This window comes from Oncorhynchus tshawytscha, linkage group LG10, assembly GCF_018296145.1.
Source record: "Oncorhynchus tshawytscha isolate Ot180627B linkage group LG10, Otsh_v2.0, whole genome shotgun sequence".
Taxonomy (NCBI): domain Eukaryota; kingdom Metazoa; phylum Chordata; class Actinopteri; order Salmoniformes; family Salmonidae; genus Oncorhynchus; species Oncorhynchus tshawytscha.
Genome location: NC_056438.1, coordinates 54,060,271 through 54,124,602, shown reverse-complemented (window position 1 = coordinate 54,124,602; position 64,332 = coordinate 54,060,271). Strand labels below are relative to the sequence as shown.

Genomic DNA, 64,332 nt, shown 5'->3' with positions numbered 1-64,332 from the left:
CCGCCAGTCCTACAATCTAAGCTAGATGCCCTCAATCTCACACAAATCATCAAGGAACCCACCAGGTACAACCTAACTCTGTAAACAAGGGCACCCTCATAGCGTCATCCTGACCAACTGGCCCTCCAAATACACCTCCGCTGTCTTCAACCAGGATCTCAGCGATCACTGCCTCATTGCCTGTATCCGCTACGGAGCCGCAGTCAAACGACCACCCCTCATCACTGTCAAACGCTCCTAAAACACTTCTGTGAGCAGGCCTTTCTAATCGACCTGGCCCGGGTATCCTGGAAGGACATTGACCTCATCCCGTCAGTTGAGGATGCCTGGTCATTCTTTAAAAGTAACTTCCTTACCATTTTAGATAAGCATGCTCCGTTCAAAAAATGCAGAACTAAGAACAGATACAGTCCTTGGTTCACCCCAGACCTGACTGCCCTCGACCAGCACAAAAACATCCTGTGGCGGACTGCAATAGCATCGAATAGTCCCCGGGATATGCAACTGTTCAGGGAAGTCCGGAACCAATACACGCAGTCAGTCAGGAAAGCTAAGGCCAGCTTCTTCAGGCAGAAGTTTGCATCCTGTAGCTCCAACTCCAAAAAGTTCTGGGACACTGTGAAGTCCATGGAGAACAAGAGCACCTCCTCCCAGCTGCCCACTGCACTGAGGCTAGGTAACACGGTCACCACCGATAAATCCATGATTATCGAAAACTTCAATAAGCATTTCTCAACGGCTGGCCATGCCTTCCGCCTGGCTACTCCAACCTCGGCCAACAGCTCTGCCCCCGGCAGCTCCTCGCCCAAGCCTCTCCAGGTTCTCCTTTACCCAAATCCAGATAGCAGATGTTCTGAAAGAGCTGCAAAACCTGGACCCGTACAAATCAGCTGGGCTTGACAATCTGGACCCCCTATTTCTGAAACTTTCCGCCGCCATTGTCGCAACCCCTATTACCAGCCTGTTCAACCTCTCTTTCATATCGTCTGAGATCCCCAAGGATTGGAAAGCTGCCGCAGTCATCCCCCTCTTCACCCTGGACCCAAACTGTTACAGACCTATATCCATCCTGCCCTGCCTATCTAAGGTCTTCGAAAGCCAAGTAAACAAACAGGTCACTGACCATCTCGAATTCCACCGTACCTTCTCCGCTGTGCAATCTGGTTTCCGAGCCGGTCACGGGTGCACCTCAGCAACACTCAAGGTACTAAACGATATCATAACCGCCATCGATAAAAGACAGTACTGTGCAGCCGTCTTCATTGACCTTGCCAAGGCTTTCGACTCTGTCAATCACCATATTCTTATCGGCAGACTCAGTAGCCTCGGTTTTTCGGATTGACTGCCTTGCCTGGTTCACCAATTACTTTGCAGACAGAGTTCAGTGTGTCAAATCGGAGGGCATGCTCTCCGGTCCTCTGGCAGTCTCTATGGGGGTGCCACAGGGTTCAATTCTCGGGCCGACTCTTTTCTCTGTATATATCAATGACGTTGCTCTTGCTGCGGGCGATTCCCTGATCCACCTCTACGCAGACGACACCATTCTATATACTTTCGGCCCGTCATTGGACACTGTGCTATCTAACCTCAAACAAGCTTCAATGCCATACAACACTCCTTCCGTGGCCTCCAACTGCTCTTAAACGCTAGTAAAACCAAATGCATGCTTTTCAACCGATCGCTGCCTGCACCCGCATGCCCGACTAGCATCACCACCCTGGATGGTTCCGACCTTGAATATGTGGACATCTATAAGTACCTAGGTGTCTGGCTAGACTGCAAACTCTCCTTCCAGACTCATATCAAACATCTCCAATCGAAAATCAAATCAAGAGTCGGCTTTCTATTCCGCAACAAAGCCTCCTTCACTCACGCCGCCAAGCTTACCCTAGTAAAACTGACTATCCTCCCGATCCTCGACTTCGGCGATGTCATCTACAAAATGGCTTCCAACACTCTACTCAGCAAACTGGATGCAGTCTATCACAGTGCCATCCGTTTTGTCACTAAAGCACCTTATACCACCCACCACTGCGACCTGTATGCTCTGGTCGGCTGGCCCTCGTTACATATTCGTCGCCACACCCACTGGCTCCAGGTCATCTACAAGTCCATGCTAGGTAAAGCTCCGCCTTATCTCAGCTCACTGGTCACGATGGCAACACCCATCCGTAGCACGCGCTCCAGCAGGTGTATCTCACTGATAATCCCTAAAGCCAACACCTCATTTGGCCGCCTTTCGTTCCAGTACTCTGCTGCCTGTGACTGGAACGAATTGCAAAAATCGCTGAAGTTGGAGACTTTTATCTCACTCACCAACTTCAAACATCAGCTATCTGAGCAGCTAACCGATCGCTGCTGCTGTACATAGTCTATTGGTAAATAGCCCACCCATTTTCACCTACCTCATCCCCATACTGTTTTTATTTATTTACTTGCTCTTTTGCACACCAATATCTCTAGCTGTACATGACCATCTGATCATTTATCACTCCAGTGTTAATCTGCAAAATTGTAATTATTCGCCTACCTCCTCATGCCTTTTGCACACATTGTATATAGACTCCCCCCTTTGTTTTCTACTGTGTTATTGACTTGTTAATTGTTTATTCCATGTGTAACTCTGTGTTGTCTGCTCACACTGCTATGCTTTATCTTGGCCAGGTCGCAGTTGCAAATGAGAACTTGTTCTCAACTGGCCTACCTGGTTAAATAAAGGTGAAATAAAAAAAATAAATAAAAACGTAAAACAATTATGAATGTGGAAGTATTATGATTATTGTGCTGTTCATTCACAATAAGATTAAATTAAAAGATTTAAATCTGTATAATAACTTGCCTAAGAAAGATAAAAAGGGAACAAATGAGAAGAAAATCATCTTGCTAGACCTATGAGAAACCAATAGACATCACTGAGAGACCTGACTAACTACTTCCTGAACAATAACATCCCACAAGCTACATGTGGATCTTTGATTATACAGCGCCTCCTCTTGACACCAACTAGAAATGTTTTCTGTTATGGCTTTCTTTCTACCGTTTCTATGGGTTTCCTGTCACTGTCGGCTGCAGGGCACAGTAATACAGAGCAGAGTCTGTCACCTCAGCAGAGGAGATCATCCAGGTCCACATGGGTCTTATCTTCATTGAGTTTAACAGACATTCGAGTGTGGGTCAATTCATTATGTGTCTTTAACCATCCTTCAAAAGGTATTTACCAAAGAACATTGAAAAAAGTAGAATTGCATAAAACATCTCCATGGTGTCTGAATGACTGGCTTCATGTGCTGTCAGGTAAGAGTGTATCACTATTATCTCCTCAAACATCTTGTAGATTACATACTGTAATGTTAAAGCACTCATTGACTTTGTAGCTCCACCTCTCTACAGTAAAGAGAGTCGGGTATTTCAGTTCAACTGTCTTTCTGGGTTGGAATTCTGCTAAATGTCATCTTCATGATTTCTCTGGAGTTCTGAGTAGAGATATTTCAGTTCATGACTGCCCTCTATTGGTATTGTCTCCAAATGTATGCTGTTCACAAAAAGAAGAAATAAAAGACAATTACTGCCCTGAATCCTCTAAACAGAGGTTCCTAATCTGTGTGGCGAGGGGTCAGCCAGTGCAGCTTTAAACTTATTCTTGAAAGTTGTAATAGTAGAATGCACAAGGCGCAATTTTGAAATTGGGTAGTGCATCATCAGTTCCTCTTGTCATGTTATTAATTTCATACCTTAGAGAGCTATTTATAACTTGTCAGCAATGTACAGATCAAGTTTTTTTAATTATGTTTTTTAGCCCATAGATATTGTTATTTTTTTGTCACTCAAACATCACATGAATAAACATTGTGTGACGTTCCACTATGCTGGAATGGGGTCACCGAGTGGCAATGTTTGGGATCCCCTGCTAATAGGAAGCAAAACAACACCACAAATGTTCTTCATTCTGTATTTATTCAGACTAGTATCTTTGATCATGTTATATCAGAATAGGAAAATGCAGACAATATAAAGTATTATCTCCTCAATAATATTTACATGAAATGTGTTTTAGTGCTTCATTTTCAATTAATGTGGATATTCAGGAAAAAAAATGATGTATTAATGTACTCTAAATAATAACTGATTGATCAGAACACAATGCACTGTTCACCCTCAAGTGTCTTGACAGGTTTTTGTACAGTGAGTCTAGGTTTCCTGTCACTGTGGGCTGCAAGGCGCAGTGGTACAGAGCAGAGTCTTCCAATTCAACAGAGGAGATCATCAAGTCAACACGGGTCTTCTCTTCATTCAGTCTACCAGTGTGTCGTGGAGTCGTAATGGATGTATTCTGAATATACATGCCACTTTGTTGGATCAAAAGTAGACATTCTGGTCTGGATCCGGGGTATTGACGGTACCATTGTAGATTGATAATGTTGCCCTTGTAGTTGCAGGAGAGAGTGATGTCTGTTCCTTGGAGAGCATTGACTTCAGGCTTTATTGGAGTTATTGTTTCCTGCTCCATACTATCATCTGCAACAACATAAGTATTGTCATTGTGTTAATGTTTATTCCAAATGAGAAACAATTCATGGGTTAGGTGCCCATAAAGTATGACAGAGAAAGAATTGAAACATAATGCAATCATTCATTGATAAAAGCAATGTCACTGTATTCAAAATGTTATTTGGTTTAACCTGAATATTCAGCACTCACCTACAAATGCTGAGAGGAGCAACAGTAATATGAGTGACATCCTGACACAGATGAGATAAACCAACTGAGAGATAAGACAGTGAGAGAGCTGAGTAGATCCTCTACAGAGACATCCTCATGGTTGCAGGTATACCCAGCCTATACCAGTGTTTGACTTTGAGGCCCCTCCTCTGATAACTGGATATGTAACTCTTCTTCTGTGGTTTGTGATTAAGGGTTTTTAGTTCCTATTGGCCTCCTCCTCAGATTATTTTAGACTTAATTTCTATCTGAAAATGTCTAGTTTTTGCTTTTGTCTTTGTTTGTTTTTCCACACGGTCTGTATGAACCTGAGCTGGAAGGCGAGGATTGACAAGTTTCTGGACATGTCCTGATTTCGTGCTGAGAATCAGAAACACTGGTTTAGACCTGGGATACTAACGATACCACTGTAGATTGTTTACAGAGCCATTGTAGCTGCAGGATAGTGTGATGGTATCACCCTCCACACCACCCACCATAGGCCGTGTGGGTTTGTCATCTTCAAAACTGCTACTTGTCAAGAAAGGAAAAACATGCTGCTCTTTTTGACATTTTGGTCTGTTGATGATGCCTTTCCCCTTCTCATTAGTAAAATCTGAAGTATAAATGTATTTTTGACAACTTTGAAATACATTCTGGGTTTTCAATTAAAAATGTCAAAATGAACACAGCACTCACCAACAGGGAATAGGAGGATGAGAAATTATTAAAGCAGCAACACAGCTACTAGACACAGTATCAAAAATATTCTGACACAACATAGGCAGAGTTGAATATCTCTCTCTGAAATAATTGTTCAGTCTTGCTGATTTGAGAAAAGGTTGTAGCTCCACCTACCTCCAAAGCCAGGGGCTGTTGAACATCCAAATGTGTTGTTTATGTGTGTGCCATGCAATTCTTGTTTAATATTTGTATTGATGCATTCATTTATTTTTAACAACGCTATTCCATTCATATTACACTGCATTATGAAGAAAAAAGTTTGAAGTGAATACAGTGAAATTGTGCTGTTTTTTGAATTTAATTTAATTTACCATATACCTAACACAAAGTGTTCTATTGAATGTCAAACATAAAATACAACAATACCAAGTCTCAAATGAAATAAACTTATAAAAAGAAGCGTATAACATTACATAAAACACAAGTTAAAAAAAACATTAAACAGTACAAATCAATTGTTGTTTTTTGGTTATTATTTAACTTTGTTATTTTGGTACATACATTTCTTATACTTTCTGTTACTTATTATTTGTTGAAAGGAGGTTTGGGACTATTTTTGACTTAATGTCTTATGTTATCTTTTATTCTTCTTTTTATAAAGCTGCATTTTGAGTGTTCAGAGATAAAAGACTGTAGTTCTTCTGACTGGCATGGAAGTGACTAGAGTCTTCAGAGCTGTAAGGATAATTAGGAGTATGAAAATAGGGTATTTGATACAGTGGTACTTCATTCATATTATAGTACAGCTTTTATAGTTGATCTAGACATGAAGTTAGGGTTAGAGTTAGGGCTAGAATAGAGGTGTTTAGTGTTTAGGAAGTATTCATTAACCTGCCTGTTGATAACTTTCTCCCAGTAATCAGATGTTCTAGGTCTTTTTTAGTGTCTCTGAGTTTCCTGTCACTGTGGGCTGCAGGGTACAGTAGTACAGAGCAGAGTCTGTCAGTTCAGTAGAAGAGATATCCAGGTCCACATGGTTGTCCTCTTCTTCATGTATGAGGGTCCATTTTGTACTATCAGTGTTGGTTATGATCCCAGAGTAGTCCAGTATGAGGAACTGTGGAGAGGATCCAGGGTGCTGGAGGTACCATAACAGACTGTTGGTTAATGAGCTGTTGTATGTACAGGAGAGTTGAACACTACAACCATCCATATCATCCACAACATCTCTGTCTGGAGTAATTATGTCTTCAACACTTGTACCTGTAAAAAATAACAACATGTATTACTGAGTCAATGTAGACAGTGTACAGTATATCCACACTTTTTGTTTAAAAGTGTATTACCTCTTGATATTGATAATACCATATTGTAATGAAAACTTAACAGTGTACATTCTGTTAGTACACATTCAGTAAATGGAGAGTGAATCCTTACATACAAGTGCACATAATAAAGACTGAATAGAGCAGCATCATAGTCACTGGGTGTTAGACAGAGACTTCTCTAATGATCTTCTCTTGGAACATTCACTCTCTGGGTGAATCAGTTCTACTCATGACATGTTATGTATAACACTATGTTCCTCCTCTTGACATAATATAATGGGTGCATGTTGACTCCACTTGATGGCATTATTGTCAAATAAAACCTTCAACTACAGAGCAGAAAAGTTTTCTCAGGCGATGTTAGGTTTTTGTACAGTGTTTCTGGGTTTCCTGTCACTGTGGGCCTCAGAGCACAGAAGTACATAGCAGAGTCTGTCACTTCAGCAGAGGAGATCTTCAGATCCGTACGTTTGGCATTTTTGTCATGATTTAGAGTGAACCCTGGTGTAATATCTGCGTACTCCATAACCAGTAACTGTGGTGCTGATTTGGGATATTGTCGATACCATAGAAGAGTATTAACAGAGGTGTAGTTACAAGAGAGAGTAACTCTGTCCCTTTCTGAAGCCACTTCTACATCAGTGTAGGGTATTAATTCCTCTCCCGAATTGACACCTGTAAAAACATGATATTATATATATGACTTTAAACCCACATGGAATAATTAATTAATTCCAAATGCAGCGTAAAGATAAAAAGTTTTCAAAGTAAAAAAACATGTATCCTCATGTCATGCGTTACCTTCATGGTCTTTGATTTGAAGAATAAATACCTCTCAACATAATCATACTCAGTTTGAATGAAAATGTAATTACTTACCTATCAAGTCAAAGAAGAGTAATAGTGAACAGAACAACATTGTAGATGTCAGGATGTGTAGAAGAAACACCAACTGCTGATGAAAAGCGTAGCATCAACTGGCTATGATCTTCATGGTAGTATCATGTTTTATCCTGAGGATTCATAATCGAATCCTGAGTTTAATACTCTAGCTCCTCCTACTGACAATGTAGAATCAAAGACGTTTCATATACATTTGATTTATTCACTAGAGAATCCACTTGATGGCACTGTGGTCTAACAGAAGAGAGCAGATGCTTGTAAATCCATGAAATTCAGTGCACTAATGAGTCAGTAAGTTCTGCAGCACTGTGGAGGTCACAGCACAGCAGTACAGTGCAGAGTGTTGTATGGTGTTTCTCTTGTTTCATGTCAATGTGGGCTCTACAGAACAGTCGTACAGAGCAAAGCCTCTCACTTCAGGAGAGGACTTCTCCAGATCTTTGTTCACTTTAACAGTGAGGTGAGAGTATGGGGGTTTAGCTCTCACTACAGTCCTAGAAGCATGGAGGATGAAGAGGAGGAATTGGGGAGCTGTTTAAGGGAATTTTTTATCAATGATGACTAATTATGTATACATTTCAATCAGGACTGACTAATCAGAATACTATTATGTTACTGTATATGTACTAATCAGAATACTATTATGTTACTGTATATGTACTAATCAGAATACTATTATGTTACTGTATATGTACTAATCAGAATACTATTCTGTATATGTATGAGTTTTCTTTCTTGATCCCAGTACTGAATATAACGTGTGTGAATGTCGTCAAGAGTTAGAACAATGACTGTCTGTTCCTTGGTAGGAATGAATGAACGATATCTTCAGACTGGCTAGAATGCTTATCTACACGAGAAGGCCTTGGCTCGTAAATTATATTAAATTGGTAGGGACTGATGTGGGAAGGCTTGAGATACAGCCTTTGTACTGGAACGGAGATGGCACTGGTTGGTGCTGAAACTAATGGCGTCATTTTCAGTTTATAACCTGTGGTAAACTGTATCGTATTCAGTACTCTCGTGAATAAAGGCTGCTATTTGACTTTAAGACCGGGCTCTGTCCATTTTTATAAAATAAGGGTCTTACAAATTCTTATGAATTGACAGAGTGTTTAATTTTAATTGGGTATTAGAACAGAGGAATTAAATTCCTGCAACAGGAGCTGATCCTGGATACTGTTTATACCACAGTACAGTGTATGCTGAGGAGGAGTTTCAGGAAAGAAAAACTACCCTCTTCTTCATAAACTTTATTTTAGCTTGTCTCGATGGTCTGCTGAAAACTGCCACCGACAAATATGAATAGGTGACAGATCAATAACAAGATTGATGTTTTTGAAATGAGTAAATTTCTTTTGTATTTACTCTAAAATCCAGACAGCTGTAACCTCTGGATCTTCAAGGGGAATGATTTTGCTGTGACATTCAGAAGGGCATGAAATCTCTCTTTGAACTCAGTAGTAGTGTCTGCATGTGAACATCCCTTCTCAGCATAAACATGGAGTTGACATGTTCTAGTTGTTTGTACCAGAAGAGATATGGTGATTGAGAAGTTGTATCAAATAGACAAGTGAGTGTTGTTTGTTGTCCTATGACCATTACATCGTCTGTTGGCTGTGTTACATTCTCTTCTGCTCTGCACCCTGAAAAGAAAGATGAATATATCTTCACAACATATATGAATAATGTATATAAATTAAATGAACAAATGCACAGAAAGAGACAGATGAACAGAGTGATGTTATACCAATGCAGCATGCAGCCAGAACATGAAGGATCAGCCAATTTCTCATGACTTGTCAGTCAGTTTGAAGTGGAAAAGGTAAGGAGCAGAACAATGCTGATCTATCTATCACAGAGCTTTGACACCCTCTGTCCTACTGTTGATGCTTCATGTTGTTCTGTATTACATGCAGTAGTAGACCATGGGGAGGTGTCTGTCTGTATGGCATCCTTTGATTCAGGTGTGTGTGTGCATTGTTAGGTTACCCCCTTCAGGTTGACTTTCATACTACACCACCAAGCTGTGTGAATTGTGAATAATAAATAATAATATTTTATGCACTTTGTCATATTCCCAAGTAATTACCCAACCAATATATTAAAAAATGCCTACGGTAAGTGAAATTGAGGACTACTGATTGAAGAGTGAAGAATACATATTTCTCACAGTGCATTGAACATGAAGACAGAGAAAAACTAGACCACTTGATGATTGCACACATCACAGGTGTGACCAGAGTCTTCTGATCTCAACTTCTGCCATCATGACATCAAATGTGGTTGCTGTTTAATTATGATTTCCACTTCATCAAAGCATTTTGGTCTGCAGGTTTTTGTATGGTGTATTATACTCTTTGTATCACTGTGTCAACAGCACAGTAGTAGAGAGCTGTGTCTGCCAGGGTTAGGCTTGTTATGACCAGTTCAGTTGATGACTGGGATGTTGTGGATGTATATCTCTTATCAGGGATATGTTCACTCCCGCTCTGTGATCTGGCACCTTTATACAGTAGAAACTGAGGAGCCTGGTTAGGATAATGCCGGTACCAGTAAAGGTAAACATAATTACTGCTTGTTTCATATGTACATCTCAGAGATACTGATGATCCCTCAGTGGGGGTGTACTCCTCCTTGTCAGGAGTCACACTATCTCCACATTCCATTCCTGCAGAGGAAATAAAATAATAAAAGTGATTGAAACACATGCTTATTTTTAAGACTTTTTAGAAATCAACTAAGTTATTCACATTTAAATGACTTTACTCCAACAAAATATGTTTTACTAACAATACCGTAATGTATTAATCTGATTATAAGGATGCAAGGAGTTCAAATGTTTAGGTATTGTTTACCTGTAGTCATAATCAGAATGATCAATACACTGATTGAGTTCTCCATCTTCAGACTGATGTTTGCATTCATTCACTCTCCTCTGAAATATCCTTCTGTGTGTCACTGTGTGAGGTGTACAGCCCTGCTAACATCACACCCACCACAGATGTAAGGCTTCTACACTGCTGCCAAGGATATACTTGTTTTTGTATGGGGGCTGTTCATCCTGTTGTCACAGTGAGCTTCAGAGCACATTAGTACACAGCAGAGTCAGACAACTGCGACCTCTGGATAGTCAAAGGGACAGAGCTAGAAGTGAAATTCAGCCTGGAATCAAACCTCTTCTTGAGCTAATCAATATTGCTCCCTTCTGCATACCTATCTCTTCTCAGGACATACTGAATGGATCATTCAGCTACTTGATTTGGAATTTTAGAACACCTTTAGGTATAAAACGTATATAATAAGAGAATAAGAAAATATATAATTTGCCCTATAATACCAAAAGAAAGAAACGGATATAATAACACATTCATAAATGGCAAAAAATGAAGTGTCTGTCCTTTAACCTCACTAGGGGGTGTGGGACACTAGCGTCTTACCTGGCCAACATCCAGTTAAATTGCAGAGCGCCAAATTCAAAAACAGAAATATTAATTATAAAAATTCATGAAACATACAAGTGTTATACATGGGTTTAGCTATGAAATATAAACAAACAGAAGTTGGCACATCGACAGAGAGTCTCATCTTTCCATAGAGTGGTCATATACATTTTTAAGGCCAAACCGTTTTGATAGACATATTTGTGAGAAGATCAATTTTCAGGACGTCTCATGGTTTGACAAACACCGCTGCAGCTCGGCCACCTTCCACCGCAGATGCAGAAGACCGCCATTGGCTGATGTGGTGGATTGAGACACAGCCCATGAAAAACCTTTTATCTCCAGCTGAAAGGAATAGAAGCTAACTTTGAGACTCCACTGACACCTATTGACTCTCACTAGTAACTTGCTCTTGAAAATACAGGCAATGTCAAGGTTTCACCTTCTTGGGCAGAATGTTGAACACTGAATGGAACTATTGTATCATTATTATACTTAGAAAAAACTTGTCACTGGACTTCATAACTGTGGAGGGCAGGCTATAGGAGGATAACAGACACAGAAGATCTGTCACATAACTTAACATACAGTAGGTATGTTACTTAAGTATGTCAAACAGGATGTCTGTTTCCTCCCATGGTTCTTGACAGGTTTTTGTACAGTGTCATTGTTTCCTGTCACTGTGGTTTTCATGGCACAGTAGTACAGAGCAGAGTCTGTCACATCACCAGAAGAGATCCACATGTTTGTCCACTTTGTCAATGGAAACTGTCAGACGAGACCACTTTGGTGTGATGTACAAGAGGAAATCTGGTTGGGTTGGGATATTGGCGGTACCACTGTAGATTGTAGACAATGACATCATATTTGCAGGAGAGATGGACATTCCTTCCCTCCTGAACAAGCTGTTCTGGAGTCTCAGGGTTTATTGAATCCCCAAAAGTGTTTTCCGCAAAAATATTTGGTCAAATAACTTCTGTAACTGTACAACTGTGCAGTTATAACTGACATTTAAAAATTATGAATGTGGAATTACCATGTTTTTCTGTCACTTCAGCTGAGGAGACCTCCAGACCCACACGGTTGTCCTCTTTTTCATTTGTGAGGGTCCATTTTGTACTATCAGTGTTGGTTATGATCCCAGAGTAGTCCACTATGAGGAACTGTGGAGAAGATCAAGAGTGCTGGAGGTGCCATAACAGATGGTTGGTTAATGAGCTGTTATATCTACAGGAGAGTCGAACACTACTACCCTCCATAACATCCACTACATCTCTGTCTGGAGTAATTATGTCTTCAACACTTGTACCTGCAAAAAAAAAAGGTCTACACTACAGCCAAAATGGGAGCCATCTCGATAAACTACAATTTCTGGCTCATTTTTCTAAAAACCATCTAGTTGACATCTAGTGGAAGCCCTAGGAACTGCAATCTGGGAGGATTTTGCCTTATAATAAAAGTGACAGCCATTGAAAACAGTGGTAGGCTGAACATTTTAACTACTAGCAGAGGGGTAGTTACAGGACAGCTTTATGATGTCACCCTCCAAACCAAACACCTCATCTGATGTTGGAGTAATATCATTCCCATGACTTCCACCTGAAAACAGGAATTATTATCAGGAAATTATTATACAATTCAAATCTTTATTGAGTGAAGTGTATTAAAAATTGATAAAAGATCATTCACAGAAATATTACTCAAGTCGCCAGTAATTACATTGGATATGAAGAATAGTATCAAATTCACCCACGAGTGCAAATATTAAAATGTATCCTGGTAACATGCTGGCTAGTGTTATTTGACACAGTGAAAACTTGAAAACAAGTTATAATGAATACTCAGGGAGAAAAAGGTGTAGATTCACGCGCAGAGTGGGGCAGATATTTATTTCACCTTCGCAAAAGGCAGGAATCGTGGTCACAGGCAGGCAAATGGTCATACACAGGTAGGCTAACAGGCAGGTGAATCAAAACTAGGACTGAAAGTATTAACAGGTTTTCACAAACGAGCTAGGAAAAGGCTTAGTAGAGTCAAATTGAACAATACCTCACAAAGGCACAACACAGAATGAACAGAACTAAATAAGGAGCTGATGAGACCAGGTCAGAAAATAACACAGGTGAAAACAATGAACAAAAATGAACACCTTATCTGATGTTGGAGTAATGTCATTCCCATGACTGTCACCTGGAAAACATTTATGAAAACAGGAATTATCAGCAGGACATTATCATAAAATTAGACTATTTTTTTGTGTATTAAAAATGCACAAAAGATCCTCCAGGCTCAAGTAACTACATTGGATATGTGATTGGATATGAAGAATAGTATGAAAATCATGCACAAGTGTAAATATTGACATTTATTCTAGTAACATGCTGGAAAATGTTATTTAACATAATCACACTCAGTTTCGATGAAAAAGTTATTACTTACCTGTCAAGTCAAAGAGTCAAAATGTCAAAAAGTTAACAGAACAACACTGTAGATGCTGCCATCTACAGTGTTGTTCTGTTAACTTTTTGACATTTTGACTCTTTGACTTGATGTGTAGAATAAGCACCAGCTGCTGATGAAAAGCACAGCATCAACTGGCTATGATCATGTTTTATCTTGAGGATTCATAATCTAATCCTAAATTGTATACTCTAGCTCCTCCTGCTGACAATGTAGAGTAGAAACAAAGACGTTTTATATGTACATTTGATTTATTCACTAGAGACTCCACTTGATAACACTGTGGTGTAACAGGAGACAGCAGATGCTTGTAAATCCATACATTTCCGCTCACTGCTAAGTCAATAAATAATTTGTCACTGTGGATGTCACAACACAGTAGTACAGAGCAGAGTATTTCATTTCGGCAGAGGAGATCTCCAGATCAACACAAGTATTTTCTTTGTTCAGTTTAACAGTGAGGTGAGAGTATGGAGGTTTAGCTCTCAATACAGTCCTAGAGGCATGAAGGATGAAGAGGAGGAATTGGGGAATTGATCCTGGATACTGTATTTACTCTAAAATCCAATAATACAGATAAACTATACAATAGCCTAAAAAATGTAGTTAATTGAATTACAAGAATACAGTTATTTACGAATATGTCGGCACACAAATTAAAATAATTGTGTTGCTGGAGATTTTTTTTTAACCTACTGTAGTTAGCCACACCCCTGCCCTAAAATATGAATAAGAGGAGTTTATCATGAGCTGTCAGGTTTTTGTACAGTGTTTCTCAATTTCCTGTCACTGTGGGCTGCAAGGCGCAATAGTACAGAGAAGAGTCTGTTACATCAGCAGAGGAGATCTCCAGATCCAGGCGGGTTCTCTCCTTATTCAGTTTAATAGACAGATGTGGGTATGGAGGAGTAGCGTTTACTACAGAGGGGTTTGAGGAGACTGTAGTGAGGAGAAGGAATTTGGGAGCTGATCTGGGATACTGACGATACCATTGGAGGTTGTATGGTGAACCAGAGTAGTTGCAAGACAGTGTAACAAAACCTCCTTTGTCACCATGCATTATCTTTGCTGTAGGTTGAATTTCATCCTGGTAACTGACACCTGAAAAAGAGATTGAATCTCAGTACTTGACTCTGTTCATTTTTAATTAAGGTATATGAACAAATCAATCTCCACCATCATTATTTTCTAACGTTTCGAACTGCAGCTCACTATCAGTGTTACTATTTAATTTTGAACCTTGTTTAATTAAACAGTGGCTATAATGAACATTGAGAAAACTCACCAACAAGTGCAGAAATGAATAAAAGTGGATAGAGGAACATGATGGTTGAAGTTCAGCAGCTCTCTCAGTAACACTGAGGTACCACTCCCATGTGACAGACTAAATTATATCCCCATGTGGTCTGCTTAGTTTAGCTCCTCCTCTTAAATAGATAGCAGTTTTTGAACAGTGTTGGCAGATTTCCTGTCACTTTGGGCTCCAGGGCACAGTAGTACAGATCAGAGTCGGACAGATGCAACCTCTGGATCGTCAAAGGGACTGATTGTGTCTTTGCGTTTAGACTTGCAATGAATCTCTCCTTGAACCCTACAGCATTGCCTCCAGATCCAATAGAATAACTTCTCAGCATATATTTAGGGAAATCATTTGCTTCTTGTTTGTACCAATAGAGATATTGAATATTATTAGCTCCAGTGGTGGTATATTGACAACTCCGTGTCACCAATCCTCCTTCTGTAGCAATCACACTTCCTGGTTGCTGTTGGACATGGTCTGCTGTGCACTCTGGAAGATAAAAAAGTATAAAGTGAGTGATAATAAAAATATATATTAATTAGATAGAACCAATGAGAGAAAAGGTTCCATCATACCGAAGCAGAATACATCAAGCTTATGTAGGCCCGAACAGTTTGTGGGCACTGCTTATCACAGTTATGGTGCAATTAAAGTATTGTTTAGTGTTGTGTTGTGTAGTAGCTTTGCTGGCATGCATCTACAAAGCAATTGGGGAGTTTTCCCTACCTAGATTTACATACTAAAATAGCTACTGTATGTACAGTTTGAACAGGATTATTTGTATCTCCTCTCTATGACATAAAACCCATTCAATGATGGCTCTTAATGAGGTGTGGTGGTGGTGAGGAAGGTTTGGTTTAATAAATCACTATAAAGATGGAATAAATGGTATTTATATGAGAGAATGTTTAGAATGTTTAGTCATTTGAAAATATTCTGATTTTCATTACATATTCATTTCATTTCTGAATGTAAAGTCTGGTCACTGGCAGTTGAACGTGCAAATTACTTTCCTATTAAAAGAAGGGAATATAATGTATGGAAGTTATTAAGAGCTATTCAGACTCAGGTTCTAGGGTTCTCAGATTCAGGTTGTCTGTGTTTGTATCGTGAGGATCAGTTTTTGTATTGTGTTTCTGAGGTTTCCTGTCACTGTGGGCCTCAGAGCACAGTAGTACAGAGCAGAGTCTGTCACTTCAGCAGAAGAGATCTCCAGATCCACACGGGTCTTCTCTTTGTTCAGTTTACCAGATAAGCGAGAATCAAGAGAATCAGCTCTCTGTTCAATCCCACTGTAGTGTGGGATGAGCAGAAGGTATTGGGGAGCTGATCCTGGAGACTGTTTATACCATAGTAGAGTGTTTGCTGAGGAGTAGTTGCAGGAAAGAAGAACATTACTACCCACTTCTGCATACACTTCATGTTGGTTTGGCTCTATAGTCTGCTCATAGGTGTCTCCTGTAAATGGGAAGAGACGAACATTGAGTCATTAAAAAAATAAACACCTATTGTTGTAATTTTCTAAACAGAAAACACGACACTACTTCGAAAGCCATAACTTACCTATTACTGAGAACATAATAAATGACCAGATGAACAACATGGCTGGGGTTGGAAGTCAAACTGACTAATAGCACAACATAACCCGGACTTCATCTGCAAGGTTTTCAGTTGATAATTTCTGCTTAGTTTACATACAAGCTCCGCCCCAATGTACAGTTGCAATAAAGCTTCTCAATCTCTCCTCTCCTCTCATTTGTCCTCTCTTTTGTGATACTGCATTTCTCTTTCATGTTGTACGAATCACATATGAAAGGTTTGTATACAGTGTTTCTCAGATTCCTGTCACTCTGGGCTGTAGGGCGTCTGTCACTGCAGCAGAGGAGATCTCCAGGTCCACATGGGTCCTCTCTTTATTCAGATTAACAGACAGTCGATGGTCTTCAGGTTTAGCTCTAAATACAGAGGGCTTTGAGGAGACTGTAGTTTAGTGTAGTAGCTGAAACTGGAAGTTAAAATGATAACACACAGCACAGCAATATTTGTGTAGGAATTAGGGTGCTGTTAAAATGATTACACACAGCACAGCAATATTTGTGCAGGAATTAGGGTGCTGATCTGGGATATTGACGATACCATTGAAGATAGTCTACTGAGCCAGAGTAGTTGAGAGACAGAGTAACACTGCTTCGCTCCATGCCATGTTCTGACTCTGAAGTTGGTTTTATGTCATTCTCATAACTGCCACCTGTAATGAAGTTATGTTTAGATAAACATTATCTCTTCATGGGAAATTATTACATATTCTGTGTGAAAAAGTGAAAAGTCAGAATCAGTCATTTACATTTCTTCTAGGAAGTGCTATTTTCAAATGACACTTGACAGTTAAAAGTATGTAATGTAAGACTAATACTCAGCAACAAGTGCAGAGAGGAGAAACACTTGGTAGAGAAACATGGTGATGGTTGTAACAGTGTGTTATCAGGAGGCAGATCTGAAGACGTCCCACTGTTCCAGTCAGTTAGAGGAGAATCATCTCTCCACCTCTCATCTTAGCATGAATGCAGCAGCCATACATACGAAGCATCGGGGAGTACTGGCGTTCCAGTTGGAAAGTTGGCATCGGCTCTGGGTCGCACCGATGGAGCCGGGGATGCCTAGCCAGCTCGTCGGGCTTCCACACCCTGGCTGGCTTGAGAGGTTTCGTTGCCTCGGTTGGCTCGGAGGTTGCCCATCCCACATCACTCTCCACTGGATCTTCGAGTTTCCCTTCCCCTTCCTCAGACGGATCGTCGGGCTTGCCCAGCGCCCATGTCTCGGCAGGTTCGCCTGTCTCGGCAGGTTCGCAGGATGCCGGGTGGCGTCCCAAGAGGGAGGGGTACTGTCACTTTTGCTCCCACTCTTCCCTTCCCCTGGCGCTTGAGGGCACCAGATTACCCTGCATCACGCACTCCTGCCATCCATCACGCACACCTGCCTTCCCTTGTCATTCGCATCAACGTTATTGGACTCACCTGGATTAATTTATCACATGTTCATTTCTTCCCCTATATTTGTCTGTTCCCAGCTCTGTTCCCTGCTGCTGCATTGATTGTTTTTTTGTCTTTGTATCTGTTTCTGACACTGTTCCTGTCTCGTCTATGTCAGTTGTTTATTAAATGTTCACTCCCCGTACCTGCTTCGTCACTCCAGCGTCATTCCGTATGACAGTTATTTCGAACACAGCAAAGCCAAAACACTGCTATGACTTTGAAATGATAAGTAGGCATATACAATGTTGCTCCTCCTCTTTACATAGGTTCTTAAACACACCCACCAGGTTTCCTGGCTCAATGGTCTGACCATTACTGTCACCTGCAAGAGATGCAAAATATGTTATTCTTCTATTACTACTCTGTTATAGATCTATTTTCAACACATCAACATTTAGTTTAGATTCAACATAACACCAATAATAGTAGATTACTTACATCCAACTACTAAAAGCAAAATAAATGTGGGGATTGACATTGTAGCTGAAACTGGAAGTTAAAATGATAACACACAGCACACTAATATTTGTGTATACAAAAAAAAAGTATCTTCTCAAACCTTTGAAGCCCCACCCCAAAATACAGAGAGTTGTCAGATGAGCAGAAGTGACAGACTTCTTGTTGCTGCTTGATTCCACTGTCACATCCTCAAAATGCAGAGCTGCACTGAAATATGATTACCTTAGTCTCCCTCTACTGGTTATTAGATAAAACTGTGTTATTTATCTCCATTTATTTTCTTGATTTTAGGGCACCAGAGTTGGCAGAAGGACCTGACTTGTCTACTGTGATGTCATTGGGGAAAACATTGCTAGAAGGGCATATCTGTAAGATAATTAATCTATTCAACATGAGGCAATTCATTCATTCACAGGTCTTTTTGTTTTCATCTATATATCTAGAATCTACAGTATACATCTGCAACATATTCAGAATACCGAATGAGTTTCTGTCACTTTTTCATTTGTTACAACATTTTATTATTGTTTATTGAAATACATTCATACTGTACATTTCCAGCCTACATGTATATTCTTTGTCTACTGAAGGAAACCCAATAATGAAAATGTTTATCTTAGGGGATGTCAGTGTTTTCAGTTTAGAATTTTGTACAGTGTGTCTGGGTTTCCTGTTGCTGTGGGACTCAGGGCACAGTAGTACAGAGCAGAGTCTGTCACTTCAGCAGAGGAGATCTCCAGATCCATGTTGGTTTGGCTCGATATTCTGCTCATAGGTGTCACCTGCATTTTTGAAGGAATTAAGATTGAGTCATTTGTTTATTGAAATAAACATGTATTGTTGTAATTTTCTAAACAGAAAACATGACACTACTTTGAAAGCCATAACTTACCTATTACTGAGAACATAATAAATGACCAGATGAACAACATGGCTGGGGTTGGAAGTCAAACTGACTAATAGTACAACAGAAGCGGAATACTCCAAACTAACTTCATCTGCAAGGTTTTCAGTTGATCATTTCTGTTTAGTTCACCTACAAACTCCACGCCAAAGTACAGTTGCTATAAAGATTCTCAATCTCTCCTCTCCTCACCTCTCCTGGCCTCTCCTTCCCTCTCCTCTCCTCTCATTTGTCCTCTTTTCAGTGATACTGCATCTCTCATTCCCTCCACTGGGTGGTGTTGGAGGTAGATTCTCTCCATTTAATTGTGTGAGATACATTTGAAAGGTTTTTGTACCGTGTTTCTGGGTTTCCTGTCGCTGTGGCCGTCAGTGCACAGTAGTACAGAGCAGAGTCTGTCACTTCAGCAGAGGGGATCCAGACGGTTTCGCTCTTAATTCAGATTTACAGACAGTCGAATGTCTTGTGGATCACCTCTCACTTTATATGGATTATATACTATATAAAGGAATTGGACACCTGATCCAGGGTACTGTCTGTACCACAGCAGACTATCTGATCTTACTGTATAGTTACAGGAGATCTTAACTCTGCTACCCTCTAAATAATACTCCTCAGGACTGGTTGGAGTAATATCATCCTCTAAAGTATCACATGTGAAGGAGAAGAAAATAAGCATGAGACTTAACATGAAAACCGCTTAACATGTAAAAGCAGCCCAATAAGTACCAATGAAACAATGCCAGACAGTGTGGAAATGACGTTACATAAAACCTTACTTACCAACCAGGACTGAAAACAGTAAGATTGTGAGACAGAAAATGCAGCTACAGCACCGGGGTTAACTCAACTGTCTGATATGCAGTGTATTGTGATATGTGATATGCAGTGTAAAGGTGATATGGGATATGCAGTGTACAGGGGTTCCTCCTTTAAAAGTTGTGAGCTTGCACCGCGGGACTTAGAGGTACCCAGCGTAGAGCACTCATTATGCATTTGGGTCCCAAGGTCTTTATTTGACCAATCATATCATGTGGTTCCAATGATGAATTTGACGCGGGCCCCCCGTCCCTAGTGACTTTCTTCAGCAAAGATGGCTGACAAAAAATGACTGTGAAGCAAATGTATGTAGTTATAATGTCATAACGAATCAAGCAAAACGTTAGAATTGAGAGGAATATGTTAGTTAATGTAGAGACAAACGATTGTGCATATTGTTTGTCATAAAGTTCATTGACAGAAATCGCTATTTAGCAAGTTTTTTTATGCCATATCCAATACCAGGTGAATCAAAATCATTCATTATAGCAAGCAGGGAGCAGGTTTTTGAACCCTCAACATTCTAGCCTGAAGTCCAGCACGCTATGGACTGTACCCACATGTATTAATTGGGGTTGGGGCCAACTTTGGCTAAAAGCACTTTATACATTGGAATCTTTAACATTTGGAAAGGGGAAAAAGTACAATTACTAGTTTTTCACAAGCGTAGCAGGATGGGCTATTTTCTGAACAATAGACTTTTCAACCTTTTCTAAATAATTGTCTAATAGCTGAGCTAGGTGTGAATACACCCTCCCCTCCCCAACTTGAGCTAGGTGTGAACCCCCCCTCCTCCTCCCAACCTTGCAACAAATCATTTTCAGGACTATCTGGAATAAGCAGCAGAAATGCACAACAGGTTTCTAATTAGAGGCTATTCTCCACAATGTGTGGATGAAGCTCTTAACCTTTTATGAATAGGGGGCAGCATTTTCACTTTGGATGAATTGCGTGCCCATAGTGAACTGCCTCCTACTCTGTCCTAGATGCTAATATATGCATATTATTATTACTATTGGATAGAAAACACTGTTTGAATTATGCCTGAGGAAAACAGAACTCATAGGGCAGGCAAACTTCCAAACAGGAAGTGGAAATTCTGCGGCTGGTTGATTTTCATCTCATCGCCTATTCACATCCAAATAAGATATGGATCTGTTCGCACTTCCTACGCCTTCCACTAGATGTCAACAGTCAGTAGAACATGGAATGAAGCCTCTAGTGTGATTTGGGACCGGATGGGAGGGGAATGAGTCACTGGTCTGGCAGAATGCCAGTTCCTGGTTATGCGCAGTAGTCATTATATCGCCTGCGTCCCATTACTCTGTAAACAAAAAAGAATGCTCAGGTTGGAACGTTATTGGAAATATATGAAAATAACATCCTGAAGATTGATTCTCTACTTAGTTTGACCAGTTTATTCGACCTGGAATATAACTTTTTGAAGTTTTGGTCCGAGTTCGCCTGGACCAACCCCATAGAAAACATCACTGCTTTCGAGGAGATCTGCATGGAGGAATGGGCCAAAATACCAGCAACAGTGTGTGAAAACCTTGTGAAGACTTACAGAAAACGTTTGACCTCTGTCATTGCCAACAAAGGGTATATAACAAAGTATTGAGATAAACTTTTGTTATTGACCAAATACTTATTTTCCACCATAATTTGCAAATAAATTCCTTAAAAATCCTACAATGTGATTTTCTGGATTTTTTTCTTCTAATTTTGTCTGTCATAGTTGAAGTGTACCTATGATGAAAATGACAGGCCTCTCTCATCTTTTTAAGTGGGAGAACTTGCACAATTGGTGGCTGACTAAATCTTTTTTTGCCCCACTGTAAATATGCATATTATCGAACAAAACATAAATGTATTGTGTAACATGATGTCATATGAGTGTCATCTGATGAGGATTTACAAACGTGTTTAAACTTATTATGGCTGAAATCGCGTTAATGGGATCGATTTGACAACAGCCAGTGAAAGTGCAGGGCGCCAAATTCAAACAGAAATCTCATAATTAAAATTCCTCAAACATACAAGTATTATACACCATTTTAAAGATAAACTTGCTGTTAATCCCACCACAGTGTCCGAATTCAAAAAAGTTTACGACGAAAGCATACCATGCAATTATGTTAGGTCAGTGGCTAGTCACAGAAAAACACAGCCATTTTTCCCAGCCAAAGATAGAGTCACAAAAGCAGAATTAGAGATACAATTAATCACTAACCTTTGATGATCGTCATCAGATTGCACTCATAGGACTTCATGTTACACAATACATGTATGTTTTGTTCAAAAAAGATCATATTTACATCCCAAAATCTCAGTTTACATTGGCGCGTTATGTTCAGTAATGTTTTGCTTCCAAAACAAACAGTGATTTTGCAGGGAGCCACAGAGAGCCAGAAATACTCATCCTAAATGTTGATGAAAATACAAGTGTTATGCATGGAATTAAAAATATACTTCTCCTTAACCTCTTATGCCTGCAATCCCGGTAACGGGAGCGATATGACAACAGCAAGTGAACCAGATAAAAACAGAAATAGAGATAAAATGAATCACTAACCTTTGATGATCTTCATCAGATGACACTGGAATGACTTCATGTTACACAATACATGTATGTTTTGTTTGATAAGGTTTGTATTTATCAAAATATGAGTTTACATTGGCGAGTTACATTCACAAGTTCCAAAAACATCCAGTGATTTTACATAGCCACATCATTCAACAGAAATACTCATTATAAATGTAGATGATAATACAAGTTATACACATGGAATTATAGATATACCTCTCCTTAATGCAACTGCTGTGTCTGATTTCATTATTTGCAATTATCTGATTTCATTATTTGCAATAATCTGAGACGGCGCTCAGAAAAATTTGTCAGAATTAGCTGCCATATTGACGTCAACATAAACAAGAAATTACACAATAAATATTCCCTTACCTTTGATGATCTACATCAGAAAGCACTCCAGGAATCCCAAGTCCACAATAAATGTTTGTTTTGTTCGATAATGTCCGTTATTTATGTGCAAATACTTTCTTTTGTTAGCGCATTGGTATACATATCCAAATGCTCATTCTGGTCAGCGTTACATCGGACAAAAACTCTTCTTCTTGTCTTCATGAGCAATGGAACGCAAGTGGTTACCATGGGGAATAAGCGTCAAGGGGATTTCATTGGGGACTCTGGAGAATACATACAAAGCTCAGATTTCTCACTTCTTGTTTTGATTTCTCATCAGGATTTTGATTGCCATATGAGTTCTGTTATACTCACAGACATCATTCAAACAGTTTTAGAACCGTTAGTGTTTTCTGTCCAATACTAATAATAATATGCATATATTAGCAACTGAGACTGAGGAGCAGGCCGTTTACTTTGGGCAACTTATTCCTCCAAGCTACTCAATACTGCCTCCCAGCCATAAGAAGTTAATGCAACCGCTGTGCGTCACATTCGTTATAATGATCGGACCAATGCGCAGCGTTGTATGCATACATTCTTTTTATTAACAGAATGAACACCGAATAAACCAAAAAAAAAAAAAAAATGAAACATGAAGCTATACAAACTAGTGCTGAACAGGCAACTACACATAGACAAGATCCCACACCAGAAAGTGGGAAACAGGGCTGCCTAAATATGATCCCCAATCAGAGACAACGATAAACAACTGTCTCTGATTGGGAACCATATCAGGCCAATATAGAAATACATAAACCCCTAGACCTACAAAATGCTAGACATACAAAAACTAGAGTACCCATCCTAGTCACACCCTGACCTAACCAAATTTACTCTGGGCACAGCGAAAGCAATCCAAGCGTTTGTGTACATTTTTCGATAGCATAACATCATGTACACTGAGCATCAGGAAGCTTGGTCATGAAAATTAGAAAAGCAATCAAATTAATCGTTTACTTTTGATGATCTTTGGATGTTTTCACTCACGAGACTCGCACTTACACAACAAATGTTCCTTTTGTAACATAAAGGTTATTTTTATACCCAAAATACCTCCGAAATCCACAGGAAAGAGCGTTCACGACAACGCAGACAAAAGTTCCAAATAATATCCATAATTTCCACAGAAACATGTCAAACGTTTTTTATAATCAACCCTCAGGTTATTTTTAAAATATCTATTCGATAATATATCAACCGGGTATGTAGGTTTTTCAAAAGGACCGGGAGGAACAATGGCCGCTTTACTCTGTAGCGCAAACCTCACTCTGAGAGCCCCCACCTATCCACTTAGGAAATGTGATCTTTCACTCTCATTTTTAAAAATAAAAGCCTGAAACTATGTCTAAAGACTGTTGACACCTTAGGGAAGCCATAGAAAAAGGAATCTGGTTGATATCCCTTGGAATGGAGGATAGGCATGCATAGGAACAGAGAGGTTTCAAAATAGTTCTGTTATACTCACAGACAATATTTTTACAGTTTTGGAAACTTTAGAGTGTTTTCTATCCTAATCTAACAATTATATGCATATTCTAGTTTCTGGGGCTGAGAAATAGGCAGTTTCAAATGGGTATGTTTTTTAGCCAAAAACAAAAATACTGCCCCCTACACTCAAAAGGTTAACTACACATGGTTGATGATATTACTAGTTTATTTAGCCTGCGTTGCATATAATCTGACTGAGCATACAAGCATACAAGTATGTGACTGAGCGGTGGTAGGCAGCAGCAGGCTTGTAAGTGTCACGTTCTGACCATAGTTATTTTGTGTTTTCCTTGTTTTAGTGTTGGTCAGGACGTGAGCTGGGTGGGCATTCTATGTTGTGTGTCTAGTTTGTCCGTTTCTATGTATGGCCTGATATGGTTCTCAATCAGAGGCAGGTGTTAGTCATTGTCTCTGATTGGGAACCATATTTAGGTAGCTTGTTTTGTGTTGGGGTTTGTGGGTGGTTGTTTCCGTATTTTATTGTTCAGTTTGTCTTTAAAATAAACATCATGAACACTTACCACGCCACATCTTGGTCCGATTCAGACGAAGAGGAGGAAAACCATTACAGTAAGCATTCATTCAAACAGCACTTCCGTGCGTTTTGCCAGCAGCTCTTCGTTGTGCGTCAAGGATTGCACGGTTTATGACTTCAAGTCGCTCAACTCCCGAGATGAGTTAGCGGGGTGCGTGCTAATAGCGTTTCAAACGTCACTCGCTCTGAGACTTGGAGTGGATAGTTCCCCTTGCTCTGCATGCTGCTTCGAGGGTGGCTGTTACTGTTGTGTTCCTGGTTCGAGCTCAGGGAGGAGTGAGGAGAGGGATGAAAGCTATACTGTTACACTGGCAATACTAAAGTGCCTATAAGAACATCCAATAGTCAAAGGTTAACTAGTGATTATGATTGATTGATTGTTTTTTATAAGATAAATTTAATGCTAGCTAGCAACTTACCTTGGCTTACTGCATTCGCGTAATTATCCTTGCGGAGTGCAACGAGAGGTGGTGGTTAGAGCGTTGGACTAGTTAACTGTAAGGTTGCAAGATTGGATCCCCGAGCTGACAAGGTGAAAATCTGTCGTTCTGCCCCTGAACGAAGCAGTTAACCCACCGTTCCTAGGCCATCATTGAAAATAAGAATGTGTTCTTAACTGACTTGCCTAGTTAACTTCTTGCGTCGAGCCATACCGGATCCGGGATCGTGAATACAGCCTCAAGCTCATTACCATAACGCAACGTTAACTATTCATGAAAATCGCAAATGAAATGAAATTAATATGCTAGCTCTCAAGCTTAGCCTTTTGTTAACAACACTGTCATCTCAGATTTTCAAAATATGCTTCTCAACCATAGCAAAACAAGCATTTGTGTAACAGTATTGATAGCTAGCGTAGCATTTAGCGTTAGCATCAGCAGGCAACATTTTCACAAAAACCAGAGAATCATTCAAATAAAATAATTTACCTTTGAAGAACTTCAGATGTTTTCAGTGAGGAGACTCTCAGTTAGATAGCAAATGCTCAGTTTTTCCTGAAAGATTATTTGTTTAGGAGAAATCGCTCCGTTTGGTGCGTCACGTTTGGCTACCAAAAAAAAATCAGTCATCAAAACGCCAAACTTTTTCCAAATTAACTCCATAATATCGACTGAAACATGGTAAACGTTGTTTAGAATCAATCCTCAAGGTGTTTTTCACATATCTCTTCATGATATATCGTTCGTTGAAAGCCTCCTCTCTCCTCTCAATCACTGGATGACTGCGTGCAGCTTGTAGATTATGCACCAATTTAGACAAAGGACACCGGGCGGACCCCTGGTAAATGTAGTCTCTTATGGCCAATCTTCCAATGATATGCCTACAAATATGTCACAATGCTGCAGACACCTTGGAGAAACGATAGAAAGGGCAGGCTCATTCCCGGCGCATTCACAGCCATATAAGGAGACAATGGAAAACAGAGCCTCAAAAATTCTGCCCATTTCCTGGTTGAAGTTTCATCTTGGTTTCGCCTGTAGCATGAGTTCTGTGGCACTCACTGATAATATCTTTGCAGTTTTGGAAACGTTAGAGTGTTTTCTTTCCAAAGCTGCCAATTATATGCATAGTCGAGCATCTTTTCGTGACAAAATATTGCGCTTAAAACGGGCATGTTTTTTATCCATAAATTAAAAGAGCGCCCCCTATATCCAAGAAGTTAAAGAAAGATTAAATAAAGGTGTAAAAAAATTAATAATTTAAATCGGTGTCCAAAAATACAGATTTCCGATTGTTATGAAAAACTTCAAATCTGCCCTAATTAATCGGTTGACCTCTAGTATGCATTGTAGACAGCACAGTAGCCTAATAAACAAATAAAAACATTTTTTAAATAAAATAATGATAAAAAATACTCTTTCAAAATGCAGATGTTGTTTTAGTTAAGGATCGTAATGAATTACTATGGGAATAATTATCACTGATTTACAGAAATATTAGAACAAAGTTGTCTGATGAAGGCAACCAATTTAGAATCCTTCAATCCTGTAGCCTACTCCCGACCATCATGTTGTACATCGCCATATTTTCCATTCCATCCTAATGGAAACCCTTAGGGTTTCGTTTTTTGTTTTTCTCTGAATAGAAACCCCATAATATTAATCAAATTAATTAAGACAAGTTTCTTAAAATCAATCTCATATACTATGTGATTACAAAAAAGGATTTAAAATTCTCTGGTAATGCCAATACGGACGGAATACGATCAAATGCTTCTCAAACATGCCCTCTGGTGGCCAAACTAGCAATAACTTGCAGTAACATAAAAAATTGAATTAAATGACATGCCACAGAATGCTGCGCCAGCAGGCAAGGTGTGCCGCCATATGACATAACTTTTAAAGGAGGAACCACTGTACTGTGATATGTGATATTGAGTGATATGTGATATGCGATACCAAAATGATCCCGCTAACAGGATGGGTGCGTCAAGAAGTTAACCAACAATGCAACAATGCAGTTTTAAGAAAATACCCCCCAAAAAGTAAGAGATAAGTGTTAGATAAGAAAAACAAGTATTTAAAGAGCAGCAGTAAATAACAATAGCTGGGTCTTCATTTGAATTTCTAGTCTAAAAGGTTGGGGGGGTCATACAGTGGATCGACTTTGGAATATAGGTATAAAACAAATACAAGTTGACTTGAAAAAATATAGAATTTGGACTTTACTACCAAACACAACGAATAATACATTCATTAATGGCAAAAAAATGAAGTGTCTGTCCTGTATCTATGGGAAATAAGAAAGCTCAGGAAATATATACAGTTGGGAGAACAAGTATTTGATACACTGCCGATTTTGCAGGTTTTCCTACTTACAAAGCATGTATTGGTCTGTAATTTTTTATCATAGGTACACTTCAACTGTGAGAGATGGAATTTAAAACAAAAATCCAGAAAATCACATTGTATGATTTTTAAGTAATTTCTATGCATTTTATTGCATGACATAGTGGGAGGAACAAGTATTTGATACACTGCCGATTTTGCAGGTTTTCCCACTTACAAAGCATGTGGAGGTCTGTAATTTCTATCATAGGTACACTTCAACTGCAAGAGACGGAATCTAAAACAAAAATCCAGAAATCACATTGTATGATTTTTAAGTAATTAATTAGCATTTTTTTGCATGACATAAGTATTTGATACATCAGAAAAGCAGAACTTAATATTTGGTACAGAAACCTTTGTTTGCAATTACAGAGATCATACGTTTCCTGTAGTTCTTGACCAGGTTTGCACACACTGCAGCAAGGATTTTGGCCCACTCCTCCATACAGACCTTCTCCAGATCCTTCAGGTTTTGGGGCTGTCGCTGGGCAATGTGGACTTTCAGCTCCCTCCAAAGATGTTCTATTGGGTTCAGATCTGGAGACTGGCTAGGCCACTCCAGGACCTTGAGATGCTTCTTACAGAGCCACTCCTTAGTTGCCCTGGCTGTGTGTTTCGGGTCGTTGTCATGCTGGAAGACCCAGCCACGACCAATCTTCAATGCTCGTACTGAGGGAATGGGGTTGTTGGCCAAGATCTCGTGATACATGGCCCCATCCATCATCCCCTCAATACGGTGCAGTCGTCCTGTCCCCTTTGCAGAAAAGCATCCCCAAAGAATGATGTTTCCACCTCCATGCTTCATGGTTGGGTTCGTGTTCTTGGGGTTGTACTCATCCTTCTTCTTCCTCCAAACACGGCGAGTGGAGTTTAGACCAAAAAGCTCTATTTTTGTCTCATCAGACCACATGACCTTCTCCCATTCCTCCTCTGGATACTCCAGATGGTCATTGGCAAACTTCAGACGGGCCTGGACATGCGCTGGCTTGAGCAGGGGGACCTTGTGTGCGCTGCAGGATTTTAATCCATGACGGCGTAGTGTGTTACTCATGGTTTTCTTTGAGACTGTGGTCACAGCTCTCTTCAGGTCATTGACCAGGTCCTGCATTGTAGTTCTGGGCTGATCCCTCACCTTCCTCATGATCATTGATGCCCCACGAGGTGAGATCTTGCATGGAGCCCCAGACCGAGGGTGATTGACCGTCATCTTGAACTTCTTCCATTTTCTAATAATTGCTCCAACAGTTGTTGCCTTCTCACCAAGCTGCTTGCCTATTGTCCTGTAGCCCATCCCAGCCTTGTGCAGGTCTACAATTGTATCTCTGATGTCCTTACACATTTCCCTAGTCTTGGCCATTGTGGAGAGGTTGGAGTCTGTTTGATTGAGTGTGTGGACAGGTGTCTTTTATACAGGTATCGAGTTCAAACAGGTGCAGTTAATACAGGTAATGAGTGGAGAACAGGAGGGCTTCTTAAAGAAAAACTAACAGGTCTGTGAGAGCCGGAATTCTTACTGGTTGGTAGTTGATCAAATACTTATGTCATGCAATAAAATGCTAATTAATTACTTAAAAATCATTCAATGTGATTTTCTGGATTTTTGTTTTTAGATTCTGTCTCTCACAGTTGAAGTGTACCTATGATTAAAAAAATACAGACCTCTACATGCTTTGTAAGTAAGAAAACCTGCAAAATCGGCAGTGTATCAAACCCTTGTCACTGGACTTCATAACTGTGGAGGGCAGTCTACAGGAGGAGCACAGACAAAGAAGATCTGTCATATAACTGATCAGGAGGCAGAGAGAACATCTCATTGGAAGAGCTACCTAGCTCACTTGGGCCAGATGAATCTGTCCTTCAGAAGGTGTAATGGGAGGCACATGTAGGATAAGAAGGTACCTCACCTGAAGATCAGCCAGGAGCTGCAGAAACGGCTGTTTGTTGGTACTTTATTATTATTTTTTAACTTGCTACTTACACTTGCTTACCATATTTAAATGTTGAGGAAGTTCGGAGAATGACAAGGTCTATAATCATTCTATTGTCTATTTTTGCATAAATAACTCATTGTCAATTGTATTGTATGCTGTGCACATTTCAATTTAAAGGACACTAATCCATCACATGAACAATGAAATATTACAACGTGACGATATGTGAAATTGAATTATTTTTCGTATCTCGTGACCCAGACCAAAACAGTGTAAGATCCTTTTATGTTTGTCTTGTCCGTTATCAGTCAGTTGGCTTCAGGTATGCTCCTCTAAAGAGTGCAGCACATGGATTTACAACCAGAGGTCCAAACCACTGAGCATGTTGAGAGCAATGATGTCACATGATGATGTCACATAAACGATGCATATTGTATGTATATCAGTGGAGGCTGATGAGGGGAGGACGGCTCATAGTTGGTATGTTACTTATGTACAGTATATCACAAAAGTGTGTACACCCCTCACATTTTTGTAAATATTTGAGTATATCTTTTCATGTGACAACACTGAAGAAATGACACTTTGCTACAATGTAAAGTAGTGAATGTACAACTTGTATAACAGCGTAAATCTTCTGTCCTCTCAAAATAACTCAACACACAGCCATTAATGTCTAAACCGCTGGCAACAAGTGAGTACACCACTAAGTGAGTACACACCTACTAGATCACCTGGTGATTTCACACAGCACAGGTGTGACCACAGTTCTCTGATCTTAACTTCTGCCATCATGACATCAAATTTGGTTCCACTTCAACAAAGCATTTTGGTCTGCAGGTTTTTGTATGGTGTCTTATACACTTTGTATCACTGTGTATATTCCCTGAGAGCACAGTAGTAGAGAGCTGTGTCTGCCAGGGTTAGGTTTATTATCACCAGTTCAGTTGATGTCCGGGATGTTGTGGATGTATATCTCTTATCAGGGATGTGTTCATCAGAGCTCCATGATCTGGCACCTTTATGCAGTAGAAACTGAGGAGCCTGGTTACAATAATGTCGGTACCAGTAAAGGGAAATATATTCACTGCTTGTTTCATATGTACAGCTCAGAGATACTGATGATCTCTCAGTGGGGGTGTACTCCTCCTTGTCAGGAGTCACACTATCTCCATATACCATTCCTGCAGAATAAATAAAATAATTAAAGTGATTGAAACACATGCTTATTTTTAAGACTTTTTAGAAATCAACTAAGTTATTCACATTGAAATTACTTTACTCCAACAAAATATGTTTTACTAACAATACCATAATGTAATAATCTGATTATAAGCATGCAAGGAGTTAAAATGTTTAGGTATTGTTTACCTATAGTCGTAATCAGAATGATCAATACACTGATTGAGTTCTCCATCTTCAGACTGATGTTTGCATGCATTCACTCTCCTCTGAAATATCCTTCTGTGTGTCACTGTGTGAGGTGTACAGCCCTGCTAACATCACACCCACCACAGATGTAAGGCTTCTACACTGGTGCCAAGGATACACTCGTTTCTGTAGGGGGGCTGTACATCCTGTTGTCACAGTGGGCCTCAGAGCAGAGTTGTACACAGCAGAGTCAGACAACTGCGACCTCTGGATTGTCAAGGGGACAGAGCTAGAAGTGAAATTCAGCCTGGAATCAAAACTCTTCTTAAACTCATCAATATTGCTCCCTTCTGCATAACTATCTCTTCTCAGGACATACTGAATGGATCATTCAGCTATTTGATTTGGAAGTTTGGAACACCTTTAGGTATAAAGTATATAACAAGATGATTTGATAAAATATAGAATTTGCCCTACACTACCAAAATCCCATAGAAACAGATTTAATAACACATTGATAAATGGCAAAAAATGAAGTGTCTGTCCTTTAACCTCACTAGGGGGTATGGGACGCTAGCCTGGCCAACATCCAGTGAAATTCCAGAGCGCCAAATTCAAAAAAAGAAATATTAACTGTAAAAAATCATGACACATACAAGTGTTAGACAATGGTTTTGCTATGAAATATAAGAAAGCTCAGAAAATATATATATATACGTTTTTTTCCCCCCACTTATTTAACCTCTTAAATTCTCCATTGTGTTCGTTAGAATCTACCCTTTCCACAGTGGGGTCACATTAGCGGTACGCCACAAACAGAAGTAGGCACATCGACAGAGACTCATCTTTCCGTAGAGTGGTCATATACATTTTTTTTGCCAAGCCGTTCTGACGCTACAGACATATTTGTGAGAAGATCGATTTTCAGGACGTCTCATGGTCTGACAAACACCGCTGCAGCTCGGCCACCTTCCACCATACTTAAGTTAAGTATGTCATACAGGATGTCTGTTTCCTCCCATGGTTCTTGACAGGTTTTTGTACAGTGTCACTGTTTCCTGTCACTGTGGTTTTCATGGCATAGTAGTACAGAGCAGAGTCTGTCACATCAGCAGAAGAGATCCACACGTTTGTCCACTTTGTCAATGGAAACTGTCAGACGAGACCACTTTGATGTGATGTACAAGAGTAATTCTGGTTGGGATCTGGGATATTGGCGGTACCACTGTAGATTGTAGACAATGCCATCATATTTGCAGGAGAGATGGACTTCCCTTCCCTCCTGAACAAGCTCTTCTGGAGTCTCAGGGTTTTTTGAATCCCCAAAACTGTTTTCCTCAAAAATATTTGGTCAAATAACTTCGGTAACTGTACAACTGTGCAGTTGTAACTGGCATTAAAAAATTATGAATGTGGAATTACCATGTTTTTGTGCTGTTCGTTCACTGAAAGATTAAATTTAAAGATTTCAATTCATATAATAACTCACCTAAAAAAGCTGAAAAGAGAACAAATGAGCAAAACATCTTGTAGACCTTTGAGAAACCGATAGACAGCGCTGAGAGACCTGAATAACTAGCTACTTCCTGAACAATAACATCCCATAAGCTACATGTGGATCTTTGATTATACTGCCCTTCCTCTTGACACCAACATGAAATGTTTTCTGTTATGGATTTATTTCTACAGTATATGTTGTCAGGTTTTTGCACTGTGTTTATGGGTTTTCTGTCATTGGGCTTCAGTACACATTAGTACAGAGCAGAGTCTGTCACTTCAGCAGACATGATCTCCAGATCCACATGGGTCTTATCTTCATTCAGTTTAACAGACAGGCGAGGGTGGATCGATTCATTATGTGTCTTTAAGAAGTTAACATAATAACACTCACTTTAAACTAAAATATCATTACTTACCTATCAGTCAAAGAAGAGTAATAGTGAACAGAACAACATTGTAGATGACAGGATGTGTAGAATAAGCACCAGCGCAGATGAAAAGCACAGCATCAACTGGCTATGATCTACGTCAGGCCTGGGCAATAGACGGCCCGGGGGCCGTTTGTGGCCGGCAACCTGATTCAATACGGCCCAAGGAATCATGCTGAGATCACATGAATAATTTATTTTCATGAACCTACTGTAGGATGCCCCCCCATGCTCTAAAAGATGCATACGCGGAGATCATCATGAGCTGTTAGGTTTTTGTAAAGTGGGTCTGGGTTTCCTGTCACTGTGGGCCTCAGAGCACAGTACTACAAAGCAGAGTCTGTCACTTCAGCAGAGGAGATCTCCAGATACACAGAGGTTCTCTCCTTGTTCAGTATAACAGACAGTAGAATGTCTTGTGGATCAACTCTCAATTCATATGGATTATTAATAGTTGTTATGAGGTAAAGGAATTGGAGACCTGATCCAGAATAATGTCTATAGCACAGCAGAATATCTGCTATTACTTTATAGTTACAGGAGATCTTAACTCTACTACCCTCTAAATAATACTCCTCAGGACTGGTTGGAGTAATATCATCCTCTAAAGTATCACCTACAAGGGCTGAAATCAGTAGAATATAACAGAGTAGCATCATGGTCTATGTTACAGATCAAAATTCAAAAGGCACTCGCACATCTGAGCAATCTAATTTGCAGGTGCATGGCAACAATTGAACAAGATGAAGGAAAAAGGAAACAGCACACTGCTCTTGATAGTATCACCTATCTTTAATAAGCTTACGTATCGGCCACACGGCCTTCGTCAGAGGTTTGGGGATTTTTTGAAAGTTGCACCATTATGTGGACCTGGCCCCACCCACATCCGTTCTACACATCGAAGGGGGTTGGAGGCAAAGGAAAAATAAATAAGTGCTACCAAATATAACAATATGCATTTCATAATTATTACAAAAGTGTATAAATAAGGCATATTAAACACGTCTGTAAAATCTCAATGAGGACATAGCAAGTTTTCATTAGTCATAGGGTACATCTTACGAAAAAGGTCAGAATAATCTACAAGAGACACATATTTCATGTTCAAATTCACAACATAACATACATAGGCATTTCATCATTAAGTCCTTTAGGAAATAATGTCTGGAGGGTGAAAATCCCAAAACATTATCTTATACTCAGATTATCATTAATATCTCCTTCCCTGTCTGATATTTTATCTATGTTACAGATCAGACATTAATGTATATTTTAGAAAACAGCAAAGCCAAAACACTGCTATGACTCTGAAATAATAAGTAGGCATTTACAATGTTGCTCCTCCTCTTCACATATTGTTGGTTTTTAAACACACCCACCAGGTTTCCTGTCAAAAAGAAAAACCTTGAGATGCATCATTACCTGTAGGTCATGTCATGTACGTATAGAATGTGTCAGGTTAGGTTTTTGTACAGCGCTTGTAGGTTTCCTTTCACTGTGGGCATCAGTGCACAGTAGTACATAGCAGAGTCTTCCTCTTCAGCAGAGGAGATCTCTAGATCCACACGGTTCTTCTCATGATTTAGTTTGACTGACAGTCGAGGATCCAGACCTGGAGCCCGTGATGGAGACCCAACACCATGCAGGATAAGCAGGATATACTGAGGAGCTGATCCAGGGTTCTGGAGATACCATTGAAGAGAGACTGCAGATGAGTAGGTGCATGAAAGTGTAATATTACTACCTGCTGGAGCATACACCTCCTCTCTGATTGGCTCAATGGTCTGACCATTACTGTCACCTGCAAGAGATGCAAAACATGTTATTCTTCTATTATTACTCTGTTATAGATCTATTTTCAACACATCAACACTTAGTTTAGATTCAACATAACACCAATAGAAATTGAAAGATTATCGATTACTTACATGCAACTACTAAAAGCAAAATAAATGTGGGGATTGACATTGTGGCTGAAACTGGAAGTTTGATAACACACAGCACATCAAGATCTGTGTATACTAAAAAAGCATCCTCCTCTGTCTAGTTTTGAATATACCATCTCTTCTCAAACCTTTGAAGCCCCACCCCAAAATACAGAGAGTTGTCAGATGAGCAGAAGTAACAACAGACTTCTTGTTGCTACTTGATACCTCTGTCACATCCTCAAAATGCAGGGCTGCACTGAAATATGATTACCTTAGTCTCACTCTACTGGATATTGGATAAAACTCTTATTTATCTCCATTTATTTTCTTGATTTTAGGTCAACAGAGTTGGCAGAAGGACCTGACCTGTCTACTGTGATGTCATACGGGAAACATTGCTTGAAGGGCATATCTGTAAGATATGTAGACAGGAATTAATAGACAGGAATTTTTGTTTTCATCTTTATAGCTATATTTACAGTTTAAACCTGCAACATATTCGGATAACCGAATGAGTTTCTGTCACTTTTTCATTTGTTCATTTGTTTCAACAAATAATTCACTGTTCATTTCCAACCTACATGTATATGTCTTGTCTATTGAAGGTAACCAGATAATTGACATGTTTCTCTTAGGGGATGTCAGTGTTTTTAGTTCACATTTTTGTACATTTTTGTACAGGGTTTCATTTCATTGTGGGCTCCAGGGCACAGTAGTACAGAGTAGAGTCTAACACTTTAGCAGAGGAGATCTAGAGATCTATGCAGGTTCTCTCATCGTTCAGTTTAACAGACAGTCGAGGATCTTCAGGTTTATCTTTCACTACAGAGGGGTTTGAGGACACTCCAGTGAGGAGGAGGAAGATGGGAGATGATCCAGGGTACTGTTGATACCACTGGAGAGTACTAGCAGAGGAGTAGTTACAGGACAGATTCATGACATCACCCTCCAACCCAAACACCTTATCTGATGTTGGAGTAATGTCATTACCATGACTGCCACCTGGAAAACATTTATGAAAACAGGAATTATTATCATACAATTAAAATCATTATTCAGTGTATTAAAAATTGACAAAATATCCTTCACAGTAATATTTCTCAAGTCTCCAGTAATTACATTGGCTATGTTATTGGATATGAAGAATAGCATCAATCTCACCCACTAGTGCATATACTTAAATTTATTCCAGTGACATGCCGGTAAGTGTTATTTGACACAGTAAAAAGAGTGAACACAAGTAGAGTTGTGACAGAATGACTCCCCTGGTTTCTCATTGTCACCTATGAAAGGCATTTCCTTTCCTCTGCCTCAATTATGTAACACGTTCCCTTAAAAAATGGCACACAACACAAAGTACTGTACACACAGTGTTTTTGTAAGGGGGCTGTATATCCTGTTGTCACAGTGGGCCTCAGAGCACAGTAGTACACAGCAGAGTCAGACAGCTGCAACCTCTGTATCGTCAAGGGGACTGATTGTGTCTTGGCATTTAGACTTGCATTGAATCTCTCCTTGAACCCTGCAGCATTGTCTCCAGATCCAGTAGAAAAACGGCTCAGCATTTGTTTTGGGAAGTCATTTGCTTCTTGTTTGTACCAATAGAGATAGGCAAAATTAGTAGCACCACTGGTGTTGTATTGACAACTCAGTGTTACCAATCCTCCTTCTGTAGCAATCACACTTCCTGGTTGCTGTTGGACATTGTCACCTATACACTCTGGAAGATAAAAAAAAAAACATAAAGTCAGTGATTATACATTTTTTAATGAACAATTACATAGAACCAATGAGAGAAAAGGTTCCATCATACCAAAGCAGAATACAGCAAGAACCAGCCAGATGATCAGACAAAGTACCATGGTTATACAGAACACACTGAGAGTGACTGTGAGTTACAGTAAGAGGTAGAGATCCTCTCTCTCTCTTCCATGTCCATCTCAGCCTGTATATCATCATCAACTGACAGACATGAAGGAGGAGCCTGTTCAAAGAGTGGAAAGACTCTATGGAAATGTATGGGTAAATATATACCTCGTCAATATTAGTTATTAGCTCTCTTTATAGTACATTAGTCAAAATGAAAAGCTACAGGTAGCTCAAATGAAATGAAAAGTAGTGTTTAGCAATTGTCAATTAAATAAATGTTCCTTGTAGGATAATAAACATTCATTTTATTGTTGTTAAAACCTACAGATATTATATTTTAATTAATCTACAAACACTCATGTAGCCTACAGAGTATCTAATTCAGGTCTATTACTGTACATAAAGTATATTGAAATACATTTTGCGCTTTTGTCCCAACTTTTCAGTGGTACTGTATGTTTCAATGGACACATGTAAAACCTGTAGTTTTTGTAAGGGGGCTGTATATCCTGTTGTCACAGTGGGCTTCAGAGCACAGTAGTACACAGCAGAGTCAGACAGCTGCACCCTCTGGATCATCAAGGGGACTGACTTTGCTGTGACATTCAGACGGGCATCAAATCGCTCCTTGAACTCAGTAGCAGTTTCCCCAGGTGAAAACATATCCCTTCTCAGCATAAAGATGGGGTTGCTATTTGTTTGTTGTTTGTACCAGAAGAGATTTGGTGACAGATCAGCTGTATCAAATTGACAAGTGAGTGTTGTTGGTTGTCCTTCTACGACCATTACATCTTCTGTTGACTGTCTTACATTCTCTTCTGCTCTGCACCCTGAAAAAAAAGATAAATAGATCTTCAACATATATTCATAATGTATATAAATCAAATCAACAAATGCACAGAAAGAGACAGATGAACTGAGTGATGTTATACCAAAACAGCATGCAGCCAGAACATACAGGATCAGCCAATTTTTCATGACTAGTCAGTCAGTTTGAAGTGGAAAAGGTAAGGAGCAGAACAATGTTGATCTATCTATCACAGAGCTTTGACAGCCTCTGTCTTACTGTTGATGCTTCATGTTGTTCTGTATTACATGCAGTAGTAGACCATGGGGAGGTGTCTGTCTGTATGGTATCCTCTGAATCAAGGGTGTGTGTGCTTTGTTGTGTTGCCCCTTCAGGTTGACTTTCATACTACACCACCAAGCCAGTGTGAATTGTGAGGAGGGCCAACTACAAACAATAATATTGTTACACTGTCGTATTCCAAATTAGTTGTTGAACCAAGTGTAGTTTATAATGCAGTTTTGGGAGAACTTTCAGCTTCATTCGACACACCTAATCCACAACAGGAACTTCCATATATGGGGTTCTTCTTCTTTATTTGAATGTAGCCTTGCGCAGGAACTCCATACATGGACTCAGACTTCCATATTGGAATGCGGCCGGAGCAGGAACTCCATATATGAGCACCAACATTTATTTTGGAATACGGCCCTGGAGCAGAAACTCCCTACAAGGGCTTCGACACCCATATTGGAATGTAGCTGAATGGCCAGGAACTCCATATATTTACACAGAGTTGTGAACATGCCAACTTGCGCACTGGCATCCAATATTCATTAGCAAGCCTGCCTCACTCACTTGAATCCAATTGCTTCATCAACCACCCTCATTGTATTTAAACAGCATTCTTCTTCACTCCTTTGCACTTCTGGTAGCTGTGGGGGTTTTTACATTCCTGAAGTGTTGAGATGGTCCAGCCAATCGTGTCAATATGTTCATTACGCGAGGCCTTGTTGAACAGTGTACATTAGTGGCATCTGCTGGTCAAAAATAATTTAGAACAGCCAAATTTACACGTGTGCAGAGTAACCTTTTTGTATTCTACCGAAATCAATTCCAAAACAATTAGGTGGTTGTTCGATGAAACAAAGCTTTGGACATAAAAGATAATGTCCTTCTGATAAAATGATACAAGCATCGGCACACTGGCTTGAAAGTACAGTGCTTAGCAACTTCAGCGAATTCCTCGGAGCTCCAATATCAAACACAACATTAAGGGCCAGCTGAACTCCGGTCCAGGTCTGGGGGCTGATCCTGCTGGGACGCCAGCAATCAACTTCGCTCTACGAATGGGCACTGATCCTGCCTGGATGCCAACTAAACCCCGGTCAACGACAGGGTGCTTATCCTGCTGGTAGTCCAGCTATCTAGCGGTCCACGACTGGGGGTTGGCCTCCCTGACTACCATACATGTCAAAACCCTCACACCAATCTCTACTAACTAGAGTGAAGAATAAGTCTTGTGATTGCACACAGCACAGGTGGGACCACACTTCTCTGATCGAAACCTCTGCCATATGATATCAAATTGTGGTTGATGTATAATTATGCTCCACACAACAACAAAACATTTTTGGTCTGCAAGTTTTGGTACAGTGTCTTATACATTTTGTATCACAGTTGTATCTGCCAGGGTTAAGCCTGTTATAATCAGTTCAGTTGATTTCTGGGACTTTTTGGATGTATATCTCTTATCAGGGATAAGTTCACTTGTACTTAATCTGGCACCTTTATAGAGTAGAAACGGAGGAGCTTGGTTAAGATAATGCCTGTACTAGCAAAGCCAAGGTCCATTTGGGCTTGTATCATATGAACAGCTCAGAGTCACAGATTCTCCCTCTGACTTGATGACTTCATGGCTTAAAGAAGTAATGTGATCCCCAGCTATCAGTTCTGTGAGGAAAAATAAAGAGTCAAACTAATTTAACAAATGATAGGAGCTACATCCTGTAATAACAATGCACATAAATAAAATAAACAAAGACACAGAAAGAGAAAGATAAACTGAGTGATGTTATACCAATGCAGCATGCAGCCAGAACATGAAGGATCAGCCAATTTCTCATGACTAGTCAGTCAGTTTGAAGTGGAAAAGGTAAGGAGCAGAACAATGCTGATCTATCTATCACAGAGCTTTGACACCCTATGTCCTACTGTTGATGCTTCATGTTGTTCTGTATTACATGCAGTAGTAGACCATGGGGAGGTGTCTGTATGGCATCCTCTGAATCAGGGGTGTGTGTGCTTTGTTAGGTTTCCCCCTTCAGGTTGACTTTCATACTACACCACAGAAAGGTGTGAATTGTGAATAGGACCAACTACAAACAATAACATTGTTGCGCATTATTTTCCCAAATGCTTTTCCAACTGATATGAACATGTGGAATAGAAAACTACTGATTAAAGAGTGAATAATATAATACATTATCTGGCAACTTTTCTACAGTAGAAACTGAGGTGCTTAGTTAATAATGCAGTACCAGTAAAGCCAATATTATTATTTGTGCTGCTCAGAGTCACAGATTCTCCCTCTGTTCTAATGACTTCATGAATTACAGATTAATGATACCTTAATAGAAAAATGACTCAAGTAAAAGTGAAAGTCACCCAGTAAAATACTCCTCGAGAATTTTGAGTCTAAATATGTTTGGTTTCAATATACGTAGGTATCAAAACTAAAAGTATAAATAATTTCACAATCCTTATATTAAGCAAACCAGACGGCACATTTATTATAATTGTTTTTACAGATAACCTGTGGCACACTAAGACACTCAGATATAATTTACAAAGCATTTGTGTTTAGTGAGTTCGCCAGATCAAAGACAATAGGGATGACCAGGGGATTTCCTTTGATAAGTGTCTGAATTTTACAATTTGACTGTCCTGCTTAGCATTCTAAATGTATTTTTTGGGTATCAGGGAAAACGTATTTTGTAAAAAGTACATTATTCTCTTTCGGAATGTAGTGGCGTAAAAGGAAAAGTTGTCAAAATATAAATAGTAAAGTGAAGTACATTTGAGACTCTTAAAAATAGATCTACAGGTAACCTTGATTCATGACCAAACATAAGAAAGTACAGATAATATCCAGATTGCTTTGTTCTGAGTGCAGTTGTATGAATGTACAATATGTCTGATATGCTGACTCCCTTGCCCTTTCTCTTTGGATCCAGTGTTCCAAGCACGTTCAACAACAATCTATTAAATCCCTCAGGCTGTGGATCTCCTTGACGATGGTACGTTGTTGTCCTTGACCTTTATGGTCTAATCCTGAGTTTTATATTCTAGCTCCTCCTACTGACAATTTAGGAACAAATATGTTTTATGTACATTTGATATCAGTTTACAAATGGTTTATGCATGAAATTCCATTTGATGGCGCTGTGCTCAAACAAAAGATAGCAGATGTTTGAAAAATCACTAAGTGACGGATCTGTATTCTGCTGAGTGCTGAGTCAGTGAGTTAAGTGTCACTGTGGACATCACACCACAGCAGTAGTACAGAGCAGAGACTTTCCCTTCAGCAAAGGTGATTTCCAGATCTACCCTAGTTTTCCCTTTACAGTTTTACAGTAAGGTGAGTGTGCAGAAAGTAACTACTTGTGTAGTATGCTAGGGTGAATTCCAACACAGTTTTTTTAAAGGAGAATATGTTATCTTAAGTAAGCCCCACCCCTGCCCTAAAATATGCATAAGAGGCGTTTATCATGAGCTGTCAGGTTTTTGTACAGTGTTTCTGGGTTTCCTGTCACTGTGGACTGCAAGGCGCAGTAGTACAGAGCAGAGTCTGTCACTTCAGCAGAGGAGATCTCCAGATCCACACGTTTGGCTTTTTTGTCATGATTTAGAGTGAACCCTGGTGTTTTTGCAGTCATATGTTCCATGACCAATAACTGTGGTGCTGATTGTGGATATTGTCGATACCATTGAAGAGTGTTAACAGAGGTGTAGTTACAAGAGAGAGTAACTCTGTCCCTTTCTGAAGCCACTTCTACATCACTGTAGGGTGTTAAAACCTGTTCAGAACTGAGACCTGTAAAAACATCATATGATGAACATGATATATATTACTTTAAACCCACATGGAAGATTAAGTTAATTCCAAATGCAGTTTAAAATGGAAATGTTTTCAAAAAAATCAAAAATATGCATCATCATGTTGTGCACTGTCTTTATAATGTTTTTTTAGAAAAATAAATACACCTCAACATAACACTCAGTTTCAATAAAAATGTAATCACTTACCTATCAAGTTAAAGAAGAGTAATAGTGAACATAACATTGTAGATGTCAGGATGTGTAGAATAAAGCCCCAGCTGCTGATGAAAAGCACAGCATCAACTGGCTATGATCTTCATGGTAGAATCATGTTTTATCTTGAGGATTCATAATCTAATCCTGAGTTTTATACTCTAGCTCCTCCTACTGACTATGTTGAAACAAATATTTCTATATGTTCATTTAATAGCATTTTACAAACTATTTATGCAGCAAATGCCCTGCTAGATAGAGATGTGGTCAAACAAAATACATTATATCCTTTTTATGTTTTTCTGACCGATCACTAGTCAGTTGGCTTCAGCTATGCTGCTCTAAAGAGTGCAGTACATGGATTTACCACCAGAGGACCAAACCACTGAGCAGGTCCATGTTGAGAGCAATGATGTCATATAATCTAAGCATACTGTATGTATTTGATGTGGTTAATAGACATGATTGTAGCAGAATAGGAATATTTATCAAATTGACAGAATCTGTCAATGCTCCAATCAAATTAAGGACAGGTGAAACGTTCAAGTCATAAGCTTTATTTACAGGAGACATTAACATCATTCTTTAGTGTTTTTTGAAAAAGTAAGGGTTAGACACAAGTTCATAAATAAACTGGATAAATTACTGTTGATGTTGTCCCTGCTGATGTTTTTGTGCAGTGGGTGTAAGTTTCCTGTCATTGTGTGGACAGCACAGTAGTACACACCAGAGTATGTCACTACATCAGAGGAGATCTCCAGATCTACACATTTTTTCTCTTCATTCAGTTTTGTAGATATGTTAAGTATTCAGAGGATCTGCCTGTTTATAAACCCAGTACCTAAGATGTGCTGTGTCTTGTTGATAACAATTGCATTCATCTCCAGTATTAACTGTTCTTGAATAGTTGGATGACAGGGTAACAGGGGTTCCCTCTATTCAGTACCAGTGGTGGAGAAAGTACCCTGTTTTCATACAGTACTAGAGTAAAAGTAAAGATACCTTAATAACAAATGACCAAGTAAAAGTGAAAGTCACCCAGGAAAATCCTACTTGAGTAAAATTCTTAAATATACTTAAGTATCAAAAGTAAAAGTATAAATCAATTCACATTCCGTATATTAAGTGAAATCAACACCTCAAATAAACAATTAACAAACCCGTAACCCCTTTCCAGTAATCTAATCATTTCAAAATATAAACCTGTTGTACAACCTTTTTGGGATAGGGGGCAGCATTTTCACTTTTGGATGAATAGCATTCCCAGAGTGAACTGCCTCCTACTCTGTCCCAGATGCTAATACATGCATATTAATATTAGTATTGGATAGAAAACACACTGAAGATTCTAAAACTGTTTGAATTATGTCTGTGAGTATAACAGAACTCATATGGCAGGCGAAAACCTGAGAAAAATCCAACCAGGAAGTGGGACATCTGAGGTTTGTAGTTTTTCAAAGCTTTGCCTACCGAGTACACATTGAGATATGGATGAGGTAGCAATTCCTAGGGCTTCCACTAGATGTCAACTGTCTTTTGAGACTTGAATGAGGATTCTACTATAAAGGAGGGGCTCATGAGACCTGTTTGAGTCAGTGGTCTGGCATAGTGCCTCGGTCTCATGACGCGCGCTCCCGACAGAGTTACCTCTCGTTCCAGTGCCTTTTCTGAAGACAAAGGAATTCTCCTGTCGGAACATTATTGATGTTTTATGTTAAAAACATCCTAACGATTGATTCCATACATCGTTTGACATGTTTCTAAAGGACTGTAACGGAACTTTTCGAGTTTTTGTCTGGATGAAATGCTCGTGCCTCACGAAGATGGATTACTGGGCTGAACATGCTAACAACAAGTGGCTATTTGGACATAAATGATGGAACTTTATGGAACAAATCAGTCATTTATTGTCGAACTGGGATTCCTGGGAGTGCCTTCTGATGAAGATCATCAAAGGTAAGTGAATATTTATGGTGTTGTTTTTAACTTCGTTGATTCCAAAATGGCGGCTATTCCTCTGGCTGTTTTGGGTTCTGAGCTCCATTCTCAGATTATGATTGTATTGGACTTGTTAATGTTTGAAAGTTACATATTTCTAAAAAATATTTTTGAATTTCGCTTACTGCCTTTTTTACTGCCTCAGCGGAATGTGGACGAGGTGTTCCGCTAGCAGAAGCCCTGCGCTAGAAAGGTTAACCTCCCTGGGATATGTGGGACGCGTCCCACCTGGCCAAAAGCCAGGGAAAATGCAGAGCGCCAAATTCAAATAAATTACTATATAAATCAAACTTTCATTAAATCACTCATGCAAGATAGCAAATTAAAGCTACACTTGTTGTGAATCCAGGCAACATGTCAGATTTCAGAAAGGCTTTTCGGCAAAAGCAAACGATGCTATTATCTGAGGATATCACCACTGTAAACAAAGAGAGAAACCATATTTCAACCCTGCAGGCGCGACACAAAACACAGAAATAAAAATATAATTCATGCCTTTTGTAATACAACTTTAGTTTTTTTTTTAACATAAATAATCAATAAAATTGAAGACGGGATGATCTGTGTTCAATACAGGAAGAAAACAAACTGAAGCATGCTTTCTGGTCACGTGCCTCTATCTAACAGTACACTTCAAGTGACCCTTGTTCAAGATGGCCGTACTTCTTCATTACACAAAGGAATAACCTCAACCAATTTCTAAAGACTGTTGACATCCAGTGGAAGCGATAGGAACTGCAAGAAGGTCCCTTAGAAATCTGGATTCCCAATGAAACCTCATTGAAAAGAGAGTTACCTCAAAACATAAATCTGAATGGTTTGTCCTCTGGGTTTCGCCTGCTACATAAGTTCTGTTATACTCACAGACATGATTCAAACAGTTTTAGAAACTCCAGAGTGTTTTCTATCCAAATCTACCAATAATATGCATATATTCTGGGGATGAGTAGCACGCAGTTGAATTTGGGCATGCATTACATCCGGATGTGAAAATACTGCCCCGTCACCAAGAAGTTAACAAATCTAAGAACCTTTAAAAAGTTGGTGCTATCTCATCAGCGTAATAGTCAAAACTAACTGTTGCCACTCTTAGCGACAATGTGGGCGTGCCCCAAAGGTAAATACTGTTCATCCTGTACATTAATGATCTGCCTTCTGTCTGTACTGGGTCTGAAGTTCAAATGTATGCTGATGATACAGTGATATATGTGCATGCAAAGAGCAAACAATAAGCAACATAAGAACTCACTACTGTAATGGTCCAGGTTACAAAGTGGCTCAGGGACTCATGTTGCATCTCAATGTAAAAGAGGAAAACTGATGCCACTTAGCCAGATGTCTCTGTCTCAGGGGAAAAGCTCCAGGTGGTATCTGATTTTAAGTACCATGGCATAATTCTTGATTCCTACCTCTCTTTTAAAAAGCAAATGAAAAGGTAACTCAAATTACCAAATTCAACCTAGCTCATTTCCAAAACATACAAAATTGTTTGACTACAGAGGTAGCAAAACTGTACTTCAAATCTATGATACTCCCCCACTTAACACAATGCTTGACTAATTGGGCCCAAGTTTACGGTACAACTTTAAAACCCATTCAGTCTGTCTGCAAACAGGCTCTCAAAGTGCTTGATAGGAAGCCCAATAGCCATCACCACTGTTACATTCTCAGAAAGCATGAGCTCCTGAGTTGGAAAAATCATGTGCAATACACTGATGCATGTCTTGTATTCAAGATCCTATATGGCCAGGCACCCCCTCCACTCAGTACTGTTGTTAAACAGAAAACCCAAACACATGGCAGCAGATCCACAAAGTGTGCCATGAGAGGTGACTGTATTTAAGGAAAAGCACCTTTAGTCAATCTGCTTTCTCTGTGATAGCTTCGCATGTCTGGAATACCCTGCCATCAGACACACACAACTGTGCACTGTCCCTGTAAAAAAATTTAAATAAACTCAAACTCAAACTGCAATCTACTTTAAGGGCTTGTAAGTAAGCATTTCGGTGCATGAGATACCATTGAAGAGAGACTGCAGATGAGTAGGTGCATGAAAGTGTAATATTGCTACCTGCTAGAGCATACACCTCCTCTCTGATTGGCTCAATGGTCTGCAAAGAAATGCAAAATATGGTATTCTCCTATTATTACTTGTTGTCAATCTATTTTCAATGCGTCCAAACGTAGTTTTGATTCAACATAAAACAATTAAGTAGATTACTTTCATGTGAGTACTGAAAGGTAAACATTTTTGGGGATTGACATTGTGGCTAAAACTGGAAGTTAAAATGATAACACACAGCAAGATATGTATTACTGGTTGTACTTCTACGACCATTACATACAGTGCCTTGCGAAAGTATTCGGCCCCCTTGAACTTTGCGACCTTTTGCCACATTTCAGGCTTCAAACATAAAGATATAAAACTGTATTTTTTTTGTGAAGAATCAACAACAAGTGGGACACAATCATGAAGTGGAACGACATTTATTGGATATTGTTTTTTAAATTAACAAATCAAAAACTGAAAAATTGGGCGTGCAAAATTATTCAGCCCCTTTACCTTCAGTGCAGCAAACTCTCTCCAGAAGTTCAGTGATGATCTCTGAATGATCCAATGTTGATCTAAATGACTAATGATGATAAATACAATCCACCTGTGTGTAATCAAGTCTCCGTATAAATGCACCTGCACTGTGATAGTCTCAGAGGTCCGTTAAAAGCGCAGAGAGCATCATGAAGAACAAGGAACACACCAGGCAGGTCCCTCTAAACTCTCAGCTCATACAAGGAGAAGACTGATCAGAGATGCAGCCAAGAGGCCCATGATCACTCTGGATGAACTGCAGAGATCTACAGCTGAGGTGGGAGACTCTGTCCATAGGACAACAATCAGTCGTATAAACCCCGAGCACAATCCATCCAGGGAAATTTATTTTTGAGCTCAATCTGTTTTCCATTAGGTTTCTATGGCAATCCCTTTTTAATATAATATGCTTGCAGTTCCTATGGCGTCCACTAGATGTCAACAGTCTTTAGAAATTGGTTGATGTTTTTCCTTTGAGAAATGAAGAAGTAGCCCTTTCCTTTCTGAGTGTCAAGCCAAGTGTACTTTTTTGTTTGGTGTGCGCGACCTGGAACTCTCTCCACTTTCATTTTATCTGCTATTGAACACAGTATATTCCGTCTTAAATTTTATCCATTATTTACATTTTAAAATACCTCAAGTTGGATTAGGAAAGTTGTTTGAAATGTTTGGATAAAGTTACAGGTAACTGTTAGAGGAATTAAATTCCTATATGTTTATTACCCAATTCAATTAATACACTCAGCCCATTTCTAAGGATTTGTAAGAAACTTATTTGCATAAATCAAAATCAAGCAATAGTGTATATTCTCAAGAGTACAGAACATGATACAATTTACAACCGGTTATAAACTGAAAATGACGTCATTAGGTTTCAAACTGTCCCATCCCTCCTCCACTCCGGTACAATGGCAGTATAGTTCACAAGCCTTCCTACATCTTCCCACACCACTTTAGATTATTTATGACTAGGCCAAGGCCTCCCTGTGTAGATAAGCAGATAAGCAGTCTGGCGATAAATTAATTCGTTTCTACCAAGGAACAGACAGTCTTTGTTCTAACTCTTGATTATAATTACACACATTATATTCAGTACAAGGATTAAAAGAAATTTCATACATCTATACAGTAACATAATAGTATTCTGATTAGTCAGTCCTGATTGAAATATATACATAATTAGTCATTATTGATAAAAAAAATCCCTTAACAGTAACGTATTAGATACTTTGTAGGCATGTTGGGCGAGTTGGAACCAGTGTTTTTCTGAATCAAACGCGCCAAATAAATTGACATTTTGGGGATATATAGAAGCAACAAAAGGACCATTTGTGATGTTTATGGGACATTTTGGAGTGCCAACAGATGAAGATCTTCAAAGGTAAGGCATGAATTATATAGTTATTTCTGACTTTTGTGTATCACCTGTCTGGTTGAAATCTGATTTTCATGTGTTGGTATTCTGGGTGCTGTCCTCAGATAAATGCATGTTCTGCTTTTGCCGTAAAGCCTTTTTGAAATCTGACACTGCGGCTGGATTAACAAGAAATTAATATTTAAACCGATGTATAACACTAGTATGTTATATGAATTTTTATTATGAGTATTTCTGTTTTTGAATTTGTCGAGCTGCAATTTCACTGGGTGTTGTCAAATCGATCCCGCTAAACGGATTGTCGCATGGAGGGATCCCTAATTAAGAACAAATTCTTAATAGCGCAGGTGTGACCACAATTCTCTGATCTCAACTCTGCTATTATGATATCAAATTGTGGTTTGATGTTTAATGATGATCCACACAGCAACAAAGCATTTTGTTCTTCAGGTTTTTGTACAGGGTCTTATATGTATCACTGGGTATAACAATACTGGTTATAACAATCTCTGAGAGCACAGTAGTAGAGAGATGAGTCTGTTCAACTACTAACTACTTTTGAGGTACTTTGCAACGACTTTGCATGTTAGCTAACCCTTCCCCTAACACTTACCTTAACCCTATAAACTAACTACTAAACTTAAACCTAACTCTAAACCCTATACCTAAACCCTATACCTATACCGAACCTACAGTGTCTTGCAAAAGTATTCATCCCCCTTGGAGTTTTTCCTATTTTGTTTCATTACAACCTGTAATTTAAATGAATTTTTATTTGGATTTAATGTAATGGACATACACAAAATAATCCAAATTGGTGAAGTGAAAAAAATAATTTGTTTCAATAAATTCAAAAAAAAATTAAAACAGAAAAATGGTGCGTACATATGTGCATGCCTACCCCCTTTGCTATATACTGATCTCAGTATATATGCACCTGTTCTGAAAGGCCCCAGAGTCTGCAACATCACTAAGCAAGGGGCACCACCAAGCAAGCGCCACCATGAAGACGAAGGAGCTCTCCAAACAAGTTGGGGACAAAGTTGAGGAGATGTACAGATCAGGGTTGGGTTATAAAAAAATATCAGAAACTTTGAAAATCCCACAGAGCACCATTTAAATCCATTATTAAAAAATGGAAAGAATATGGCACCACAACAAACCTGCCAAGAGAGGGCCAACCACCAAAACTCAAGGACCAGGCAAGGAGGGCATTAATCAGAGAGGCAACAAAGAGACCAAAGATATCACTGAAGGAGCTGCAAAGCTCCACAGTGGAGATTGGAGTATCTGTCCATAGGACCACTTTAAACATGTTTTGAATTAATCATATTGTGATTCATGCACCATAAATGCTATATAGACATATGTGTGCAATCCAAAACGGCAGTGCAAAACCTATGCACTTACCTAAGAACATTGAAAAAAGCAGAATTGCACTAAAACATCTTCATGGGGTCTCAATGACTGACTTTTTGTGCTGTCACTATCCTCTCTTCAAACATCTTGTAGACTACATACTGTAATGTCAAATCACTCATTGACTTTGTTGCTCTACCTCTCAACACTCAAGGTAGTCTGGTATTTGAGTTCAACAGTATTTCTGGGTTGGATTGCTGCTAAATGTCATCTTCATGATTTTGCTGTAGTTCTGAATAGAGACATTTCAGATCATGACTGCCCTCGATTGATATTGTAAAAAAATGTATCACTCAAATATCGCATGAATAAACATGGCGTGATGTTCCACAATGCTGGAATGGGGTGAAAAAGTTTGGGAACCCCTGCTAAAAGGAAGTGAAACAACACCACAAATGTTCTTCATTCTGTATTTATTCAGACTAGTATCTTTGATCATGTTATATCATAACAGGAACATGCAGACAATATGAATGAGTAGTTCCTGAATAATATTTATATTAAATGTGTTTTATTGTGGAGATGCAAGAAAAAATATATGTATTCATGTACTCTCCTTTATATCTGATTGATCAGAATACAATGCACTGTTCACCCCCAAGGGTCTTGACAGGTTTTTGTACAGTGTGTCTGGGTTTCCTGTCACTGTGGGCTGCAAGGCACAGTGGTACAGAGCAGAGTCTTCCGATTCAACAGAGGAGATCATCAAGTCAACACGGGTCTTCTCTTCATTCAGTCTACCAGTGTGTCGTGGAGTCGTAATGGATGTATTCTGAATATACATGCTGCTTTGTAGGATCAAAAGAAGACACTCTGGTCTGGATCCGGGGTATTGACGGTACCATTGTAGATTATTAACTTTCCCTTTGTAGTTGCAGGAGAGAGTGATGTCTGTTCCTTGGAGAGCATTGACTTCAGGCTTCACTGGAGTTATTGTTTCCTGCTCCATACTATCACCTGCATCAACATAAGTATTGTCATTGTGTTAATGTTTATTTCTAAAGATAAACAATACATGGATTAGGTGCCCATAAAGTATGACAAGAGAAAGAATTGAAACTTTCCAGTGAAATACCACTTAGTTTTTAATGCAATCATTCACTGAAAAAAAGCAATGTCACTATTCAAAATATGATTTGGTTTAACCTGAGTATTCAGCACTCACCTACAAATGCTGAGAGGAGCAACAGTAATAGGAGTGACATCCTGACACAGACTAGATAAACCAACTGAGAGACAAGACAGTGAGAGAGCTGAGTAGATCCTCTACTGAGACATCCTCATGGTTGCAGGTATACCCAGCCTATACCAGTGTTTGACTATGAGGCCCCTCCTCTGATAACTGGATATGTAACTCTTCTTCTGTTGTTTGTGGTTAAGGGTTTTCAGTTCCTATTGGCCTCCTCCTCAGATTATTTTAGACTTAATTTCTATTTGAAAATGTCTAGTTTTTGCTGTAGTCTTTGTTTTTTCAATAGATCAACAATACTAAACCACTCTATACTCTATACACAATCTGCAAATTTGTGTCAGACTGTCAGCATTTTGTGTGAGGAAGTGTTTCCTGTCACTGTGGGCTCTATGGGACAGGAGTACAGAGCAGAGTCTGTCACTGTGGGCTCTATGGGACAGGAGTACAGAGCAGAGTCTGTCACTGTGGGCTCTATGGGACAGGAGTACAGAGCAGAGTCTGTCACTGTGGGCTCTATGGGACAGGAGTCCAGAGCAGAGTCTGTCACTGTGGGCTCTATGGGACAGGAGTACAGAGCAGAGTCTGTCACTGTGGGCTCTATGGGACAGGAGTACAGAGCAGAGTCTGTCACTGTGGGCTCTATGGGACAGGAGTACAGAGCAGAGTCTGTCACTGTGGGCTCTATGGGACAGGAGTACAGAGCAGAGTCTGTCACTGTGGGCTCTATGGGACAGGAGTACAGAGCAGAGTCTGTCACTGTGGGCTCTATGGGACAGGAGTACAGAGCAGAGTCTGTCACTGTGGGCTCTATGGGACAGGAGTACAGAGCAGAGTCTGTCACTGTGGGCTCTATGGGACAGGAGTACAGAGCAGAGTCTGTCACTGTGGGCTCTATGGGACAGGAGTACAGAGCAGAGTCTGTCACTTCAATAGAGGAGATCTCCAGATCCATGCGTTCAATATGAAACCTGAGCTGGAAGTCAAGAATCAGGAACTCTAGTTTAGACCTGGGATACTAATGATACCAATGTAGATTGTTTATAGAGCCAGTGTAGCTGCAGGATGATGTGATGGTATCACCCTCCACACCACCCACCATAGGCCTAGTGGAATTGTCATCTTCAGAATTGCTACTTAGTAGTACAGAGTAGAGTCTGTCACTTCAGTAGATGAGATCTCCAGATCCACACGGTTGTCCTCTTCTTCATGTATGAGGGTCCATTTTGTACTATCAGTGTTGGTTATGATCCCAGAGTAGTCCAGTGTGAGGAACTGTGGAGAGGATCCAGGGTGCTGGAGGTACCATAACAGACTGTTGGTTAATGAGTTGTTGTATCTACAGGAGAGTCGAACACTACTACCCTCTATAACATCCACTACATCTCTGTCTGGACTAATTATGTCTTCAAGACTTATACCTGTAAAAAATAACAACATGTATTACTGAGTCAATGTGGACAGTGTACAGCATATCCACATTTGGTGTTTCAAAGTGTATGATATTGATATTGATATTGAACATTCTGTTAGTACACATTCAGTTACTGGAGAATGAATTCTTACACAAAAACAAGACTGAATAGAGCAGCATCATAGTCACTGGGCGTTAGACAGAGACTTCTCTAATGATCTTCTCTTGGAACATTCACTCTCTGGTTGTGGCAGGGTAGCCTAATGGTTAGAGCTTTGGACGAGTAATCGGAAGGTTGCAAGTTCAAATTCCTGACCTGACAAGGTACAAATCTGTCGTTCTGCCCCTGAACAGGCAGTTAACCCACTGTTCCTAGGCCGTCATTGAAAGTAAGAATTTGTTCTTAACTGACTTGCCTAGTTAAATAAAGGTTAAATAAAAAATCAGTTTCACTCATTACATGTTATGTGTAACACTAAGCTCCTCCTCTTGACACAATATAATGGGTGCATGTTGACTCCACTTGATGTCACTATTGTCAAATAAAATCTTTAACTCCAGAGCAGAAATACTCTCTCAGGCAATGTTAGGTTTCTGTACAGTGTTTCAGGGTTTCCTGTCACTGTGGGCCTCAGTGCACAGTAGTACATAGCAGAGTCTGTCTCTTCAGCAGAGGAGATCTTCAGATCCACACGGGTCTTCTCTTTGTTCAGTTTACCAGAAAAGCGAGAGTCAAGAGAATCAGCTCTCTGTTCAGTCCCAGTGTAGTGCTGGATGAGCAGAAGGTATTGGGGAGCTGATCCTGGAGACTGTTTATACCATAGTAGACTGTCTGCTGAGGAGTAGTTGCAGGAAAGAAGAACATTACTACCCACTTCTGCATACACTTCATGTTGGTTTGGCTCGATAGTCTGCTCATATGTGTCACCTGCAAATTTGAAGAAATTAAGATTGAGTAATTTTTTTATTGAAATAAACATTTATTGTAGAAATTTTTCTAAGCAGAAAACATGACACTACTTTGAAAGCCATAACTTACCTATTGCTGAGAACATAATAATTGAACAGATGAACAACATGGCTGGGGTTGGAAGTCAAAATGACTAATAGTACAACAGAAGCTGAATACTCCAAACTAACTTCATCTGCAAGGTTTTCAGTTGATCATTTCTGTTTAGTTCACCTACAAACTCCACCCCAAAGTACAGTTGCTATAAAGATTCTCAATCTCTCCTCTCCCCACCTCTCCTGGCCTCTCCTTCCCTCCCCTCTCCTCTCATTTGTCCTCTTTTCAGTGATACTGCATCTCTCATTCCTTCCCCTGGGTGGTGGAGGGAATGTAGTACAGAGCAGAGTCTGTCCCTTCAGTAGATGAGATCTCCAGATCCACATGGTTGTCCTCTTCTTCATGTATGAGGGTCCATTTTGTACTATCAGTGTTGGTTATGATCTCTGAGTTGTCCAGTATGAGGAACTGTGGAGAGGATCCAGGGTGCTGGAGGTACCATAACAGACTGTTGGTTATTGAGCTGATGTATCTACAGGAGAGTTTAACACTACTAACCTCCGTAACATCCACTACATCTCTGTCTAGAGCAATTACGTCTTCAACACTTGTACCTGTAAAAAATAGCAACATGTATTACTGAGTCAATGTGGACAGTGTACAGCATATCCACATTTGATGTTTCAAAGTGTATGATATTGATATTGATATTGAACATTCTGTTAGTACACATTCAGTTACTGGAGAATGAATTCTTACACAAAAACAAGACTGAATAGAGCAGCATCATTGTCACTGGGCGTTAGACAGAGACTTCTCTAATGATCTTCTCTTGGAACATGCACTCTGGTTGCGGCAGGGTAGCCTAATGGTTAGAGCTTTGGACTAGTAATCGGAAGGTTGCAAGTTCAAATCCTTGACCTGACAAGGTACAAGTCTGTCGTTCTGCCCCTGAACAGGCAGTTAACCCACTGTTCCTAGGCCGTCATTGAAAGTATGAATTAGTTCTTAACTGACTTGCCTAGTTAAATAAAGGTTAAATAAAAAATCAGTTTCACTCATTACATGTTATGTGTAACACTAAGCTCCTCCTCTTGACACAATATAATGGGTGCATGTTGACTCCACTTGATGGCATTATTGTCAAATAAAACCTTGAACTCCAGAGCAGAAATGCTCTCTCAGGCGATGTTAGGTTTTTGTGCAGTGTTTCTGGGTTTCCTGTCACTGTGGGCCTCAGAGCACAGTAGTACAGAGAAGAGTCTGTCACTTCAGCAGAGGAGATCTTCAGATCCACACAGGTCTTCTCTTTGTTCAGTTTACCAGAGAAGCGAGAGTCAAGAGAATCAGCTCTCTGTTCAATCCCAGTGTAGTGCTGGATGAGCAGAAGGTATTGGGGAGCTGATCCTGGAGACTGTTTATACCATAGTAGACTGTTTGCTGAGGAGTAGTTGCAGGAAAGAAGAACATTACTACCCACTTCTGCATACACGTTATGGTGGTTTGGCTCTATAGTCTGCTCAAAGGTGTCTCCTGCAAATTTGAAGAAATAAAGATTGAGTATTTTTTTTATTGAAATAAACATTTATTGTTGTAATTTTCTAAGCAGAAAACATGACACTACTTTGAAAGCCATAACTTACCTATTGCTGAGAACATAATAATTGAACAGATGAACAACATGGCTGGGGTTGGAAGTCAAACTGACTAATAGTACAACAGAAGCTGAATACTCCAAACTAACTTCATCTGCAAGGTTTTCAGTTGATCATTTCTGTTTAGTTCACCTACAAACTCCACCCCAAAGTACAGTTGCTATAAAGATTCTCAATCTCTCCTCTCCCCACCTCTCCTGGCCTCTCCTTCCCGCCCCTCTCCTCTCATTTGTCCTCTTTTCAGTGATACTGCATCTCTCATTCCTTCCCCTGGGTGGTGGAGGGAATGTAGTACAGAGCAGAGTCTGTCACTTCAGCAGAGGAGATCTCCAGACCCACACAGGTTCTCTTTTCATTCAGATTAACAGACAGTCTAAAGTCTTGTGTATCACCTCTCACCTTATATGGATGTTAATATATAAAGGTATTGGAGACCTGCTCCGGAGTACTGTCTGGAAAAAAAAGCAGCGGGTATGCGCAATAGGTTTCTAATTAGAGGCTATTCTCCACAATGTGTGGATGACGCTCTTAATTTGGCATTGAAGAAAACACGAGATTAACTCCTACAAAAAAGACCCGCTAAAGCTAAAGAACACTCTGTAATGTTCACAACTACATCAAGAAACACTGGCATGTTTTATCATCTAGCTATCATCTAGACCCAGCTTTGCCTGCTGAATTTAGGAATCCACCACCTATTGTATATAGGAGAGGTTGCAATTGACGCAATAAATTGGTCCATGCCAACTGCGAGCCGCAATAGAAAATCAGCCAGGCTATTTTATGCCCTCATCCAAAATGTAGCTTCCAAATGTGTTTGAATATTTCTGCCACCCACATTCAGGAAAAAAGTTCCAAATAAATGAACGTATTACGTGCTCCACCACCCATGTTATCTACATTATTAAATGTCCATGTGGGCTGTGCTATGTAGATAAAACCTCTCGTTCTCTCAAACAGAGAATCAGTGAACATAAAAGTTCCATTGGGAGAAACGACAGGGATAATCCAGTCGCAGTGCATTTTAATGACCTAAAACATGACATTTCTACCTTTTAGATTTTGTGGCATAGAGAAAGTTAAGATGTCAGACAGGGGAGATGATATAAATATGTTTTGGGATTTTCACCCTCCAGATAATATTTCCTAAAGGTATATATATATATATATATATATATATATATTTGAAAAGCACTTGAAAATGTGTGTTTTACCAAAATTATCATTGACTGTGTCAAACTTCATGAGTTACCTTGAAAAGTAAATAAATAAATAAATTGTTACTCTTAAAGCATGACATTTGATGTGTGTATATATATATATATACACTGCTCAAAAAATAAAGGGAACACTAAAATAACACATCCTAGATCTGAATGAATGAAATATTCTTATTAAATACTTTTTTCTTTACATAGTTGAATGTGCTGACAACAAAATCTCACAAAAATTATCAATGGAAATCAAATTTATCAACCCATAGAGGTCTGGATTTGGAGTCACACTCAAAATTAAAGTGGAAAACCACACTACAGGCTGATCCAACTATTGATGTAATGTCCTTAAAACAAGTCAAAATGAGGCTCAGTAGTGTGTGTGGCCTCCACATGCCTGTATGACCTCCCTACAACGCCTGGGCATGCTCCTGATGAGGTGGCGGATGGTCTCCTGAGGGATCTCCTCCCAGACCTGGACTAAAGCATCCGCCAACTCCTGGACAGTCTGTCGTGCAACAGACATGGAGCGAGATGGAGCGAGACATGATGTCTCAGATGTGCTCAATTGGATTCAGGTCTGGGGAACGGGCGGGCCAGTCCATAGCATCAATGCCTTCCTATTGCAGGAACTGCTGACACACTCCAGCCACATGAGGTCTAGCATTGTCTTGCATTAGGAGGAACCCAGGGCCAACCGCACCAGCATATGGTCTCACAAGGGGTCTGAGGATCTCATCTCGGTACCTAATGGCAGTCAGGCTACCTCTGGCGAGCACATGGAGGGCTGTGTGGCCCCCCAAAGAAATGCCACTCCACACCATGACTGACCCACCTCCAAACCGGTCATGCTGGAGGATGTTGCAGGCAGCAGAACGTTCTCCACGGCGTCTCCAGACTGTCACGTCTGTCACATGTGCTCAGTGTGAACCTGCTTTCATCTGTGAAGAGCACAGGGCGCCAGTGGCGAATTTGCCACTTAAGACAAATTTCTTAAAATCAATCTCATATACTATGTTATTAAAAAAATGTTTTACATTCTTTGGTAATGCCAATATGGACAGAATACTATCAAATTCTTCTCAAAGATTCCCTCTGGTGGTCAAACTAGCAATAACTTGCAGTAACAGAAAAAATTGCTGAGAATTAAATGGCACGCCACAGCAGCAGGCAAGGTATGCCGCAGTATGACCAATTTTAAAGGAGGAACCACTGTACTGTGATAAGTGATATGTGATATGCAGTGTACTGTGATATTCAGGATGTGCGGCCTGTGAGCCCTGCAACTACCTCCACTGTCAGGAGGAGGAGCCACCTGCTCAGAGAAATAGAGGTTTGTCTAGAGCTGAGATGAGACGCTCTACAGAAGATAAGAAGTTATAATGTATATCTTGTTGATTTAAATGGAATTGATTGGAGTGAAAAAAAGACTGAAAATGTGGACTTTTTTAAGCTTTAAGGTATTGTGAATCAGAGTTGAAACCGTTCACAGTAAGGATTGTTATCCCCTGCTTTTGTACAGTTGTTGTACAGTGTGTCTGTGTTTCCTGTCTCTGTGGGCCTCGGTGCACAGTAGTACAGAGCAGAGTCTGTCACTTCAGCAGGGGAGAAGATCAGATCCACACGTTCGGCCACTTTGTCAACGTTAACTGACAGTCGAGGATATGGTGGGTCTGCTGTAACTATTGTCTCAGCAGATGTTGAATACACTGAGAGGAGGAAGAGGAATTGGGGAGCAGATGTGTGATATTGGTGATACCATAAGACACTGCCTCCTCCAGATCATGTGTAGTTGCAGGAAAGCTTGACACTGCCATCAAGTATCACATGTATCACATCATGTATCACATCATGTATCACATCCTCCTCAAGACTGAAAATGTCATCCGCACAACTATCACCTGCAGACAACTGACATGAAATTAATAATCTTTGCCTGGTCAAAGCTTGTGTGTTGTATTTCCAAGCTTGTGAGGAAATAATTACACATCATCATTACTGATAAATGTATTTTATTTAACCACAAATGTTAAAAATAACAAGGTGAAACAGCACAGCATGGTTAATGTTAAAGGGATATCAACCCAATTCCTTTTTATGTGGCTTCCCTAAGGTGTCAACAGTCTTTAGACATAGTTTCAGGCTTTATTTTGAAAGATTAGCGTGAAGGATCGTGAGTTGGTGCGCAATTGAGTAAACCGGCCATTGTTCCTCCCGCTGTTATGGAAACAGCTACACACTCAGTTGATATATTATCGAATTTATATTTTAAAAACTACCTGAGGAATGATTATAAAAACATTTGACATGTTTCTGTGGACATTATGAAGACTATTTGGAATTTCCATCTGCATTGCCATGACCGCTCTTTCCTGTGGATTTCTGAACATAACGCGACAAACAAACATCGGTATTTTGGGTATAAAAATAATCTTTATGGAACAAAAGGAACATTTGCTGTGTAACTGGGAGTCTCGTGAGTGAAAACATCTGAAGATCATCAAAGGTAAACGGTTAATTTGATTGCTTTTCTTTTCGTGGCCAAGCTTCCTCATGCAAAGTGTACATAATGCTATGCTAGGCTATCGATAAACTTACACAAATGCTTGGATTGCTTTTGCTGTAAAGCATAATTTCAAAATCTGAGATGACAGGGTGATTAACAAAAGGCTAAGCTGTGTTTCAAAATATTGCACTTGTGATTTCATGAATATGAATATTTTCTAGTAATATTATTTGACTGTTGCGCTATGCTATTCAGCAGTTGCAGACAGAAATTATCCCGCTACAGGGATTGGTAGCATCAAGAAGTTAAAGCATCTTGCTCTATTTCATCAGCAACCCCTACATTTGCCGTTTTGATCACAGGATTCGAACTTGCCATCAAAGCCGAAGTGCAAATTCTATCTATGTTCTCCCGTACATAGTCTTTTGGTGGCTGAGTACATCTACTCATTTCCCATATTCGAGCCGGTTTGGAAGAATGCTTGTGTGTTTCTTTCAGCGCCTCCATGGCTTTATTGAAATCCACTAGCTCCGCTTCACAGAGAGGATTGTCTGTCGCCATTTCAATCATTATTATTCCCAAACCTCTCCCAACGGTGTCCAGGATGTTTAGATATCTTCACTCCATTCTCTAATACATACCTTCTAGTAACTATTTTCAAAGGTAGGGCTACCCACTTCCCCGGAGAATGGTTATGGTATTTGTGCCTACTGATTGGTCACAACACTTAATACCTTGTGTTACAACCATAACGTCTGCAAATGTATTACTGGAGAATACGGATGACTTAAAGGAACCCACCCTACACCATATTTTTTACGACCGGTCGTTACACAATGGATCTATTGAAAAAACTCAGGCTTTCTAGGTCCGTATCCTATAAATGTTCAGCCAACGATTCTCATCTCCCTAAGATGTCAAAATGAGTAGTAACAGGTGTAGAAACTGTGCCTACCTTGTTTGTTGCCAGCTCCACTGATCTGGACTCTCTGTTTTGACTATAAATTGTGGTGAATCCTGCCAACAACGCCAACTGTTGGGTTCTAATTGTCAGAGTAAAAACTCAACGGACACTATGAAAGCTCAAACCAAGTTTTTTCTTCCCAGAGGGTCAATACAGCTGATTAGATGACAAGATTTCAGACAAGCATTGATATTTAACTCTATCTCCTATGCTGAGTCTCCTCCTACACATCTGAACAGCCAATGCATCTCTGTTGCTAGACAGAACCTTAGTGATATCTGTTCTTCCTCACTTCATCTGACCTGACCTCTGCCCCAAAGTGCTCACTCCTCCCCAACTCAAGGCTGTCATGGTGAACACTTAAAAAACTACTGATTGAAAAGTGAAGAATACAAATTTCTCACAGTGCACTGAATATGAAGACAGAGAAACACTAGGCCAACTGGTGATTTCACACAGCATAGGTTTGACCACAGTTCTCTGCCATTATGATATCAAATTGTGGTTTGATGTTCGAATTTGATCCTCGGTTCATCAAAGCATTTTGGTCTGCAGGGTTTTGTACAGCGTCTTATCCACATTCTATCACTGGGTATAACAATTGTAATAATAATAGTCTCTGAGAGCACAGTAGTAGAGAGCTGTGTCTGCCAGGGTTAGATGTGTTATGAACAGTTCAGTAGTAGTCTGAGACATTTTGGATGTATATGAGGGATATGTTCCCTCATGCTTGATCTGGCACCTTTATACAGTAGAAAGTGAGGAGCCTGGTAATCATAATGCCTGTACCAGTAAAGCAGAGGATAATTCCTGCTTGCATCATATGAGCAGCTCAGAATCACAGGTTTCCCCTCTGTACTGATGACTTCATGTTTTACAGCACTAATGTGCTCCCCAAGCAATTAATTCTGTAAAGAAAATATAGAAACATGATCAATTGGGTGTCAATTTTAATTTATATCAACAATGCAGGCTCAATTACAGTGGATCCTCCTTTAAAAGTTGCATCATACTGTGGCACACCTTGCGTGCTGCTGCAGCATTCCTTGGCACGTCATTTAATTCTCAGCCATTTCTTCTGTTACTGCAAGTTATTGCTAGATTTACCACCAGAGGGCATATTTGAGAAGCGTTTGACAGTATTCCTTATTGGCATTCCGTATTGCTGTATTGGCTTAATTAATTTGAATAACATTATGGTGTTTCCATTCAGAGAAAAATGAAAAACAAAACCCTAAGGGTTTCCATTAGGATGGAATGGAAAACATGGTGCTGTGCAACGTGGTTGTCGGGAGTAGGCTACAGGATTGGAGAATTCTAAATTGTTTGCCTTCATTAGACAACTTTGTTCCAATATTTCCGTAAATCAGTAACATTTATTCCCATAGTAAATCGTTATGGATCCTTAAATAACTAAATCAGCATCTGCATTTTGGAAGAGTATTTTTTTATCTTTATTTTATTAACGAAATGAGTAGTTGTATCCAAACTTTTGACTTGTACTGGCTTAAGTAATTTCATTAATATTATGGTGTTTCTACTCCATGAAAAATGAAACTGGGATGGAAAAGAAAATAAGGTGCCGCACAGCGTGAATCTCATACATTCAGAGCATTGTCAGATTGTCAGTTTGTAAATTCACTCTCGGAGCACACACTGGACATTCGGGCAGAGGAGTAGGGTTGATTTGAGCATTCTGGCCTTACAACGGCAGTCAAGCTAACATTGGCTAGCTACTTCCAGACACAAATGAGACCACTCTGACCATTTTACTCGCCCTAGCAGAGCTGGTAAGGCAGTTTTCATGTTAAACATAGTGTTGGTGACTATAAATGTGCTGCTAAAAACAATTTAATTGCGCTTTTTTTCCCGACTTTTACTGACACCGGCCATATTAAATGGGTGTGGAGCGCTCATAAAGTAATTATTCTGCCCTTTGGTACACTCAGACAAGAGTTTTCTGAAATCAGCATAGATAGTATGCTGGAAAAAATTACATTTTTAGCAATGTTCTTTTCTGATAAAAACGACTGTGTGGAGCCCAGTTTCATAATATGACCATATTTCCCAGCTGCTTGCCATCGTTTTGAAGTAATCGCGAAAAAACAGCCTTATTTTAGTGCATTTTTCACTCTGCCAGCTCCTATTAGTTCTATTGGCACCAACTTGCCTTCCAAACGTTCTAATACCAGCTTATTGCTCAACGTCACAATGCCTGCTTCGCTATTGTTGGCAATGAGACCTGCTCACGTTGTTTCATAGCTAAAATGTAAACAACACAAATAATATTGGAACTCTGTGGTCTTTCCATTGTTTCCTATGGGGGAAATGTCGGCATGTATGTCTATTTCGCCAAATATCTCGCAATGTGATTTTCTTTTCATGAGAATCTGCTCTTTCTAATTATGTAAGCCTCGGCAGCTAGCTCAGTTGTCATCAAATGCTAGCCCAAAAATATTTTTTTGCCCTTGGAACGCTGAGCACCCCCCATTGTTTTCCTATGGAGAGGCATGCGGGTCTATTTCACCAAATATCTCACTGTGTATATTTAGTTTTTTTTAATTCGGGTGTAACCGTAAAATGGCCTGCTAGTTAGCGGGGTGTGCGCTAATAGCAATTCAATCGGTGACGTCACTCGCTCTGAGACCTTGAAGTAGTTGTTCCCTTGCTCTGCAAGGGCCGTGGATTTTGTGGAGCAATGGGTGAAGATGCTTCGAGTGTGGCTCTTGTCTGTGTGTGCAGAGGGTCCCTGGCTCGAGCCCAGGTTGGGGCGAAGAGAGGGACGGAAGCAAAACTGTTACATAGGCCCCATTTTAATCAGGATAATCTCCTCTTTGTAATTTTGTAAGTCTGGGCAGTGAGCTCGTTTGTCATCGATCGCTAGACCAGAAATAGTCAGAAGTCTTTATTTTTTCCCTACTTTTTCAGTACGGTGACATAAGCACAGTTGACACCATCGAAGTGCGGATATTTACTTTCTACACAAGTTGTTTTTTTCCAGTTTCGTCCAACGAACAGATTGTAGTGGTAAAATAAAAAGGGATACATTTTAATGGAATTCTAAGCATCACTCCAGTCAAACAGGCTCTGCAAACGTTTGATTTCATTAATTTGCTATGGGCTCGCGCTATTGTTCTAGTTTAGCCAAAGTTCTTAAGCTGTTTTTCAGCTTGAGTGTTCAGCCTTGAGTGAATTTAGTAAACTGCCTGTTACTCAAGCCCAGAAGCTAGGATATGCATATAATTGGGAGCATTGGATAGAAAACACACACTGACGTTTCTAAAACTGTAAAAATAATGTCTGTGAGTATAACAGAACTGATATGGCAGGCGAAAACCAGAGGAAAATCCATAGAGAAATTTTTTTTGGGGGGGTTACAGGCCATTTCAATGCAAGCCTGTGGGAAAAACAAATAGATAGGACCCAGATCGCAGTTCCTATGGCTTCCACTAGATGTCAACAGTGTTTAGAAAGGGTTTCAGGTTTGTTTTTTGAAAAATTAACAAATAGTAGTTTTTCCAAGGTGTCCCTCATCAGAAAAGTAGTCTTGTTGCATGCGTGACTGAGGTAAGCGCTCTAAGTTATTTATCTTCCCTATTGAACATACTATTCTCCGTCTTCAATTTGATCGTTTATTTAGATATTAGAGTACCTGAGGATTGATTAGAAACGTTGTTTGACTTGTTTGGATGAAGTTCATTGGTAACTTTTGGGATTCCTTTGTATGCATTTTGAACGAGGGAAACGGGTGGATTACTGAATCAAGTGCGCCAATTAAACTTACTTTTTTGGGATATAAAAGAAGGACTTTATCGAGAAAAAAACAACAACATTAATTGTGGAGCAGGGCCCCTTGGGATTGCAAACAGAGGAAGATCTTCAAATGTAAGTTATTTATTTTATCGCTATTTGGGATTTTGTGACACCTGTGCTTGTATGAAAAAGTATTTTGATGTGATGCGCTGTCCTCAGATAATCGCATCGTATGCTTTTGTCAATTTGATCGTTTATTTAGATATTAGAGTACCTGAGGATTGATTAGAAACGTTGTTTGACTTGTTTGGATGAAGTTTATTGGTAACTTTTGGGATTCCTTTGTATGCATTTTGAACGAGGGAAACGGGTGGATTACTGAATCAAGTGCGCCAATTAAACTTACTTTTTTGGGATATAAAAGAAGGACTTTATCGAGAAAAAAACAACAACATTAATTGTGGAGCAGGGCCCCTTGGGATTGCAAACAGAGGAAGATCTTCAAATGTAAGTTATTTATTTTATCGCTATTTGGGATTTTGTGACACCTGTGCTTGTATGAAAAAGTATTTTGATGTGATGCGCTGTCCTCAGATAATCGCATCGTATGCTTTTGCCATAAAGCCTTTTTGAAATTTGACAACGCGGTTGGATTATCGCTTGTAAACGATGTAAAACACTTGTATTTTCATGAATGTTTAATTTTATGATTTTTGTATTCTGAATTTTGTGCTCTGCAATTTCACCGGATGTTGTCATAGTGGCATCTTAGCGGGACACGATCCCAAAGAGGTTCTAACGTATTCCTCTCAATTGTAAATGTTTTGCTTGACTCTTTATGACGTGATAACAGCTTACATTTGGTTCTGCCATAATGTTTTGTGAGCCATCTTTGTGAAAGAGCGTCACCAGAACACGGGTGGCTCGCGTCAAAATTTGTCATTGGAACCACTCGATATGATTGGTCATATAAAAACCTTGGGAACCAAATGCATAATGACGTTTGACACATTTGGCTAAGAAAAAAAAACGAAAATGCAGTCACTACAACGCCAAACTTTTTTCCAAATTAGCTCCATAATATCGACAGAAACATGACAAACAGTTGGTAACATGCTGGTAAGTGTTATTTAAAACAGTAAAAAGAGTGACCACAACTAGAGTTATGACTGAATGACTACCCTGCTTTCTCACTGTCACCTATAAAAGGAATTTCCTTTCCTCTGCCTCAATTATGTAAAACATCCCTTAAAA

General features: G+C 39.6%; 5 gene segments (V, D, J or C); all 5 read right to left on the bottom strand.

Moving 5' to 3' along the window:
• Positions 1 to 3,985: 3,985 nt before the first annotated feature.
• LOC121847474 lies at positions 3,986 to 4,799 on the bottom strand. The segment is given in 2 exon segments: positions 3,986 to 4,515; positions 4,699 to 4,799. Coding segments are annotated over 2 exon segments (444 nt in total).
• A 6,981-nt stretch (positions 4,800 to 11,780) lies between these two features.
• Positions 11,781 to 16,419, bottom strand: LOC121847648. The segment is given in 4 exon segments: positions 11,781 to 11,824; positions 12,093 to 12,219; positions 15,970 to 16,274; positions 16,380 to 16,419. Coding segments are annotated over 4 exon segments (516 nt in total).
• Positions 16,420 to 34,554: 18,135 nt separating this feature from the next.
• Positions 34,555 to 35,229, bottom strand: LOC121847473. The segment is given in 2 exon segments: positions 34,555 to 34,901; positions 35,029 to 35,229. Coding segments are annotated over 2 exon segments (387 nt in total).
• Positions 35,230 to 49,850: 14,621 nt separating this feature from the next.
• On the bottom strand, positions 49,851 to 50,679 carry LOC121847472. The segment is given in 2 exon segments: positions 49,851 to 50,334; positions 50,543 to 50,679. Coding segments are annotated over 2 exon segments (453 nt in total).
• A 1,726-nt stretch (positions 50,680 to 52,405) lies between these two features.
• On the bottom strand, positions 52,406 to 53,154 carry LOC121847471. The segment is given in 2 exon segments: positions 52,406 to 52,908; positions 53,020 to 53,154. Coding segments are annotated over 2 exon segments (417 nt in total).
• Between the last annotated feature and the right edge of the window lie 11,178 nt (positions 53,155 to 64,332).